At 34.8% G+C, this 72,089-nt stretch overlaps 1 long non-coding RNA gene across 1 annotated transcript; it reads right to left on the reverse strand.

Moving 5' to 3' along the window:
• Window positions 1-19,973: 19,973 nt before the first annotated feature.
• Window positions 19,974-58,393, reverse strand: LOC144370880 (uncharacterized). The gene is made up of 4 exons (XR_013430939.1): window positions 58,141-58,393; window positions 54,483-54,576; window positions 21,970-22,047; window positions 19,974-20,852 (listed from the first exon to the last, which is right to left on the reverse strand). It is a non-coding gene; the product is annotated as an uncharacterized LOC144370880 (long non-coding RNA).
• Window positions 58,394-72,089: the final 13,696 nt, after the last annotated feature.

Consider the following 72,089-nt stretch of genomic DNA (forward strand, 5'->3'; position numbering starts at 1 on the left):
AGTAGAAAACAGCCAAAGTAAAAGCATTCTAGCCTTGGTTGAAATAAATTGAGGAGTATCAAGCATGCAGGATCCTTGCCAAAAGATGAGAAACATATTGTATCAGAATAGAGAAGTTCCATTCTCAGTAATTTCAAACACTTTTACACTATCAGGCAGGAAAAAAAATAATAGTTTTTTTTTCTTTTGCTAGAAATATCTAGAGAAAATAAATATTTAAGTCACAATGAGAAAGAAAACTCACAACATTAAATCCTTAGAAAACCACCAAGAACACACAATACTGGTCAAATAAACTCACAGGGGAAGCAAGGTATAATTTTTTAACTGGAAGAAATATACACAGACACGATTTATAGTATCCTGCACGTACTTGCTAGGTAGACTTTCCATACCTTCTTTGCACCCTTCAGGATGAAGATATTAAAAAGATATTTTATACAAGAGACTGACAGATTATTTAATCTATCCCTCACCCATTTCACAAATAAGAAAACTGACATTGAGAAAGGGTGCCTATGGCTAAGACAATATCTACAATTCTTTATCATCTCAGGCCTTTAAAAGACAAAATAGACTGACCCTGTGAATTATTTCATGTGAACTTTCAGCAAGAAGATGACAAATAAAAATTATACTGCTTGACAAACCTTACCAGCGTCTTCTCTAACAGCGCCAAGGTAAGAAACATTTATAAATATACTGGTTATACTAAATATACTGGTTATGTAGAGAGAAAGAAGGTGGCAGGGGTATATCTCTTCTCACCAGCCATTTGCTATCCTACCCCAAGTTACAAATGAAGTAATTGACCTGGAAGGTTTTATGTAAGATTATATGTTTGAAAGGTCTATATTGAAACCCATCTTATGGTGTCTACATTGTTACACTGGAACTAGAATTCTGCATGGTTTCCAAATGCAAATTCAGTTGTGCAGTATTTTCTTATTGGCTTCATTAAGGTGTCAAATCCTATGAGTTCCATTCCTTAGTGTACACTATAGTAGTGTGCAACTTCCAGCCCCCAAAAGCTAGACTCCTGAGCTAAACTGCTAAAAACAGGATCCAACTTCAGTCTGAACTAAAAAGTTATGCATTGTTAAAAACTGTGTGCTTTAAAAATTAGAAGAAATTTGCCAGAGAAAGTTATTATATCACAGTGTTACCAAATGATTTTGGATTTGAATATCAAATAGAATCTTTTTAAATTCATACTCTATACTGCATGCTTTGTCGATTCATACTCTATACTTCATGCTCCAACAGTCGTGGTGATAGTGTTACTTGAGCAATGAGGTCAGCAGAAAAGAAACTTAGACAGTTTCTTAAAATAAGGTGAATATATCCTACCCAGAGATTGTGTTTCTTTAAAGCACATGCACACATACAAAGAGAGAGAGAGAGAGAGAGAGAGAGAGAGAGAGAGAGAGAGAGAGAGAGAGAAAGAGAAAGAAAATTATTAACAAGCTAATGGAAATGGTTCTTTTCCACACATTATGTCCATTCCCTGCGAGTTTCAAAGTAAAACACAAATAATTATGGTAAAAGAGTAAAACGACCAGAAAACTGTTTTAGAACATGTAATTGCCAGCATTTTCCTTAATACAGAAGGACAAAGGCAGATTACCCATCACTTGGTAGAACTGGGGTGGTATCTATGCAGTACAGTGCAATATCAGGGTCTGACATTTAACCCCTATGCTCCTGTGTGTCTGTTCTACAGTTGAGATAGTCTTAAGGCATATGAAGTGGCAGATCGTGTTTAAAATGCAAACAGTTGAAAAAAAAAAGGTGTTTCATAAGTTGTTCTTCATTCTGCTTGAGGAAACAACGGTAAAATGACCCTTGGATAGGAATATTTGAGGCCATTCACTTGTTACTGTAACAACCTTTGAGTGAATAATGCACAAGAGTATTTAATTAGGCATTAAAAAATAATGTATTTGAAAATATGATTAAAAGCCACAGAATTGAATTGGCAAGTCATCTAATCAAATTCACCAAAAAATTGTGCTTCAATGGTACAAAGAAGGGGAAAGACAACCTTCTCTTCATTTGGATTAATTTATTCTACATTAATTTATTCAAAATTAATGAGTTATTTGAGTAATAAAGGAAGAATGCTAATGTACATTTTTCAGTCTATCAATAAATGCAAGAAATGAAAATTAAATCACATAAGCAACTGTTTTTATGTTACCCTGTTACTCTGAATTATTATTTTAATAGAACTTTCAATTGGCAATTAGAGAATTATATTTTCGGAACTTGGTGAGTCACTTTACTTCAGTGAGATTTGGGTGCTGTTTAAAACATTGGGGAATAAAACTCGATCTTTAATTTCTATACATGGTGTAGAAAACCCTCAATAATTGGGAATTCATAAGAAACCACAGTAGGGAAGGATGGAGGGAACTAGACAGAGGGGTCTCTATCCAAACCATAATTCAGACAGCAAGAGCTAGTCTGATTTTAATGGTTTCCAACTGCCATTTCTATTTCTACCCCTCTGTCTGTTTGTCAGAAGATGTTTCATTTAAATGGCTTCATGCAAAATTAGATTGCACTTGACATTTAGGATGCTTGATGGATTTGGCTTCCTGACTTGGAAATCAAGATATGTTGTCTCCTTTCAAATTGTAATGAGCAGTATGGTACAGGGTTTACAGGTAAACTACCACAAAGTGGGTTATCTATAGGAACTAAAAGTAGGAATTTTAGTCTTCAATTTAAATTTTTTTTCACATAAAATGGAAATACTTTTATAAAATCCAGTATAAATGAATGATGTATCCTAAATTATTTTTGTTGACAATGTTTTTAAAGGCAAACACAATCACAAAACCTGTAATGATCATTTTAAACTTTACTTTGGATTTTTCAAATATAAAACAGTTTGGAATAATTTTAGAGTGAGTAAATATATACCCCCCAGACAGATTCAAAAATTACAATTTTACTATAGCTGCTAGCACATTGCTATACATTTATAGTTTATTTATCTAACAGTTTATCTTTTTTGTATAATTGTAGGTGAATTTCAGGGTAAATTGTTAGATTAGTTCACTAAATATTCTAGAACTTATTCCTGAGCTAGTGTGAGAAATTTAGGGACAGTATTTTTTTACGGAAAATTTGTACAACTGAAAACTTACGTCAGTATTTGATGAATCTTTGAAAAGTGAATAAACCTGTATCAAACTATAGAATATTGCCATCATTCAAAAAAAATCTGTTAACCTCTCTCTAAACCCTTCACAACAGTGAATCATATCATATACACTCTCTGCATAAGTCTGCTTTCAATTACTATAATATTTTGTTATTCTTCCATATTTTTTTCATGTATCAATAATGCATTTCTTTGTATTATTGACAGTGTTTCACTGTGAGAATACAATGTTTCCTTTAAAATCTATTCTTTTATTGAGCTACTTGGAATTTTTTTTCATTTAGGTCTAAAATGAATTAAGCTGTTATGCATATTTTTATAAATATTTTTCTAAACCAATAGTTTTTGCCTTAGATGAATATGTTGGAGTAGAATTGAGATTACATAGTAAAATGTAAGCTTAATATTAATAAGAAATTGTACAGAGTCTCCCAAAGTGGCTGTACCATTGTCTACTCCCATCCCAGTAATGTATGGAAGCTGACTTTTGTTAGCAGTCAGTCTTTTTATTTTAAGTGGGCATTTGGTGCTATCTCATTTTGATTTTAATTTTTGGTTTCCTGATACCTAATTCTATTAAGAGCTTGTAGATTCATCGATTATTTGCATATCTTAGTTTTTGAAGTGTTTGCTCAAATTTTTGCTCACGTTTTTCAGTTGTCTATTTATTATTGAAATTGTAGTTCTTTGTCTAATGTCAAATATCAGTTTATCTTGAAACTCTGTTCTTGAAAATAATTGTTTTAAGACCTTAAAAAAATAGCCGAATCTATGATCAGGATGTCACTGAATCTATAGACTCATTTGGAAGAACTGATATATTAGCAATATTGAGTATTTTAACCAAAGACTATGTCATACACCTTTATTTAGTTTTTTTATTTTCACTTGGCACTTTCAGTAGTTGTGACGCTTCATGAATTTTTTTCATTAGTTTCTAAATTTTTATACTACTTTAAGTAGAACTATTTACTTTCAATCTTATTTTCTGATTGCTGCTAGAATACAAAAATGCAGAACTATTCTATACATTAACTTGTAACTTGGGAACTTACTAAATTTAATTGTGAGTTCTAATATTTTGTGATTTGGTTAATATATTCTGTATAACTACAAATGCAAATAGAGACAGTTTTACTTTTTCTTTTCAATCTTTGTGCCATGAACTTCATTCTCCTGCTTTATTTCAATCAATAATATCACTTTATATAGTGCTGAATTGAGGCAGGATAATGAACATACATCATCTTTCCTTATTTTGCCAGAAAATCATTCCATATTTGACATTAAGTAGCTAAAATGGCTATAGATTTATTTGGAGATGCCCATTATCAAAGTGAGAAAGTCCACTTCAATTCTTTAGTCATTCAGGATTTCATTTGCTTGTTTCATACTGCATGGTTATTACTTTTTAAATTTTTTTCTGTGTTTATTGAAATTGCCTTTTTTCTTTTATTGTAACATAGTAAATTGGATTTTTTTCAATGATGAAGTAACCTTGTGTTCATTATAAAACTTTTAATAAATTTAAGTATAATCCAAATATCACAAACTTAGTAGTGACTGCTGCACATCACTGTGTATATCTTGAACACACTAATTCCAGAATATTTAAACAGCTTCAAACAATCCTGCCCTAGTAGTCATTCCACATTGTCCTTTCTCCCAAACCACTGTCAACTCCTAATCTACTTTGTGGCTCTATGAATTTGCCTATATTGGGCATTTCATAAAAAAAGTGAACTCAAAATATTGACCGTTTGTGTCATGCTTTTTTAACAGAGCACAATATTTTCATGGCTTATACATACCATTGCATGTATCAGAATTTCATTCTCTTTTATAGCTAAATAGAGTTCCATTATTGGATAAACTATACTCCTATACTTACGCATTTGTCAATTGACGGGCTTTCTATTTGGGGGCTATTATGAATAATGCTTCTAGGAGCTTCCAAGTGCAAAAGTTTTGCATGGACCTATTTTTTTTTCTTTTTCAGTTTTCTTTGTTACATACCTAGAAGTGAAAATTCTGAAGCAGATATTTACTCTGTTTGTCTTGAAAAATTTCCAGACTCTTTCTAAGTGCACTTTGAAGAAATGGCTCTTCAGATCATTTTCCCAACTTTTCATAGAGGTATTTACCTTCTTGATATTATCTTCTAGGTACATGTCTATACATATTGGATGCAAATCACTTCTTTTATATATGACTTGAAAACATTTTGATATTCTTCAGTTTGTTATTATTTTTACTTTTACTTTTAGTATTAGCATGCTATGCCTTTCTCTATTTCTTTACTTAAAAAATAATGATTTAATATTTAGAGTAGTTTTAGTTTACAGGAAAAAAATTAGTAGAACTTACAGAGAGTTTCAATATACTCCCTTCCCCCATTGCAGTATTATTAATGCCTTGTATTAGTGTGGTTCTTTTGTTATAATTGATGACCCAATATTGAAGCATTATTTTTACCTAAAGTACATAGTTTAAATTAGAATTCACTCTGCATTTTATAGTTCTATAGATTCAGAAAAATGTAATCATGAATATTCCATTGCCATCTCATACAGATAAGTTGAACTTCTTTTAATATTCCTGTGTTTCAACTACTAATTTGTCTTTCCTTTTTCTATCTCTGCACCATGGAGAACAACTGCTTGTTTTCTATCTCTATAACTTTGTTCTTTTAGACTTTCATATAATTTGTAATATATGGAACTATATAATATGCAATTTTCTTCAATTGGCTTCTTTTGTTTAGCAATATGTATTAACATTCCTCTTTGTCTTTGCATGACTTGGTAGTTAGTTTCTTTACATATATGAACAATATTTAATTACACAGAATCATCACGATTATTTTATCCATTCACCTACTGAAGAAGATTTTGGTTTCTTTCAAGTTTTCCTAATTATGAATAAAGCTGCTATAAATACTCCTGTGTAGGTTTTTGTATGCACAAGTTTTCAATCCATTTGGGTGCATATCTAGGAGTGAGGTTATTAGATCATATGTTTACATTATGTTTAATTTTGAATATGGGGAATATCTTGTTAAATTTCTTATTAGTGTCCTTTGAAGCATAAAATATTTTAACTCTGATGGAGTTCAAGTTACCAATTTCATTTCTTTTGCTGTTTATGCTTTATATATTTTATCTAAGAAATCATTATAGACTCTCAGGTAACAAAAAATGTGCCATGTTTTACTTTTAGAGACTTTTAGGATTATGTTCAGTTTTGGAATAATTTTTGCAAAAAATAAAATCACTTGACCAAACTTGTCAGTATAGGTTTTAAGTTAATGAAGGCACTGGATACCATAATATTCCTCCAAAGACTGGTTTATGGTTTATTTTGCTGACTTGTTTTAATGACAATTAATTTGAATGGGTTGGAACTACAAAGGCTGTTAAGTGTCATTTCAAACATAAACTCAGTTCCTTCATCTTTATCAGTGATGCTTGGCTTCTACTCACATATGCACGTTTCAGGGAAAGGAGGGTGCTCCCTGCCCCTGGCTTGCTCTTCTCTGGTATCCCCTCACCACACTGTCAGCAGTATTATAATCTAGAACTCTGTCCATTTATTAGAGCAAATTAACTGTAAGAGATAACAAGGTGGTAACTTCTACATAAGAATTTACATGGTTTGGGAGAAAAAAGAGGGAGGAGAAATGCAAAATTGTTTCTTTGCATTTCAAACTCTAACTGATCTTCCTTTTCTGAATTATTGTAACTTTTAATTTGCACCATAATTATGTTTTGTTTAAGTACCTAAAGGAATTAAGCTTTATTTACACAACCCCTGCCTCTCCACCTGCCACTGTTGAGGAAACCATTTAAATAAGGGTTATCCAATTTGATAATTGTCTAATGTAATTGCCTAAATTAGCTGGAAGGAGATGCTGCATACTGATGTGCAGTCGGTAACTGCCCAATGGAGAAAATTATGTAGAGTTGCCCTCTTGCTAAGAACCATGCTTGTTCTTGACAAAATCTGGAAGAGGAGTATAGCTTTCAAATGGCTAGAATTAGAGTAAAACTGTAAACTACAAAATTGGTAGATTTTACAGAATAGCAAGGGTGAGACATTCCTGAGTGGGAAAGGTTTCCATACTTATTGGACTTGACTTCATTCCAAAGTTCTTTGTAAATTTGAACCAAAGTAAGCAAAGCTTTTGTGTACACATGACTTTTGTTTTGCAATTCTGCAATTTAGAAATAATAGAGCAGACTGACAGTCTTCTATACTTGGAAATAATACACAAATTCAGATGAAAACACATCCCAAATGCAGGGAAATAGACAAGGTACGTTCAGTTCCTTCAAAGAATGACTTTGGAAAACATAAAGGAGTCTGTGCATAGTGTTGATTTCAAGGATCACAGAAAGTAGTACAGACCTTGAAAAAAATCTTTCCATTTAAAGCACAGTAAGACACGTGTGTGTGTGTGTGTGTGTGTGTGTGTGTGTGTGTGTGTGTGATGTTGAGAATGACTACCAGAGCTACATTATGTATAACATTTATGATTCTTGTGTGCATATACGTGTTCATGAACAAACAGATATTCAAGCTCACTGTTTTAGTTAATCAAGATGTTATTTTAGATGTGAATTTTGTGTTTACTTTAAAAATAAATAAATAAATAGTGCTTGCTAATTTAGGGCATCCTAAGATAAACACTAGGAAAGCCCAATTTCCCAAGTACATTTCACTTAACATTGGTGCCAGACATCAAACACACACACACACACACACACACACACACACACACACACACACAACTCTAATAATAGATACAATAATATATAATTATCTTCCAGAAATGCTCTATATTTTATTTGTCTCTTGGATATTTGCAATGCCCAATAATATATGAATATATGAAAAATACTGAGAGATCTGGTACCAAAGAAAGTTATTGAGAGTTTTCTTTCTTTTCTGCTTTCTCCCTCCTTCCCTCCCTTCCTTCCTTTCTTTTTCTTTTCAGTGTTTTTTTTTAATATTTTCAATTTCTTGCTCATATAATGTCTATTAACATAGATACAACCTCTGGGACATTTTCCAGGAGAATAGATACAAAGATACAAAAATATTTATATAAATCCAAATTTAATGTATTCCCACTGACTATCACATTCAAGACTCTAGTGCTGAAAGCTGATAAGCCCAAGAACTGTGGGTAAAAAATCAGCTGTACCTCCATAGACACAAGGTGATGCATCCAAAAAGCACATTTCTGACAATCTTAGAAGAGGTGCCAAAACCAACCAACAACAACAACAAAAAAAAGTTGAATATTCATTGTAATTCCTTAAAAGATACAAATAGAATATTTCTTTTATGGGACAAAATTAATGTCTTAAAAAAAAATCCATCTCCCTTCATCCCTGAAAAGCCTACTCATGAATCAAGACAGGTCATCTCTTTTTCAGGATCCAGTCACCTGCTTTTGCAGAACTCCCATGAATCTCCCCAAACTCTGGAAAGCTAGATCCAGCCTTGATCTTTCCTCACAACCGCTCTCACCTTGGCTGGATCTCCTGCTTTCTGAATTTCCTAGTGAATCCATCTCAACTCCTCCCTGGAATTCTGTCCGGGCTGTTTTACCCATTTCTTCTTCTGCATAGTCCCACCAACTCGTATGAAGAAGGAAGGCAGGGGATTGAAGAGAGAGTTGAGGTGAAGGCTGTGATGACGGAGACATTTTGCCCTCAATCCAAGCAAGCCTCGTCTACTTTTAAATCGCTTTTTTGAATTATGACTTGAGATACTAAGAATCTGTTTCAATTATGTGAAAAATAATAAAGATATATTTTTAAAAATAGGGTTTCAAAAGAAACAAAAATAATCCAAATAATTCTTGTTATAGATCTAATTGTGACAGGTAAAGTAAATGTCAAAGTAAGAAATACTTGCATATTTCATCTTTCAAAACAGCAGCTAAGCATCGACTACTGAGAGAACAGACGGCATTGAATAACTTCAGTCCAAGTACCCTTAGCAGTTTTGTTACTGAAGGTAGATTTCTTAAACAAGTTATCTCATGCTGGTGATCAGGAGCTCCAAATCAGTGGTCACCCTGATCTTGATTGATTTGTTTCACAAACAATTGGTGTCAGTTGATAGCTAGTGAAGTAGGGGTTTCCTTGAATGTATATTGAGATTTTCTTCTAAGGTCTTTTACAATGCATCTATGTTTCACTCAGAGTAAAAATATCTTTCATCTCTATCTGACTGTAATGTATTTTAGCATACAAAAGAGAAAAAAATACTGTTTCAATACTGATGGAAAGACATGAGCCCTTTGCATCTCATCAGAATTATATGTAATGATTTATTTTTCTGTTTGATAAAAAAGAACACACCAAGGGTATGTGTGCACATGCATGTGTGTTTACATGCTTAAGTGCGTGCACATTTGGTTATTTTCTTTGATTGTACTGCCTTGGAATGCCCGATTTCATGGGGGTTTGCATTGCTGTAGGGTCTTGAAATTAGGCAGTGTCAGAGAGGTGACAGTAATGCATATCATCAGAGCTTGATGCATCTTTACATGTTCTGCTTCCTTCATTGAGTCTCAGTATAATTTTTCCAAATTAAGAAGTTAAAAAAATATCTCCAGTGTGATGGTATTTTAAGAAGGCAATGTTACTTGTGATGACATACATCAAGGCTCTATGAATTTCAGCAGGTAATTTCAAATATTGTTTCCTTCTCATGGTAATGTAGTTATTAAAGTAACAAGTTACCAAAAGGGTGCTCCACACCCAAACTAACAATTCACGTCATATGGAATCATCCTCCAGGGATACATAGCATTGGATCAATTCACCCCTAATATCCACTCTGCTTCCCCTGACTCCTTTGGGACTTGTAGTGACTATCAATATTGTCAAAGAGAAGAAAAATCACAAAGAAATTGAGGGAGTAATACTGGTTTGGGCATAAGGAATCTGCAGTTATTAAGTTATCCTACAGTTAAGATTATTTATCAGTTCATGTTTCTACAATAGAAATACCACAGACTGGGTTACTTATATAATGAACATTTCTTTTCTCATAGGCCTGGATACTGAGAATTCCAGGATCAAGGTCCTGGTACATTCAGTGTCTAAAAATATTTGCATCAGGGTTGTAGGCTGAGGCAGGGGTTACCATCATTGGCTATTACTTTTGTTTTGTTTTGATCATCATTGACTTAGTTGTTATAACTCTATTATTCTAATATAGGAAGCTTTTTGGCATTGCAGACCCTATTCAAACATATTTATGAGTTAAGAAATGATAATCATAAATCAAAATTCCTGAGTAAATACAGGAGCGATCTTTGCATGGATGTGAAATATTTGCTGTTCATGAACATGAACTGACACCTAGAACCTAGGTTTCTCCTTCCCACTTATTACCTAGATAACATAAATAATCCATAATAACCAATAAGTTACATTAAATTTCATATCTTAAAATATCCCTTAATCTCCCTCAGTATTAAACCAATATTTAAATATATTTTTAAATTATTTTAATTTTTTAAATTAGTTTTGCATGACAGAGGAATGTACTTATGCACTTTTATATATCATACATAGATGGGATGTAACTTCTTATTTTTCTGAGTATACATGTTATAGAATCATATTGGTCATGCAGTCACATATATACATAAAGTAATAATGTCTTGCATTCTACTATCTTTCCTATCCCCACGTCCCATCCACTCCCCCTCCCTTTACTTCCCTCTACCTAATCTAAGGTACTGCTATTCTTCCCTAGTGCCCCTGGCCTTATTGTGAAGTAGCATCTGCATATTAGAGAAAATGGCCTTTGGATTTTGGGGATTGGCTTATTTCACTAAGCTTGATATTCTTCAACTCCATACATTAATGGAAAATGCCATAATTTGACTCTTCTTTCATGATTTCACTCTTATTTAAAGCTGAGTAATATTCCATTGAGTATATATGCCACATTTTCTTTATGCATTCAGCTATTGAAGGACGTCTACGTTGGTTCCATAGTTTAGCTATTGTGAATTCAGCTGCTATAAACATTGATGTGGTTGTATTACTATAGTATGATGATTTTAAGTCATTTATGTATAAACCAACAAGTGGGATAGCTGGGTCAAATGGTGGCTCCATTTAAAGTTTTCTGAGGAATATCCATACTGCTTTCCAAAGTTTTCATACCAATTTGCAGTCCCACCAGCAATGTATGAGAGTACCTTTTTCCTCACATCCTCACTGACATTTATTGTTGCCTGTGTTCTTGATGATTGTCATTCTGACAGGAGTGAGATGAAATCTTAGTGTAGTTTTTATTTGCATTTCTCTAATTGCTAGAGATGTTGAACACCTTTTCATATATTTGTTGATTCACTTGTGTATCTTCTGTGAAGCATATGTTCAGTTCCTTAGCCCATTTATTGATTGGGTTATATATTTTTTGGTGTTAAGTTTTTTGAGTTCCTTATATATCTGAGATATTAATACTTTATCAGACATTCATGTGCTAAAGATTTTTCTCCCAATCTGTAGGCTCTTGCTTTACATTATTGATTCTTACCTTTGCTGAGGAAAAGCTTTTTAATATGAATCCATCCCATTCACTGATTCTTGATTTTACTTCTTGCACTTTAGGAGTCTTGTAAGGAAGTTAGATCCTAGATCAACATGGTGAAGATTTGAGCCTATCTTTTCTTCTATTAGGTTCAAGGTTTCTGTTCTAGTGCCTAAGTCTTTGATCCACTTTGAGTTGTTTTTCTGCAGGGTGAGAGATAGAGGTTTAATTTCATTTTGCTCCATATGGATTTCCAGTTTTGGCAGCAACATTTGTTGAATACTCTATTTTTTCTCCAGTGAATGTTTTTGGCACCTTTGTCTAGTATGACATGATTGTATTTATGTGGGTTTGTCTCTGTGTCCTCTATTCTATATCACTGGTCTACAAGTCTATTTTGGTGCCAATACCAAGCTTACTATAGCTCTGTAATATAGTTTAAGGTCCAGTATAGTGATACTTTCTGCTTCATTTTTCTTTATAAGATTTGCTTTAGCTATTCTGGGTCTCTTATTTTTCCAAATAAATTTTATGATTGCTTTTTCTGTTTCTATGAATAAACATAGGAATTGCATTAAATCTATATGATTCTTTTAGTAGTATGGTCATTTAAACAATTTTAATTCTGTCTATTCAGGAGCATGGGAGAATGGGAGATCTTTCCATCTTCTCAGATTTTCTTCAGTTTCTTTCTTTAGTGTTCTGTAGTTTTCATTGTAGAGGTATTTCACCTATTTTGTTAGATTATTTCCAGGTACTTCTTTTCTTTTTTTTTTCTTCTCTTCCTTTTGTTCATTTTTTTTTTTTTTTGTGAATGAGTAGTTTTCCTAATTTCTCTTTCAGTGGATTCATCACTGATGAATAGGAATGTGTTTGATTTATGGGCATTAATTATATATCATGCTACTTTTTTGTTGTTTACTAAATTCATTTATTAGTTCTAGAAGTTTTCTGGTGGAATTTTTTGGATCTTCTAGATATTGAATCATGTCATCAGCCAAGAGTGATAGTTTGAGTTCTTCTTTACCTATTTATATCCCTTTAATTCTTTTCTTTTCTTTATTTCTTTTTCTTTTTTTTTTTTTTTGTATAATTGCTCTGGCTAGAATTTCAAAGATGATGATGAACAGAGTGAACAGAGGTGGTGAAAGAGGACATCCTTTTCTTGTTCCAGTTTTTAGGGGGAACACTTTCAATTTTTCTCCATTTAGAATGATCTGGCCTTGGGTTTAGCATATACAGCTTTTACAATGTTGAGATATGTTCTTACTATCCCTAGTTTGTCTAGTGTTTGGTACATGAAGGTGTGCTGTATTTTGTCAAATGCTTTTTCTGCATCTACTGAGATGATCATATAGATACAGAAAAAGCATTTGAATATATTTCTGTTAATTTTTTTTTCACTCTAGTATATGTTGAAACACATACATTTTTTAGTATTTAAAATTTGTCTCAGTCTTGACCTTTGATACTTGCATAAAATTAAACTTTGAATAGCAAATTACAAAGACATCCAGAAGCATGATACAATAATATTCACTCAAAAGTACGAATTATGTAGTATTCAAGTATTTTGGAACAACTAAAATTGCTAAAAGCTACATATTTAATTATGCATGACCTGAATACTTTTGGAACAAATTTAATGTGTTCAAATAAGCAGTGTTTCAAAGGGTGCTTTGGAATAGAAATGTAAACTGACATCCCCTTTTGTGACTTATTTTCTTCCTCAATAGAACTTTACTTCTGAAAAGGAACATGAAAAAGATCCACTTAGTAGGTCACTGTTATTAGAAAAAAATGCAAATGAACAACTAAAACTTCACTCCACAAATCAAGCTGCCTGCTCTCCTGGGCATTATTCAGTGCTTGGTTTAATATTTTCCTAACATTTTAAGAGTTTTTCCAATTAAATATTAATACTTTTCTCAAAGAGAAAGAGAGATTTATTATCCTAAAGAGATGGTGGAAGGGAGAGGTAGTGATCTGCATGAGCAGTTAGAATGAGGAACTGAAGAGAAAGGTTCATTAAGGAAAACATGCTGAGCCCACTTTCATGCACCAAAGAGCTGCAAGTGGAAGCTGGATTTAACTAGGTGGTGGGACTCAACACGAAGTCTATATGGTTTCCAAGTGATTGGCTCTACTGGGCAAGGAATTACCCAACTATATCATCAGCCTAGAAGGTCAGAGTGGTGTTAGAGCATCCATCATTTTTTTTTCTGTCTATATTCAAAAGCAAGCAAAGAATCAAAAAGTACAGACTCATGAGGCATCTTGGCATCTCAGCCTGCCAACAGAGAGGTGTGTCCATATGAGAAGCCTATGGCCCCTGCTTCCATGTCTACTGCACTAGATGCCATGGTCCACACCACAGATGCCTCCTTGAATACTTCAACAGTGATCTCTGAAGCTGCCTGGAGGAGGGTTAATGACTCACAAATCTCAGCTAATTACCTTTTGGGGGGATGTGATATCAGCTGCGATGAGCTGCAGACCTGGAGGCCATGTCCTCTTCCTAAGAACATCCTGCATCATTTCCCTGCCCCAATTGGGGTCTAAAATCCTCGCCACCATTTCCTGATTCATCTCTAAAAATCTATTCCAGTTCTATGTACCCTGAAAAAATGGGAGCAAAAGACTAAGGCTGATTTGCATCTCATACCTCCCTCTGCTCGATCCAGCTTTATTTACTTCCTCAACAATGTTCATCTTGAGAGCATTCCCCAATAAAATATTTATATTAAAATATCCAAGAGTCAGCTTCTTGGAAAACCCAGTGTGTGATATCTATCATTAATATTGCCCAAGTCTGTGACTGTGAATGTGAGGCTCTTATTTGAAACAGTTGCAACTGCTCTTTGCACAACTGAACACACTCAGCATGGCTCTCTGCACTGTAGCTTGCTGTGGTTTCTTAAGACCTCTCAGCTTGAGCTATTTTGCAGCTACAGTTTATGTCAGGATGGGAGGCTGTTCTTCATAAAAACAACAACCCCAAATCTCTGTGATTTTGGAGCATTACATTTAATTGCATGAATTCACCTTTTTTTTTTTTTCTTTTCAGAATGAGGATACACTTCCTTGTCACCCTGCTGAAACTGTATAGTCAAGGGTCTGGGCTGTCTCTATCTCATCGTTTATATTCTGCAACACAGAGCTTTCATAGTTTCTGAGACAGAAGAGGTAAAGTGATAGAGAAGACATGATTCCTCTAAATCATTTTTGTTCCAAAGTCAGTCACATCATTTATGGTTTCAGTGCATGAATCAGAAATGGTTGCATTACTCTAGGGCCACTAGAACCTGCACATAGAAACTGGTGCACCATCAGTAAATATAAGATCACTGTCCAGTAGCTACATAATTCTCTCCCTATGTACTTTCCAAAGTGAAGTTCTGGTCCAATTTCCCACTCAATCATTCAGTAAGAGAAATACCATAAATGTCATCCCTAAATTGGTAAAAATATCTAATTTTTTTCTATAACATATAAAAATTGGTAAAAATATTTTAATATTTTTCCTTTTTTAAAAAGATAGAGTGAGAGAGTGAGAGGGAGAGAAAGAGAGAAAGAGAATTTTTTAATATTTATTTTTTAGTTTTCAGTGGACACAACATCTTTGTTTGTATGTGGTGCTGAGGATCGAATCCGGGCCGCACGCATGCCAAGAGAGCACCGATACCCTACCGCTTGAACCACATCCCCAGCCCAATATTTTTTCTATAACAGATATAAATATACAAAAAATCTTTTTGGTTATTTTGAGAGTGAATACAATCAACTTACATCTTTGAACCTCAGTATATTCATCAAATAAAATACATAAAGCAACCATTGATGAAAGATGGTGGCAGATAACAACCACCAACAAAACATCATAGAATAAAACTCTAAATATGAATTGGAAATAATACTATATATATATATATATATATATATATATATATATATATATATATATATATGTGCATATATACAGACACCTCGTATGTGATGTATGTGATGTATAATATATATATACATATACCCAGTATATAATATGTAATATATACACACATATACCCAGTTGTTATACTGTTGGTCTGGACTGTCCCAGCAAAAGCTCATGTGTCAGTCAATGCAGCAATTTTCAGAGATGTAATGATTGTGTGGTGACAGCTATAACCTCATCACTTGATTAATCCATTTGATAGATGGTAACTGTGTGGTAACTGCGCACAGGCAGGACAGACTGGGAAGGAGTATAGCACTGGGGGCATGGTCTTGGGGATTATATCTGTCCCTGGGCCCTTTCTGTCTCTCTGCTTGCCAACTTCCTTGAACTAAGCTGCTTTCCTCTGCCACACCCTTTTGCCACAATGTTTCTGTCTTTGAGCCAGTTTTCAATGGAATGAATCCTCTGAAGTCACAAACCAAAATAAATCATTCCTCCTCTGAGTTGTTCTTGTCAGGTGTTTTGGTCACAGTGATGAAAATCTTCTTAACATACAGGTTGGGCAATTCTTTCTCACTAAGGATGGGTGTGTGGCTGTAAAGAATGTTGCTTGTCTCCAAAGAAACACACCTGGTGGGATGAAGCAGAACTTTTCAAGTTAAATCCTGTCAATCAGACTTTATCGCCAGTCTTATTTGCCATTCCCCACACTCGACCCACTGGCTCTGTTGTTCATGCGCAGTTTGACAGAGGTCAGTTTCCTTGACCACTTAACACATCATTTTTTTTTTCTCATTTGTGAATATTCCCTGAAAGAGAGTCACAGTTACTAGCACATCATGATCATGGAGAGTCAGTTTTTTAATAATGACATCCCCATTGCCATATCCTTCATTCTCCAATCTAAGTTCACGGAAGTCTCAACATGAAAACTGAGTCTTTCACTAATTTCCAAAATAGGGAGTAAAAATCATAGGATTAGTCTGTTTGATAATAACAATATTCAAGAAATTAGAATAGACTATATTCATGGTCCCCATATTTGAAGAGTATCCACTAAATAAGCATTATTCAGATCCCTGTCAAATTGTTTTTAAGTTTCTTTTGGGAAAAGCCATCCTGGATTTCCTAAAGTTGACCTTTTAATACCCATACCATTTTTCTCCTTTTAGTTCCTAAAACATTAGAAGGACATCCATTAGACTATATTTCTGATGGATTTATTATTTTTTCCTTCCCTATTCAAAATACCCCTTTTATGTAACTTAAGCCTGCCTATGTCTTCTGTAAAAGACTAGCATCTCCACTACTTGTTTTCTTTATGGGAAGCCAAGATTATAATCCTCACTGGTTTAAAGACATCTAATTGAATCTCACAGTCAGGGTCACAACTTTGAACATAGGCATCTTTCATTCCCAGTAGAAAAGGACCTCAAATGTTCATCTCTTGTCTGATTTGTCTAAGGCCCATTGAACATATACTCCCACTGGGCATGCTGCTCTTATCTTGAACTTAAATCAAAGAGAAACAAATTAGAAATTATTTTCACCTTATATGTCATTTTCCATCTCTGGGCATAGTGTCAGCCTCCAGTGATTTACCCAATACAAAGATATATTTTTTGTTTTTGTTTTACCTCCTCCTTTCCCTTACTTTGTAACACTCCACCATACAATTTCAATCTAATCTGCTATACCTCTTTGAACATTTCTATTTCTCTCTAGCTTAATTAGCAGTTTCTTAGCCTAGATCACTGCAATCTTCCACCTACACTCCTTAACACCCTGATTAACTCCTTATGTAAGTCTCTGTCACCCTCGTCCTTGGGGCACACCATACCCAGAACGAGCCTCAAATTTCTAATTGTATTATTCCTAGGATAAAGTTGAACTTTCTTACTATGACTTACACTGTCTTCTTCAGTAACAAATTAATTTGCCTTTCAAGTATCTATGTTTTCTGTACCCCACCAACACCCCAGCCATGATACACTCATTTGTATCCTAAAACACTGTGATTTCATTTATATAAATTTTGATTTTATTATTAAACTCGGTTCAGTTTTCTCCTGTCTACAGCATGGCAGACTTTCTGCTTCTCATACTAAATTCCCAGCAAGTAACAGTATTTTTCACACTGCAGATGATTACCCAGTTCCTATTGAATGAATCAATGTCACAGATACATACTGTGCATCACTCATGGCCACTGCCCACTTACGTGTTGACAGTCGTCAAGAACTCCTGAACTTCAGAGATAGAAATATCATGACTAAGTGTGGGAATAGGGCTTTCAGATTAGCCTTCTTGTCTTGGACCCTTAACAAACTTTTTGTTGTTGTTGTTTTTGTTTTTCAATTTTAGGCAAGCCATTTAATTTATTTCTTCATCTGAAAAGATAACTTTAAAAAATTACCAGAGTTGGGCCAGGCATAATCCCAGAGGCTCATGGGAGGCTGAGGTAAGAGTGTCCAAGTTCAAAGCCAGTCTCAGCAACTTAATGAGGCTCAAACAACTTAGTGAGATTTTTGTCTCAAGATAAAATAAAAATTAAGAATAGGGCTACGAATATGGCTCAGTGGCTAAGAGGGTTCAATCCCCAGTATAAAAGATCATGATAACAGATTCAGTGCTATAAGCACTAAATTAAGATAATGGGTATAGAGAAAGATGTAGCATATGACAGACAAAAAGGAAACAACTGATTTAGGTCAGAGATTATTAATACTTTCACATGATCTGGGCGTGGTGGAGCATACCTGTAAGCCTAGTGGCTCCGGAGGCTGAGGCAGGAGGATCATGAGTTCAAAGCTAGCCTCAGAAAAAGCAAGGCACTAAGCAACTCAGTGAGACCCTGGCTTTAAATAAAATATAGAATAGAGCTGGGAATGTGGCTCAGCGGTCAAATGCCCCTGAGATCCACCCTGTTACCCCTCCAAAAAAAAAAAAAAATGGCTTTCAGATGAAGCTTTCTTATGGCATCCATGTAGGGAAGAGAGATTTCTATTTCCTTAAAAAGGGCTTAAAAAATCTGCAGTCATTTCCCCTTTGTTTCCCACTGCCTCAGTCATTTATAGGAACAATGTAATTACATATTCCAGTCAATGCACCTTATCTTAGGGCTTTTAAAATTTCATTGAAGTCAAACTTGTTTAAGCAGTGAGAGAGGAAGTGATAGTCTTCATGTCTGGGGACAGAACCTGGCATGATTCATCAACTGCAGACAGCACTGGCTGATTTATGTGGTGCACACTGCAGAATTCCATGTTCAAGACTCTGTAGATGTTGAGATGGTTTTCAAGTTGTTCAGGCATTTTCAAGGCTTAGGGACGATTACGTGTGTATGTGTGTGTGTGTGTGTGTGTGTGTGTGTGTGTGTAATTTGTGTTAACTACTACTGTAGAAAACTTGTGCATAATTTCAGCAGTACTGTGTTCATGGGTAGTATCACTATTTTTAAAAGTCTTACCAGCTCTTTAAAATACATATAAATAGTCTAAAATCTGTACTTATGACATTTGAGCCATTTTCAACTCACCATCTTGTTCAACAAAATGTTAATTCTCTGCTAGACATTTTTAGTATCTATCTAACTTAACTTCCTCCATTTCTACTCTCAGATCACACTTCAAAGCCTCATCCCCTATTTGATTGTCTATTCAAAATGCAAATTTTCATATCTCAACTTTCATACACAGATCATTCAATGTCTAACAACTGGTCTTTACATAAAACTTCCTATGTTTGTGTGTGTGTGTGTGTGTGAGAGAGAGAGAGAGAGTTTGTGTGGCCTACTAATCCTTCTATTATTGTTTGAGTACTGCTAGAATTTCAATTCTAACTCATTCATCCTTGTCTTTTGGTTTCAGTACCATACATGGGATCATTCACTTGTCTCACAGACGTATCTAAATTCTTTCCTCTGACACACACCTTTCTACAGCACAATCCACCATTGCCTAATTAACTCCTATTTTGGAAACATTAGATAAAGCATGGCTTCCTCAAAGAGAATTTTTCCCCAACCCTCATTCTGTCAGGCTTTTTTTTTCCCTTATAAATTCTCACAGAATAACATATTTTATTACATCATATTTACCTTTGTGATTATACACTAGGCTATCTATTTGTTAATTCAACTATTAACCACTGAGAATTCAGGGAATTATTTTTCACTGTATCCCTACCTTTCATTCAGTGCTTGGGGATGGGCCTGAAAATAATTTGGGAAAGCACCATCAAATCTAAATGGAGATGTAATAAGAATTTAGAGAAAAATAAAATTAACACTAATAGTAAGTAAGATAATAGCTCTAGTTTATTGAAGTTTTCTGCACTTATTACATTACTAAGCAGGTGCAAAGCTTGAGTAAAGATGACTGACCCAGGGTTACAATATGATCACAATGAAAACAAAAGTAAATGATGTGCCAGTCAGCCCATGGAGGCAGGCTTTGTATACCTACATTGGTGACAAATTAAAATCCAATTTTTGAGGACTAGGGACATGGCTTAGAGGTAGAGCACTTGCCTAGCATGTGTGAGGCCATGGGTTTAATCCTCAGAACTGACAAAATAGAGGAAAAGAAAGTTCAATTTTTTATAGTAATCAGACTTTAGAAGTATTGAGTAAGACCCACTTCTGGTCCTAGTTGATGTTGAAGAGAAGAAAATGGGTGTTGAAAAGCAAGCCTATTTACAAGATATTGCCAAGGGATATCCAAGATTATAGATATGACTCTCCACTGATTCATGGTGGGCTGACCTATGAATTGAGATATTAATTTATTTTAAGACTCTCGATGATTTAAATATCACCTACTTCCTATCAAATTTGTTTCATGAAATGACATAGGAGACGATATCCAGAAAAAAAAAATCACTGCCTGATGTGCAAAAGACAAGAGTACCATTTGATGAAGTGGAGAGATGATCTACAGTGTTCCAGATACTGTAACCCTAAGAATGATGTACACTGTAATACCTCTCTCGGCATTAGCTGCCACTACTCACTTTTTCAAGGTAATCATGTGCATATAGAACAACAAGTAAATTATTTATAAAGTCTACATAACCTATGTAATAGGAGGCCTGGTATGACACATAGAGATGGGATTAGCATTCAGATTTTTTCAGCTCCAAGTCTACCATGTTTTCACTGCATGACAATCTAATCTGTAAGAAAAAAAAAAGACAAAATCTTAATCATTATCTGTCTCTGTAGATCTTAATCAAGTTCTTACTCTCTCTTTTTGTATATTGTTGATGAAAATATCAATGTTAAGGATATAACAATGTCAGTGTAATATTGGCTTATTTTTGTTCTTCTGTTTTTCTTCATTATAACTGAAAATACTGAACTTGCCTTTCATTTAAAATATATAAAATTATACAACAATTTGATCTCTTAGAAATAATTATCATGTTTTAGGCATAGCTAGATTAGCACACAAAACTGAATTAGTGAAAACAAATGTCAAAATTAATGGATCTTATATGTGAAGATGGACCATATATAGAAAGAAACAAAGAAATGACTACTTTGAAATTCTATGGTAAATTTAGTTTTATGTTTTTCATGTTGTCTATGACAAACTGGTCTAATAAAAATATATTTTAAAATCTTTTATAAAAGTCTTTAAAGATGAATTCCCATTCCTAATCCATTCTTCACTTGCTACGTGACAAGTAAGGTCTGATAAATGGAATGATGGCTTGTGAGAGACAATGGAATAAATGTTAGTTCCTGAATTGGATTTAGTTGAATTGAATGTTAGTTCCTGAACTGATTTTCAAATCATACTGAGAATTATAAAATCACAGGTATGGGCACTTAGTTGAGACAGATAGTTAATGATATTATTATGGATAACATGTTGTTGTAGAATAGAATAAAGAGGAAACAAATATTACATTTAGTAAAATAACATTATTCCCAGAAAAATTGAAAATGGGAATCCACTTTTTGTTATGACAACCAAGCAGATATCATTTGATAAAAATTGGATATTTCTAAGGATTATTTCTTAAGAGAAATATAATCAATCACCAAACTTGCATATTAAAATTATAACAATTATAAATGGAGTAGAGATCAGAACCCCAAAAATATTCATCCTGGAGATACAATGAAAGTAGTAATATTTTCACAGTTAGAGATTTTTAAACCCCAATAAATATCTAACATAATATGCTATTAGACAAATTATTACATTTTAGAAATACTATTAATCAACAGAATCTACATGCCACGTTTTGGCTAAGAAAAGACAACACTCTCATTGACATTTACCCAAGATGAGAAGAAATTTCTCCCCAGTGATCCAAAATGCTGCATCTCAACTGTCATTTAATTACCAATTGGGAGATCCTAAAAACAGAAAAGAAGTTTTAGTGACGATCTTGAACAAATGAAAAGATGAATAAATATTCATTTGTTCCTATTAAAATAAAACTTACAGAACACTAAATACATTCCCATGCCATGTGGTGAATACCAGACATAAGACCTGATCTTAGTCATTTCATAACCAAGTGAGCAAACAGACATATTTAAAAGTCACCACTCACAGGATTTCTATTCTGCAATCCAACAATTGGATGTCTATTTATAAAATAATAACATGCCAACATTTCGTGCCCACTATTCCAAATTCCCATTTATATGAAAAAAAAAAAACTTTAATGTTATTAGAACAATTCAGCAAGGGAGAAGCTGCAACTATGAATGAAAAAAAATAAGTAAGCAGGGTAATAGACTTATGGTTGATATATTTACAATATCCACAATACAGTTAGGGTGGGTGATAAAATGAATCCTCAGTGTTTCCTCTTGTCCCACTGGTAACAGCCTGACTATGAAGTTATCCCCGATTGAAGGAAATGAGATAGAATACATGAATGCTCAGGAGAAGATGAAGAAATTTCTCTTCCACTATCCTAAGGTAACTAGTCCTTTTCTCTGGGTTCATTTCAAGAACTAATTGTTTTCCAGAAAGGAAAAAAAAAAGATTAAGAAAAATAGAAGTGGAGGAGGACCTCATAATAATTGAAGGAAAACCAGTAGAGGAAAAGGACCAGCGAATTGATGAGGGGAATGAGAGCGAAAATACCAGCCAAATTATATTGTTACAGTGTGTGCATGTTCAAATATGTAATGGTGACTCTCCACCATTATGTCTAGTTATAATACACCAGTAAAAAAAGAATTTAAACTTGTTAGTAAAAGTCAGTGCTATTAATCTTAGAATGAGCCATCCAGGGATAGGGCAGACTGCAAACAAAAACAAGCCAAGACTAAAAATGCCATCTAATATGTACATCACAGGAAATAAAGCAAAACTAATGCACATAGAAATTTAAATGAAACAACATGGTTTAGAATCAGAAAAGTTCACATTAATGTAGTTACTTTAAATGGAAATTAATGATCCAGAAGACTGCCTCACTAAGTGACACAAAAGCAGCTCTGTCTTACTTTAGTGACCCATGTATCTTCCTTTCATTAAACATAAAAATTACATGTAAAGATTTTCATAGGTAAATACACAATTCCCATGTGATTTTAAACTTCTGACCAGAAATTGCAGGACCTCAATGGAAAGCATTGTCCAGCCTCTAAGATTTTCTATTTATCTCTCAGTCTACCATATGTGTAAGAGATTGACATGTTTATTACACTGGATTTTCAGTTTTTTGTTGTTAACGTTTACAGATTTCAGGGAAACCTACAAGGCACACATTTTCAGCATTTTCAGACCATCACATTCTTCTTCAATATAGAAGCAAACATTTCAACAAGCAAAACGAAGATGTATTATTAAATGTTCCAGAGAAACATAGCCCCTGAACATTAATAAATACTGATCTTGACTTTGCTTAAAACTGGTGTCTCATACTCTGGTTGCCTTGAGGTCTACATACACTATAATTTACAGTAGTAGTGCTACAGTCAGAAGAAATCAATATTTGTTTTTTTTTTTCTGTACATTAAGAATGTTTTGTGGGATGTTGCCTAAAATCAGAATGGTTCCTGGTCAATGAAATATGGACTTGGAATAGTGCGGGTGAACCTGTACATAGATCTGGGTTAATAACCTGGTTTCAGTGTTTGCTATTTTTTTTTTCCTAGCAAGTTTGAGAAAGTTATCTTCTCCCCACCACATTCTATCTACTACTAAAATGCAGATATCTGCTCCACTGACATGTCCTGATAACTTAGGCACAAGGTATGACGCCTTACAGCAGAATACACTTGGTGAAAATTTGTTCTACACTAAGGAAAGACTAAAGAAACAATAAAATACTTCTATAAATAGAAATTAAATCCTGAGGTTTTTCACAAATATTCTCCAAGGTGCCTGCATTTGCTGCAGGAGATTTTATTTATTTTACTTGCTTTTGATTGTAATCAGATGAGCTATGTAAACATGCCTGACTCCTGTAAATGACTGCCATGTAACTGGGTGTCGCCAGAATTTAGTGCTTATATTTGCATTTGGATGTTTGGTAGCGTTCGTTCACATCAAGTGGTACTAATGCACAAAGAGCACAAGTAAACTTAATGCCTGTGTGATGTGATCACGTCAAGTAAAGCCAGAAACAGAACAGAGTGAGCTGAACCGAAAAAGTCGCTTCAATACTTCAAAAGAGATCATTTTAAAATGCACAAACTCATGATGTGACACACACACAATAAGACATGCTATGCAAATTCAAAAGAAACTTATTCTTGGTAGTTGGTGTTATTTCCACATTCTGAATAATAATTTAGTTCAAGCAAATTATAATTCTATTTCTTTCTTTTGATTCAATTGGGCATGTGGGGTATTTTTGTTGTTTTATTATTTTATACATACTTCTTGCTTTGCAATTCAATGTACTCTAAATTTAAGAGACTTATAACTTGTTTATAAGTGTATATTTTAAACGTATGAAAATAATGATAGGTCATTATTTTATTTTTACCCTTTATAAAGGTGAAATAAGAAGATACATTATTGTAATAGGAAGAATAGTTACAGTTCTTAGATTCAGAGTATGAGATTAAATACCAACTCTCCCAATTCCCGTGAAAGTTTCTGCATTAGCTTAATCTCACTGACCCTTGATTTAATCCCAGATAAAGCAGGGATCATAAAAATTCGTCATGCCTCCCATACAAGGTGTTCAAGAGAATTAAATGAAATCAAAGATGTTAGAATGCCTTATAATCTATAAAGCTCTGAATTAATGTAAGGGATTATTAATTTCATCATTATTAATAAGCATTTGAACTCTCAACATCACAGCAACGTGTAAGTCATCTTCAGAAGAAAATATCTAATGCCTAAGAATGCAAATCAATTAATGAATTCATTGTTCCCTTTCATGATTCAGTAGCCTGTCTCTGCAGTATCTCATGCAGAGCTGTTAAAAAAAATATTACCTGTATAATATCATATGTATGTGTATATATATATATATATACACACACATACACATACACATACATATACATGCACACACACATGAGTTATATGTTCTGAAGAGAAATGAGAACATATATTTATAGTGGTAAATGACAAATTAAATTTAAATGATTTCTATAAAAATGACATTATGGATTTAATTTTATATTTATATCTATTTCCTAAAAAATTCCTGGCAATTATATTTAAGTAATACAATGGCATAAACTTTTAAGAGAGTCTGAAATAGAGTATTAGGTTCAAAGAAAAAAGAAAACATGTAAATTTTAACATACGATTTTTTTCTATTTTTCTAGTTGCTTCAAACACACCATTAATTACGTTAATATCTATGTAACATTATGACCCGTGAATATATGATGATCTAAGTATTGTCATACTTAAATTCATTCACTTCTACACAATAAGTGTCTTAACCATGTATATATGTAAACTAACTAAAATATATAAATTATAAACTGAATTTGAATTTTTCCTATTGTGTACCTTTATAATGCTTTCCAAAGAAGTGTATTTATATATTAATTTGTTCAAATAATTAATCTGTAAGCATAATTAATCTCCACCAACTATTTCAAGGACTCAGGTTATTTACTTATTTATGGACTCAGTTATCTTCAATATACTGTTGACACCACCTTGCTTGTATTAGAAATTCATTAAAAATGCATATCTGAGATTGAAAAAAGTAGTTTCTCATTCTTGTTTACATATTTTGCCTATAAGTTGACAGGGCTTGTTCTTGACTTTATAGTGAGAAGAAAGTTGTTTGAGAGCAGGGTGTATGTTTTCTTTAATTTTTAACTATACAATGTTTGACACATCATAGGTAAATTTTGAAGGTATATTTACTATACAAGAAGTAACTCATTTAAAATGGTGTTTGGAAATTGGGAAGGATAGTTTTGGCGAGATTTCTGGAATTTATAATAATGAGCAGACAAGACCTAAGAATTTGAAATGTTAAGTAAGTAGGAATTTAATAGTCCTATTAACAACTGACTTAGTCTGGGGCTATGGATCTGCATGTAGGCTCTCCTCTTTATCTCCCATGCTGGAATTGCTCTTTTAAATACACACTATTCTTTTTCAGTAGTACACAGAAAAGAGAATCAATAATGTTATACTATTTTTTTTTGCATCTGTGTTATCCACTTATGTATAATTCCATTTAATTATAACAGTCATATTAAGTAGCATTATTCCCATTTCATAGGTAAGATTAGTAGTGCTCAGAGAAATTATGCCACTCACAATTTTTCAACAGTACTGAATGCATTTGAACTGAGTAGTATCTTAATTTAGCATCAACACTAGCTAATATCTCCATTTGCCTTTTATAACATCTTATCTCCTAGAACAATGTGCACTGTGTATGCAAAACCTGAAGATCTGTTGGGAGGATGCTGCCATATCAGAAGTCTGGGAACCTTGGGTACTGCCTTCCCTGGCCCTGAGAGAAGTAGATCTAGTGTCTCTAAGATAAGACTCCTTTTTCAATTTGCTATGTTTTTTTTTTTTTTCCTGGTCTTGAATTCTTCTATGCTCTTTTCTTTTCATACCCACATATATTTAAATCACCAATTGCTTTAGTCCTTAGCTTCTCTCTCATGGAATTATCGCTGGAATGCTCTATTTGTACAAAGCCAGTTTTGGGGCCATAGGTTCAACAAAGAGGGTTTAGGAAAAATGCATTTAGCATTTTGGATTTTAATGGACAGCAAGAATTGAATAGGAGTTGAATTGGAGAAAGGAATGGTATAATGCTTGTAGGGAAAAATCATACTTTAACATTTGAAATGTGAACAATGTATTTAGGTAAAATTCTAAACCATTTGACTGGAGTTCACTATCAAAATGTCAAAAAGCCTCGTGAGGCTGGAACTAGTATATGTTCACAACTTGACATTGTGCATGTCTCGATTTCTGTGAAATCATTGAACTTCAAGTCTTTCCTTAGATATAGTTAGACAAGTTTTGATATACTGAGTTTAAACATAGGGAAAATAACATCTTCACCATAAAATTTAATTTTAATTGCTGGAATAAAATCTCTACTTTAAAAAGTACAAAGTAGGAGTACTGTCTACCCTGATTGCAGACTTTTGTGTATGAGTGCATATGTGGGTATGAGAATATGTTGTGTGCATTTGTGTATATAACAAAATCACCATTCTATAGCATAGTCTGATGGATTCCTAAATAAATATATGTATGTTCCTACTTTGTCTAGTGTCCTGATGGCGGGAAATAGTAAATGTCACTATTTCCTCCAGACTTTATAAATATTGCAGACTCTGATATTTATTCTGGAGAACATGAGGTAAATAAAAGTATACAAATAAAATTCCCATACAAAAATCAAAATCATAGGTGACATGTATTCAGCTCCATGCACCTTGATAAAAATGTTTCAAACATGAAATATGTGGTGGTTTATGATTCATGGTCAAGCATTTTAAAGTGAAGATGTGATTTCTGTTCCACCACTAGAGTCATCTAAGTATTAAATGTGAGCAATAATTGAACAATTTTGTGTAAAGTTCTTACATCACCAAAGAAGGAAAATATTGTGCATAATAATTTGAAAGAAAAATGTGGGGGCAGGTCAGCTGATGCAGATACTAAACAATTGTGATAGGCCAGTAGTAAATTTCCTTGTGGCCCAGAGGGAATCGTTAATATTTCTTCTTCTTTGGATTTTAATACTGCAACTTAAATTAGCATATAATTTCTGGAGATCATATAATGACACGAATGGGTTTGCTACAGGGTCATTGTGTTATTTCACCCTTAACACTGACCCTACTCTTAAACAAAGATATTGTGCCTTTCCCAGCATAATCTGAGCTGATACTCCTGTAAAATTATTGCAAGAGTTGAAAGTTCTCAAGATTGCGTTAGTTTGTGGCTTTGGTTGGCTAATGGTACCTTTATTCCATTCTGGTATCAGCAACTCAATTTGTCCTTGAAGAATTGCTTCTCTCCCCTATTTGCGTAAGTATTTCCAAGAAAGGCCATCAAGATACCTAGGTATTCATTAGACCAACTTGTGTATTTGATTTATGACTTGATTTCCAGAAATCTGCACCTAGAGGAGCAATGGACAAGACCACGTGTGTTGTAGCTGCTTGATCCCAGGTCTTCCATGATAAGACAGCTCTTGGCAGGATCACCTTGAACCCCCAAATTGCCCTGGCTCCTGACTCCTGTCTTTTCTCAGATCTGATTTTTTAGCTTTGCTCTGATATCCTGAATTTTCTCATAAATTATTTATGTTAAATTCCTTTCTTCCCTTGTTTTATTCCTTTTCTCTTATTTTTCTTCTACATTTTTTTCCTTTTTAACTGGGCCACAGTCACTTATTATTGCTAGCAACCCAAACAAAACAAAATTGTTAACAAAACAAAAGGGAAGAGAAAAAGTCACTTCACAGATAGCACTGATTTACTTGAGAGGCCAATGGAGTTGGATTTTCCTTTTTACACCACCCACGTATGCTTGGTCCAAGTTCTGGGGACTTTATTCCAAATGTTGAGCTCCTGTATTCTTTGTAGGCAGGAGTAGTCTTGTTGAGGTCAGTAAAGAAAAATGCCTCTTACATGGAATTGCATAGACTTTGCTTCCTTTTTCCTTTAAATGACTTCATTTGACCCTTGCTGACTTAGGATAGTGTCCCATGATGGGAACAAAATGCCCTTTTTGTCCTGCTCTTCTCCTATAAAACAGATCATAAAACCCAGGAGACAGTTTCTTACTTTCTGCTGAAACAAGTCAGTCATGTGAGAAATGTCTTCTCTGTACCAGGAGAAAGGCCTTCATTTCTGAAGACAGAAAGACACAAAAGGGAACCTGTAGGAGAGGTTTTTCCTAAGTTCTCCATAGTGTATTACCATTAGATAATACTTTAATCCACCTTAATTCTCCATAACTATCCACCTCTTTCTCAAATCTAGCATAGAGAATGCACACAGGTTGGGGGTATAGCTTAGTGGTGGGGTGCATGCTCAGCACTCAGGAGGCCCTGAGTTTAATCCCAGCTCCAAAAGAAAAACACTAGCACCAACCCAAAATACACAGATTTTCCATTTATTTCCAGTATTCATTTCATCTGAAGGCTGGCATGCCATGTAAATTTTTCATTAAACACGTTTGTATTTTTTTCTCCTGTTAATCCACTTTTTGTTTTAGGGACCTGAACCATGGAAATGGGGTGGGTGGGGAAAAAGATCTTTTTCCCTTCCGGAAGCCTACCAGTGTCCTCTTTAATGGCACATGAGCTTAACTTGAGAAAATATGCATTATTAATCCATCAATCCAAAAATATTCAAAGACCTTTTATATACTTATGATACAGTAAGATGTCTACTAAGGAAAGAAGTTTTACAATAAAGCCCAACATTTAAAAATTCAGATTTGTGTGCAGGGCATTAGCTAGGGCTGAGTTCTGTTATATGTAGGAAGCAAAATGGAGACATGTTAATAAATATATGGGATTCACCCAGATTATATTCAAAAGTGTAAGCATTGTCCTTTTATTATGCTGTGGTAACACAGTTCCATTAGTGATTATCCTGCTACGGATTCCTATAGCTTTAATGTCACAGATGAGCAAACCTAGATTTTATGATGTACGCCATTTGCTCAGGAGCTCAACATTGCATATACAGTTAGTATTCAGCCCGATCCTGGGGCCCACACCACTCTTCATAACCAGTTTTGTCTCCCTTCTGGATGAGTTGTTAGAGTAGAAGACAACAAATAATCTCACTTCTGGAAGTAGCTCTAGCTGCCGAGAAAGGCAGAGGCTGTATCTATCAGATGAAATTTAAATTTCCATGTGTTTATGAGGTTATCCATTTTGAAGGTGCAAGGGTGAGGTAGGAGCCAGAGTGAAGACACAAGACTTCATGTGGTTTAAAGAGAGAAAAAGTACAAATGTATTTAATAAAAATTTTACATGGTAAGCAAACTCTCAGAATGAAATGCAGACTTGAGAGAAATGGAAAAACCTGTGTATTTTTTGTTGTTAGTGTTTTTCTTTTGTAGCTGCAACATAAAGACATTTTACCCAAGAGGAAATTGTGAAAAGCAAGATCTGACTCATGGGAGAAGAAGAGAGGGAGAGAGCTTCATACTGTGGTTAGTAAGGGAATTTTCATCCTCTGAGTCATAATAGGGGTGGTGAAGCCTGTTTGGGCCTGTTTGGGTTCCACCATCTACTAGAATTCAGTCTCCGCAGAGCCCCTTTCCTGCCTTTTCTTCTTCGGTAAGGAAGAAGGGACTGTGTTTGACATATTAAACCCATTCCTCCAAGCGCATGTTGAATTCTGAGCAGCATTAAGACTACTGTTATGAGACTGCCCTGAGATACAAATTTGCCCTCTTCTAGATCCACTGTGTTTATTGAACCCAGGTTTCCTGTCAAATTTGCCAAACCAAAGAGGAGAGAAAAACTATCGTTTTTTAAAAAATATTTTAGTAGATTGTTAAGAAATAAGCACATCTTTATTTTTTTAACATAATGTGAAAATTTATTTTTTGCTCCATTTAGGGAGAATCAATATTGCTTGGTGCATGGATAGCTCCACAACTCCTCCTTATTTCTTCTTACTAATTATCAATCCCCTAGAAATATGAAACTGGTCACAAAAAGAAGGGAGACAGTACTGTGGTTTGGAAATAACATCAAAGGGATAGTTTGGAATTCCACTTCTGATTCTGCTCCTAACCAACTGAATAATCTCAGCATGCCCATAAAGCTGTCTGAGCCAAGTGCTTGTGGGGAGATTAAACAGTGGGCTGTGTGTTCATTTTCTTTTTCTTTCTTTCTTTCTTTCTTTCTTTCTTTCTTTCTTTCTTTCTTTCTTTCTTTCTTTCTTTCTTCTCTCTTTCTTTCTTTCTTTTTTTATTTTTGATATTAGGGATTGAACCCAGGGGTGCTTAGCCACTAAGTCACATCCCTGGCCCTTTTTTAAATTTTTTATTTTGATAGAGGTCTCACTAAATTGTTGGTCCTAGCTTTGAAATCGCAATCCTCATGCTTCAGCCTCCAGAGCCTCTGGGATTACAATGTGAGCTACAGCACCTAGTCATGTGTTTATTTTTCACAAAACTGTACTTCCTCCTTAATAGCAGTGACATATCTCACAGGCACAGTTATTAGAACTGTAGTTTTAGCATTTGGAGGGAAATGGATGGTATTAGAGCAGATTATGCTAAGTGAAGTTAGCCAATCCCTAAAAAACAAACGCTGGGGGATGACTCAAAATAGGGTAGGGAGGAAGAGCATGAGAAGATTACCACTAAATAGGGAAGAGAGGTGGGAGGAAATGAGAGAGAGAAGGGGAATTGCAAGGAAGATGGAAGGAGACCCTCATCGTTATACAAAATACTTGTATGGTGATGTGAGAGGGAAAAAAAGAGAGAGAAATGTGTCACATTAGATTGGGTAGAGAGAGGTGATCCGGGGGAGGGGAGAGGAAGGGGAGATGGGAAAGGAGGCAGAATAAAATAGACACTAGTATTGCTGTATGTATATACGTGGCCGTATAACCAATGTGATTCTGCAACCTGTACACCTGGAAAAATGAGAAATTATATCCCATTTGATTCAAATGTATGATATGTCAAGATCATTGTATTGTCATGAGCAACTAATAAAAAAAAAGAAAACACTTTGAGTGTGGTTCAAAAAAAAAAAAAAGAACTGCAGTTAGGTTGAAGAATGAGTCCCTTGATTCTATCCTTACACATGGATTTTAATACTCACTATTTAGTAGACTTCACTCAGGGTTTTCCAGCTCAATGTGTCAGTTTATTTAATATCTTAAATGAGCCTTTTGAAAACTCCTTGATAGGCAGTATCCTTTTACTGAAGGTTCTCTTCAAGAAGTTCTAATGTGGGCTGGGGATGTGGCTCAAGTGGTAGCGCGCTCGCCTGGCATGCGTGCGGCCGGGGTTCGATCCTCAGCACCATATACCAAGATGTTGTGTCCGCCAATAACTAAAAAAATAAATAAATAAATATTTAAAAAAAAAAAAAAGAAGTTCTAATGTGTATGATATTAAAATAATAACTTTGATAACTCTGTGCACGCATGAATTTCCTTCACAAGATATCTGATGCTTCCTAGATGGTTATCAATGACCTTGATAAAAGGAAGAAGTTTCTATAGAAATGTGATGGATTACATAAATTAAGTTTTAAGGCGTCTTGGACATGAGGCACAATGCCAACTAGATGGTTCAAGATGGACATATCTAACAGTGTGGATATGACATAATATTTTGAGGGAGAATTTTCAACATTGTGCATTTAAAGCAGTAAGCAATTGTATATTTTTATTTGCATTTTTAAATAGAAAAAGTGTATCCATTGCACTTTGTTTCATACCCAATTTTTACTATTCCTCTTATTGCTGTATAACCAATGATGCACATGACGTCAGCTCTGATACTGACTCATGGTAGGCATACTTAAAACATTTAAATTAAAAAAAAATAACAAATAAATAAATGAATAATACTAGAATCAGTGTAGCATCTCCATCTATAGTCTATATGGGTTTCAAAAAATACAGCAGGCAGTTCAGTAAGATATGCTTATAAAACACCTGCTTTTCAAAGCATGTTATAAAGATTCTATTCTGCCCCTTCTCTCCCTCCTTCCTGGAATAGCTTTTATTTATTTATAGTCTATTTGAATTAAGGGGCTATTTCTGCCCCAGCGGGTCTCCCCCTCCCATTCCTTCATTGCTTTGCTTCTATACAATTAGAAATAAAGGAGTTGCCTCATTATTTAGTATACAACATAGTACCATAAATTATATGTTAGATTCCTAGTTAAAGACATAGGGGAATGAAGACTTGTGTCAGCACTCATTAAGTAAGGGTGAACATCACACTAATATCCCAATGAGATGAAAGAAAACACTTTTAAACCTTACCATTGTGTCACTGTATGTTAAACTCTTGACTTCTTCAAATGAGAGTAGTTCACAGCTGGGATCTATCTATCTATCTATCTATCTATCTATCTATATATATATATATATATATATATATATAATCATCTAAATCTTTATAAGACAAGTGATTTTTCCACTTCATGAAATTTAAAATAACAAAGTGAGTATTATCACCACGAACGATTATGTTATGCCAAAGGACAATGGAAATCTTCAGTGAAAACTGTACATGCATTCAATAAAACTTTTAAGTGTTTAAAATACACTCTTATCCAATTCCCATTTTTTAAAAGCATTGCATGAATTGCAATGTGACCCCCAAGGCCATCTCACTAATCTCGCCTTATCCAATAGATCTTGTTTGAGAATTCCCTTGAAAGGAACGAAGCATGTCAGATAAATTAAATGAAAGGAACAGATGTAGATTAAGAGTGATGTACATTCTAAACCTGAACTTTTAATTTCACTAAATATTATTTTCCAATCTTCATGATCACATTATATTGAAATGTTGGAACTTCAATTTCCTCTACTATTTCATTTAATAAAACCCGTGTCTCCTCTGAGCTCTTAAGGAGATGTTAGCTTTAAATCACATTGACTTCACCCTTTGCAATTTACATATGTTGAAGAAATAAAAGCCTTTTCAAGAGTCACCATGGGGCCTGAGAGGCCTCAAAGGAGTATTAAGACCTTGAGTTTTATGTAAGCTGCCTCAAACACAAACCACAAATCCTCCCTGTGGAATACTAATGGCTTTTGTGTACAGTTACAATTCCTTGTGATTTTTTTTAAAGTTGTGGAGCAGCCTCTGTGCGGGTGATGGAGATATTCTAGCTCTCAGGCAAAGAGGCATTTCCATTTGGTGTTATTTCATAGTCCAGTTTATACCTAAATAAATAATGGAACCTGTAGAAACCTAGAAAATAACACATTGAAACTGCAATTCGTGTTTTCTATAAAGATTTGTTCAAAAGGACATTTTAGATATCTAAAGTAGAGTTAGGAGCTTGGTCCTTGATATCTAATGGCCGATTTACTCGAAGTTATCTATTTTCTCAATGCTTCATCTTTATTTATTAATTTGTGATGCTGAAGGTTGAACTCAGAGTCTCCTATAGGTCAAGTATCTACCCCTGAGCTACACATCCAGCCCTACTTTATGTTTTGAGAATACATGCTTGATTTTTTTTTTTTTTTTTGTATCAGGGATTGAATTTAGAGGCACTTAACCACTGAGCCACATCCCCAGCCCTTTTTGTATTTTATTTAGAGACAGAGTTTCACTGAGTTGCTTAGCACCTCAATAAGTCCCTGAGACTGGCTTTGAACTCACAGTCCTCCTGCCTCAGCCTCCTGAGCTGTGGAATTATAGGCATGCATCACCACACTTAGCTACATGGTTGATTTTTAAATATCAGCAGAACTCATGGCCAGAGCTCAAAAGGTTTGAGGATTCTGATTTCCTAAAATGACCTCTGTTCTGTCTTTATAAGAGATCTTTCTTATATGATTCACATGCTTTTATGTGGCCCAGGAAGGATCAAAACATGACAGAAAACGAAAGATGGGGTAAGAAATTCTCATGGATGTTTTCTTTGGAGTCACCCGGGATGTCTAGCAAAACCCAGAAGTTCATAAAAGCAACAATGAATAACTCAGTACAGAGCAAACAAGCCTTCAATCCTTGTTTTCGAGTCTGGCTACACAATGTATTATTTCATGAGTTAAAAATAAAAATGGGTATGCCTGGGACCTGCCCTAGAAAAATAGAATCAGAATCTCTAGGGCTCCCCTGTCCAATACCATAGCCATTGGCCATATGGTACCATGCCATACTTGAAAGGTAGTTACTCTGAACTAAGATGTGCTGTAAGGGGAAAATACACATTGGATTTCCGATATTTACTCTGAAACTGACCAACATACTGACAAAGACTCTCTTGGACCAATCTTTAAACATGCTCCCCTGAGCTCTCTTTCCAATTGGATCTTGTCCTTGAGTCCTGTCCTTTAGACCACCAAGCCCGGCCTTAATAAAAATTCTGCTAAGTTAGTTTAGCAAGAATCCCTTCACCCTTGATAGCTTCATATCTGATCAAGTTCACCTTACACCCCTGCTTGTCTAAGTCCTTGAATTCCTGGAGCAAGAATCCTGTTGAACCAGTTTGGCAGGGTTTCTCCTCCCCGGATGTCTCCTGTTAGAAATTGTCAATCCACTGACCCTTTCCTTCTGCTTGTTGGCATCCTCATCTGTCCTTGCTCTACACAGAGTTGAACTCAGGCTGTCTTCTATTTCCATAGTCTTGAATGCTACCTCTCCTGCTGTCTTGGATGAGTTTCCAGTGAATAATTTGTCTTTAATAATACAAACAAATATAAAAATATCAAATGTTTCTTTATGGATCCCATGTTAAAGAGGAATACATTGGGGCCAGGTGTAATGGCATACAGCTATAATCCCATCTATTCATCTACTTGGAGGCTGAGGCAGGAGGATCACAATTTTCTAGGCCATCCTATGCAAACTCATGAGAACTTGTCTCAAAATAAAATTTTAAAAGTACAGACCATAGAGCTCAGTAGTAGAGTGTTTGCCTAGTATATACCACCACCAAACAAACAAATGAAAGGAATATAATTAAAATATATTCAATTAAACTAAATGTATGATAAAAATAAGACCTTTTTAAATAAGGTAGATGATCACATATATAACCTTTATTATATTTTTATTAGTTAGCCCTATTCTAGGAGTCATGTGTGGGCACCAATAATTCAGAACATATTCCAAGTGATTAGATGTGCTCTCAAGATTGTGATCCTTCATGTTTAATCAAATTAACTCAGGATAAAAGCATAATAGATATATTGTGCAAATATTGTAGATCTTACTGTATGACAGGCCTGATGTGAGCTTCATGCTTAAACACTTGAAATAACAGCACTCTATAGTAAGTTCCATTATTACTCACAATTTATCCAGGGCAAAATGAGGAGCAGAGAGATGTGTCTTGACCAAGATGGAGAAAAGAAGAAGAGTCGGGTCTCAAAGTCAGGGCATGTGACTCGGGTTCATGTTGTCTTTCATTTTTTTTTTTTTTAATTGGAGGTACAGTCCTCACAAGCCCCTTACCTGTAATTTCACTTTCCATTTTTCCAGTTACATCCAGTCAACATGGTCTTAATAATTCAATGATTTTTTTTCAGAAATAAACTATTCATACATTTTAAATTATGCACTATCTTGAGTAGCATCATGAAATCTCACACTGTCCTAGTCTGTCCTGTTCAGGACATGAATTATTACTCTGTTCAGCACATCCACACTGTGTATGGTACCCATCCATTACTAATGTAATAGTTGTATCAGTCACCAGATGGACCATCATGGCAGCAGTGCTGTGTTCAAGTAAAGTATTTTACTTAATAATGCCCCCCAAAGTAATCATGCAAAGAAGGCACCAACACATATAACATGAAAAGACAAATTAATTCTGGCACTAGGTGGTGATGCTGCTGGGGACACAGGAAAAAAATAGTATATATAGGGTTTGGTGCTACCCATTGTTTTAAGCATCCACTGGGGATATTGCAACATACTCCTTGTATAAGAGGGAGGACTATTATATTCAAGCAAAAGCAAAGGTTATGTCTAAATGATTTTATATTTGAAATACCAGTATTAATAAAATCATTATGAAATATCATAAATTGAATACTTTTTATATTTGAATAATGTTTGAAGCCATCACATATATACACATATATATGTGTATATAGATAGATAGATAGATAGATAGATATACATACATACCTGTTTTACAATCCCAAGAAGCATGTGGATGGTGCTACCATCCCCATTCTATCCAGAAGGAGACAAATCCTCAAATAAATTAAACTTGTCTCAAATTCATATCAAATTACCTTTCATGTATGTCTCCTCTAAAGGATTGTCTAAGTGGCTTTCTCAATTTTCTGACCTCCTTCACATTATAGCAATGAACTATTTCAGGAAGCTCTTTTACTTGAGGTATAATCCATATTTTCATCTGACTTACATCATATGACTTATTGACAAGGGAGCTATTGAGATGGCTAGTTCAGGGATTAGTATTTGAATCTTTGCTATGGAGTTACTTCAAGTATGGCTTTTGGCTAAGAATGTGGAAAAAGGTTATGGAGTTGTCAAATACAGAGATCAATCTATAAGAGAATGTACACCAAAGCATTCTCTTCAATGCTGTTTGTTAATAGGATATTTTCTTAATTCCTTTAAAGAAAAGTCCATGTGGGTTAGCATCATAAATCTCAACTCAGAAATAGTAACTATGCCAGGATTTCCCATACGTGCCCCAAGGGTTGAGAACAGAAATAAAATTATGCTTTAGATGACAGTGTCATTTGCAGAGTATTATTATAAGGATATCCTGATATGTTGATGGTCTTTAAAATATAATTCATGCTGCATTATATTCAGTTATAAGTAGTTGCATTGAGAGTTCTATGGAGAGTGAGAGTTTGGTTGGTTGTTTTGTGTACTAATAGCACTCCTCTCTGCTTTCGTTCTCAGCACTGCCCTTCGTTGTCTTAATTTCTATTGTCCATGCTACACTCATATCAGTACAGCTAGTTAAATACCTCGTTGCAGAGAGGATTATTGAACTAAACGGGAAAAGGGTGAGACCAAATGCTGAAACTAACGAAGCATCAGCTTTGGCATCAGTAAACCATCACTTACTGACTCCTGAGCGACCTTGGGCACAGAATTCAACCTCTCTCGCTTTAATTTTGTCATATGAGAAGTAAAGAAAAATGCATTAATTTTCTGTGTGTAGGAATTAAGTGAGATTTGAAAACAAAAAATTATGGAACATATTGTCCAGATAAGAGTAGATAGTCAATAAAAGTGGAAATTCCATTTGGCCTTTTCTTTCCTTCTATGCTTATGAGAAAGAATAGATCTTACCATATCCACAAACTACTCACATAAATACACACATGGGCACACACACACACTTGGATCAGGTAAGAATGGTCCTAGCTTGTGCCCTTCTAAGAACATAAACCAGTAGTTTTCAAAAGGTTCTGAGAAAAAATTTCCAACACTTACAATAAGCTCTAATCCCTTTCTACAATCATCTCCTCTCTTAACCCTCAGATGGTCCATATTCTGAATTTCAGTCCCAAACCAAATCTCCTTCACTCCTGCCTGCACACCTTGCCTCACTCATCAGATATGCTCAAACACACTGCAGTCCCTGATGCATTCTATGAAAGAAGGTTTTAATTCCTGATTATCCATCCCAGGGGAGAACTATTTTCCTGAAGTGTGCATTCTCCTGTATGTCTCCTTTGTCTTTTGCAGATAAATTCTCTCTATGGTCATAGTAGTCAATTTATGCTAAATCCCCTTAACATTTGTAACTTACAGATTCCATGCTGAATTCTGTCAGGAGATCAAATGAAATGGAAAATTCTTTAGAAACTAAGATTCAGAACAGGGAGCCCATGGGCCTAATAAATCAGAAAATATTCACCATTTCTTTTCCTTTCAAATAATTTCAGAAGTGCATGTAAGACCAACCTTCTCTGTATGGTAGAGATGCAAGTTGTCTAAAGATCTAAATCTTTTGTTGATAGAGAATTTTAAACAGGGATACACAAATTATTTTCCTGTCTCCTTTCTGAAATTTAATCTCACTTATGCTGGCTGCTTGTCCTGATGGTGTAGTCTGAGGATTATTGAACTAAACAGGACATAGATGAGATCAAATGCTCAAACTGACAAAGCATCAGCTTTGGCATCAGTGGGCCCTAATTTGCTGACTCCTGAGTGACCTTGGGCACAGAACTCAACCTCTCCCATATTTATTTTTCATCATATGGGAAATAAAGAAGAAGGCATTAATTTTCCTTTAAGCTGCCATTTCCTGGAGGTTCTACTGGAGCTTCATTATCCACATTGACCTCAGTCAAATGTCTGTAGGTTAGTATTTGAAGTTGGAAGAGTCATATTTTCTATGTTGTTCCTATCCATGTGGCTTCTCAGCATTCAATAATCTAGCTCAGGATTTCTCACATGGTCATGGTGGTGTTTCAGCTACATCTACAGTGAGATCTCATTGGAATGGGGTTCTTTTCACGTGATCTCTTTCTTTTTTCACCTCCTGAAAACCAGACATGAAGATGTAGAAGATGCAATTGACCTGTGTGTACCTTATCCATAACATAAGTCCCTTGAAAACTTATGAGGAATTCAAATAACCCAGTGGCATGACCTGGTCAACTCAGGTCAATTGTTTAAGACACATAAATAACTCTTTTCTTCTTTAAGCTGCTGTGTTATTGAGTCTGTTCATACCCCTGGAAAAAGCACGTGGAAAACAAATCTAACATGAATTCTTAGAGTGAGCAACATAAAGATGAACCATATTAAGTTAGAAAATTACAGTGTCTATAACCTAAAAAGAAAATGTAAAATAGACACATTACCATCAATGGAGTCCAAATAGGAGATGTTTCAGTCAAATATCCCATTACAAATTAAGGGGTTTAAAACAAAATGGAAAAACCACTAATGCTATCTCTAAGGATGAAAACTATCCATGGGAGGTCTTACCTTGATATGAAACACCAAAACTATGAATAATGCAATTAAAAAGCCAATATAATGACCTGGGTTATAAGTTTGTCTTATGGAAAATACAAAATTACCGTCTTCACTCTGAAACCTTAATGAGAATATTGATTATTAAATGAATTGTAACATTTTCTTTACACTTATTTGTATATACTGCATGGGCAATTGCAATTTCTATGTTTTACAGGATACTTGAAGTGGGAGAGTTAAAGAATAACATTTGAACATCCCATAAAACTTGAATCCTCCTTCTCTGAGGGATAATTACCTGTGGTTATTGAGTACACTTTGCTAGAATGTTGTTAGTGATTTTAGTTGTTTTAGAAATAGTCTCAAAGCTATTCCCAGGAAGGTAAGAAATAGGGAAGAGATGGGGGGTCTCTCCTTTTTTGACAGTAATAGAAATTTCTAATTCATTCTCCAGAGGCCAAATGTGTTAAATCTAGCCAAAATTAATATCTTATAATCTATTAACTAGGAGAGTGTCCTGGGGGGAATAAAACATATTTATATATTTTTTTTTCTGGAAGGAGAATGTGAGAGTTTTATTTAATGGTGAAGCTAGCCACAGATACATATTGTCCAAAAAACAGAAAGAACCATGTGTTACTAACTGTGCTAAAGACCCTCATACACTATTTTGAAATTGAGTTTTCTTCATTTGGAAGTGGTTCCATGGTTTTAAATTCCCGTCTTCTCACCCATGGTGTTTCTTATTAACTCCCCCCCACCCATTGTGCTTGCTCATTTAATTATCTCACCTTCCCTCCCGTGTTCCAGTTTCTAATAGGTTTCCTTTTCACAGCTCACTGGGTACCCCAGAGTTTCTGACAATAAAAGAGTTGGGCTTCCGCTTAAAGTGTACTAGAGCTGGGAGGGACCGAGGGATTCTCAATTGAGACCCCCTCATTCTGTTCTCCAGATCATGAAAGTGACGTGCAAGATGGGGATAGCTCCGTCTAATGTCATTAAATAATGTGTGCCTGAGGGAGGAGCAGATTCCAGGGCCCAGCAGGAATCATCAGCAGAGACCTGTTATCAGTGTGAAGCCTCCACTGGCTTTTCCTTTCTCTCTTAGTTAACAGGACCCTGAATGTAATATTTCCCAACTCTCCAATATGAACACTCAAGAGAAGAAAACGCTTCCCTCATTTTGAAGAACAATTCCCAGTACGTTAAAATGATGAGAAGATGATGACTAAAATCAAAAACAGAGGACGAGTTTTCCTCTTTGTGACCTCGCTTGTCATTTATTCTTACCTACTCAAATCCCATCCTCAGGAGAGCTACACCTAACAGTTCTACTTTTCTCTAATTCCTATTACAGAAGGAACCATTCACATCTTGTGTGGCAGTGAAGTGAGATTTTTCTTTTTTCCTTCTAAAATGCTTTTCAGTTTCTCTAGATTCTTCTTTTCCTTTAGCTTCTCTTTCCTTTAGCTGGAAGCCATGCCTTGTATAAGGTATTGATTTCTCCATAATTCATGAGCGGAGGAAGCTGACGTTGGTTGAGTACTTATTATGTGCCAAGAATTTTATGGATATAGTTTAATTTAATCTTTATGAAAACCCTTGAGATAGGACTTAGTACCCCCACTTCACATAGGAGGAAAACTAAAGCACAAAGTTGAGATGAAAGAACTCCTCTAGGGCTGGGGTTGGGGCTCAGCGATAGAGTGCTCCCCTAGAATGAGTGAGGACCTGGGTCAGATCCCCAATCCTCAGCACCCCATAGAAATAAATAAAATAAACATATGTCCAACTAAAAAAATAAATATTAAAAAAGGAACTCTTCTAAGAACTAAAATTTAGTGAACATCAGAACAGGCATTTAAACCAACCTCATCTATGTCCCAACAGTACACTTTTTACTAATTCTGTCAGCATTTTGTCTTTACAGTTTGTCATACACTAGGAGATTAATGAACTCTTAACTGTAAGAATACTTAAAATTTTTAGAATTTCGAATGGGGATATATATATATATATATATATAGATATATATATATATATATCTATATATATATATATATATATATATATCTGTCTTCATTCATGACTGTAAGCTTCTAGGCATGCTGAATACTTACAAATGCAGTCTTTAAAGAATTGATTTCTTCTTTCTTTTTTGGTCAGTATTTCTTTAAAAAAAATACTTACTATGAGCAGTATCTATGTCTATACTACATATCTAATTTATGTGTTGAAAGGGAAGAATATGCTCAAACCAGGATGCTAGCCAGTTCTCAGAGAATCTTTACCATTTATTCCATGCATTGCCTAAAAATAGTTTTCAAGGCAAGGGTTAACACAAAAAACTATAACAAAGACAGTAAGTGTAGAAATTTTTTCTTAGATATGAGAAGGGCCATTTAAACAGGACAACTCATACCACAAAGCTGTGCTGCCACTGACTCATAAGTTATGAATAGCAGTTTGAATGCGAACAGAAAAGGTAGAAAGATGATATTAGAAAAAAATTAAATTCATCAATATTCAATGGCCATCCCTTGAATTCTTAAGCTCTCCTTCCACAAGGAAATAAAACTGCCTATTTGAAACACAAAGGCATAAATAAACATAATCTGAGTGATAGGTCTGATAAAACAGTCAGTTTGTGCTAATGTCTGATCCTGATTCTTGGACCCGGTATCACTCCATATAGTGGGTGAAACATGACCATAACTAGGTATTTTTTTGCATATTTGTAGAATTTTAAAGTATATTCTCATTACTATAGTAAGCATATGTTGCAGCATAATTTTAAATAAAAGTGAAAATGACATTTGCAGAGTGGTTTCCTGATAGCCGTCTTCCTTTAAAAATAATTCCAAGAAATGTATATTTGATCCATGCAAGTCTAGTACATAATATATAATAATAGTTTTGTGAGCGATTTCTATAGTTAAACATTACCTACTCTTCTTGATTGATTAAAATAGTAGCAGCTACCAGGAATACCCTGCAGACCATCCAAGTTTCTGTTGTTAGTGGTATTTTTTTTTATTCTAAAAGATGTTTTTTTAAAAAATAATTATTTGGGCGTAAAGTAGAAGATGAATTTAAATAGTACATTATTTTAAGACCATAAAGTTATTTATGAAGTATTGGTATCCTATCTTAGTCATGAACACTTAGACAGTCATAAATCATCTGGTCTTTGGATCAATGATTTTGTTGCCAGGAACTCACATGATAACATTATTTTTACACAATGATAACATTTATAGAAACAACAAGAATTAGAAATTACATTGTTAAGAAAAAGTAACAATTTTTAAAAATTTATATACCATATTAATTTCTCTGTTTAAAGATATGAAAATCTTTGAGAATTATGGCATGGAAATTCTAGGAATAATCTCATATCTACCCTCAAAAATATTAACCACTGTATTCCCAGAAATGGGTTTTAAATGACTCTTGGACCTAGATTGACTGTTGAGTATTGACTCATAATATGTACTTCACCAAAGAGCACTGAAGTTTAGGACACTGTGGTCCAGATCGCATCATATTTGATTGCTTCAAGTCCATCAGTTTGTAACTATGTTATTTTACTCAGTGAAATGTAATAATGCAAAAATCAATAGAATAATGAAACATTCTAATTGAAGCAGCCCTGGACTGCTGAGTTCTGTCCCTCAGCCTTCCTTTGTCTTCCGCAAGGACCAAATCAGCGTTAGTTGAACTTTAGTGCTCCAAGCAACCAGTTTGAGATCCAATAGTGTAGATCATAGTGTATCCACAGGAGTTTGAGATGAGATTATAACACTCCTTTCCACATGGTGGTGTCAAGTCTTTTCTGGCCATTTAAATTTAAAATAATTAAAAATTGAGATAAAACTATAGTTTTGTTGCCTTGGTGACTTGTTAATTGTTCAGTAGTTATATGTAACACAAGGATACTGTATTAGACATCATGCATAAAGCACAGCTCTATCACAGAGAGTTCTTCAGACAGTAATGTGAGCTTTACAACAGCAAAGAACCTCTTGCTTATCAGCACATACCTAGCACTTAGCACAAGTCATAGCCAATGCACTGGAGAGTTATTGGAGAAAGCAGGTACATAGCTATAAATACTATGTGTGCTCCAAGGAAACAAGTGGGGAAATGCATCCAAAGATTGACCTGTATGACCTTAAAAGAATTTTTCTAAATGATGCCAAATCAATGGGGGTGTGTGTAAAAATGTGTAGTTGTCTATATTTAAGCCTGCTAGAGTTATTGGGAAAAGACTGTAGGTTCCTGTTTGCCTAGAATACAATATATACATACATATATATAAAATATATTATATATTATATACATATAATGTATATAGACATTATATAATATAGAATATTACATATAGAATAGTCATTATATATATATATATGCAGAGAGAGAGAGAGAGAGAGAGAGAGAGAGAGAGTAATCTAGGGTCTCAGGAAAGGCAGTTCAATGTACCTATTTCCCTAAAGCTCTGAATATGCAAATTTAACACCTTTGAGCATTTTCTCTGCCTCATACACATTCTGCTCAACCACATTGGCAGCAGGTGGCTTTAGCAGCAAGTGTTTCTCAGGTCATTACTCTAAAGACTCTTCTGTCTTTATAACATCTACTTTTACTCTTATCACTTCAAGTCTGCTTGTGTTCAGATGCTTCTGCTGAACTCCAGATTCCTGCTACCTATAGGACAGCAGAGCTTGCCTGATCTTGGCACCTAGAAGGCAGGGCAGAGGGCAAGTCTGCCTTATTCAAAGATGTGTATTTGACTGACAGGTCCTGTGATGTACTCACACATGTTGTTTGAACTCATTGAAACTAGTACTTTCATCTTCTTTGTATTGATTGCTTTCCCATCAAACTTAAAAGCTCACAGTAAACCAGGTAAAGAGTTTCCATAATGGGTCAGAAAAATAAAACCAAATAATCAAATAAAACCGAAAGCTACCTCCTCCAAATCATTAAGTTGAGCTCAATATTTTGTTGTAAAAAAAAGCAACAACATCAACAACAATGAAAGCAACAATTATTTTGTCCAAAGCAGGAGATGAGAATGGGAACAGAAGAATTCAAGGATGGAAACTAGAAAAAGGAGTGGCTTTGGTGTAGACATGGAATACTATTTGCAGCACATTCTCTGATGTCTCAATCTGGATTGCTCACTGGTGATCTTATTTGGTGTGATATCTGGAGCAGTGCATTGAGAAGAAGCTGCAGATGGACAAATACATGTGCTTTGTTAGGACATGAGTATAAACAACTACAAAAAGCCCCAGAAAATGCAGAATAGTGTGTCTCTCCAATGCTCCATGGGACCTCAAATATCTCATTTAACCATAGATAATTTACATTCTCCAATGTCCCGGGGTAATTTATTCTCACTGAACTAACATTTATGTATCTTTAAAATCCATAAAGCAGATTATAACATAAAGGCCATCATTTCATATTAAAAAGAGTGGAAGAGAATTCCAAATGTCTTGCCACGAACTAATAAGATGAATGAAATTTGGAGTGGCATTAAGCTAAATTACATAGAGCTTAAAGCTCAGATATACGAGAAGTCAGATCTATTACTTTGGTTTCTATAGATCTCCAGTAATCATACCAAAATGAGAAGGTAAATCTTTGCCGTATTTGTTATAGTTTTTCCATTGTTCCTTCTTGTTCTTTTATCAGGATCATGCAGTTGAATGGCAACAAATCTACTTTCTTTCAAAGTCAGAATGCTTTAGCCTTTAGCCACACAAAAGCAAAATGAATTTTAGCAGATCAGTGAGGTCTATAGAGAGTTTTTCACAACTAAATACTTCTAAACATTCAAAGAATTAATACCTTTTTTTTTTTTACAAATTCTCCTCGAAAATTACAAAAAGAAGATAAACTTCTCAATGCATTTATAAAGACAGTGTCATCCTGATACCACAACCAAAGATGTCACAAGAAGACAACTAGCCAAAAATATATATTTTTTTAATATGGCAACAACATATTAAACACAATGTTCGTAAACCCTAATCAGCAGCATATAAACCAAATTATATACTATGAGTAAGTGAGATTTATTCCTGGGATACAGTGTTGAGTCAATAACCAGAGTCAGTTAATTTAACATACTAATAAAATAAAAACAAAGTCATATGCTTATCTCTGTAGACCAAAAGAAGCCCCCAATATTCTGTCATTATAAAAATATTTGACACACTAGACAGAAAGGAATGTCTTCAATCTACTAAGAGACATCTACAACAATTTCACAGCTAGCATTATAGTTCATGATGAGAGAATGTATGCTTCCTCCTCAGACCAAGAACAAGTCTGAGAAGTCTGATCTTGCTAATTACAATCAACATTGTCCTGTTATAGTCAGGAGAAACAAGTAAGAATAAATTAAAGTCATCCAGATTAAAAAGCAACACATAAACTCATCTCTATTTAGTGGCAACATGATCTTATATACAGAAACTCTAAAGGAACGCACACACTATTATAATGTGTAAATAAATTTGGCAAATGTTTAAGATACAGGATCAATATACCAAGATCAAATGTGTTACTGTATACTTACAATCAAAAATGAAATCAAGAAAATTTCATCTATCAATACATTAAAATAAGGAAATATTTTGGAAATATTTAACATAAGACATGCAAAAACATACTCTAAACACTAAAAAATGTTTAAAGAAATTAAATAATATCTGAATAATTGTAAAAACAGTTTAGATTCTTTGGAAGACTTTACGTTGTTAAAATAGCAATACTCTCAAAAATTGACACAGTCAGTTATGTCCTCATTAAAATCCTAGATGACTTCTTTTTATAAGAATTGACAAGATGATTTTAAAATTGATATGGAATTCTGAGGGACCCAGAATAACCAAAACAGTTTTGCAAGAAGAACAAAATAGGACTCGAACTTCCTTAGTTAAGTTTACTATGAAGCAGGGGTAATCAAGTCAGCAGAACAGTGGTCTGAGAAGAGACGTACACATAAATGGAACAGAACTGAGATTCCAGAAATAAACCCACATATCTATGGTCTATCAATTTTGGATAAGGTACCAAGACCTTTCAATAGGTAAAGAAATATTTTGAGCAAATGTTGCTAAGAAAATGGTATAGCTACCGGCAAAAAAATAAAGTTGAACCTTCAACTCAAATCATGTATAAAAATGTTACTGAAAATGAACCACACATATAAATATTACAGACAAACATACAATGTTTACAAGAAAGCATGGGGGGGGAGTCTGTATCACTTTGAGGAATCTTTTATATGACACCAAAATCAGGGGGAACAAAAAAAAAGATGATTTTATTTAGTCTAAATTAAAATTTGTTGTGATTGAAATAATCCTGTCAAGAAAATGAGTGAAAAAAAGAATTCATACCCCACTTGAATCAAATGTATGATATGTCAAGATCATTGTAATGTTTTGAGCAACTAATTAAAAAAAAAGAAAAAGAAAACGAGTGAAAAGACAACCCACAGAATGGGAGAAAATATTTGCAAAATATTTAAAAATTATATATCTGATAAGACATATTATTATGGTGATAGTTGTACATATCTGTGAATATTCAGATAGCAATGGAATTGCACAATTTAAATAGGGTTACTGTATGATATGTTAATTATATCTCAATTAAATTTTTAAAAGTGAAAAAAATAGTAATTTATATGGGAACAGGCTAATGAAATAATGTGGAGATTGATCAAACTAAAGAAAAACTGATAAAAAATAAGAATTTTATTGAAGAAAAAGGTAACAATGAGTCCCACTATTATATGTAATAAGGGATATGCCAGTCCTGCCTGCTGTAGCCCCAGTTTGGAGAGGTATTGCTCTAGGGGGTTTCCCTTGGTTTTGTAAGGAACAGGAAAAGAATTGTTCTCTTTCTTGTCACTAAACCTTGTCCTAATCTATTCCTTTTCTTCACTCTTGTTCTTCAGATCAGTTTTTCACTACTACATTTAATAGTGGGACTCACTGTTACATTCTTTTTAAAGAAAAAGAATTTCTTAAGACTTTAACAATGAGTCCCATAATTATAAATAATTATAAGGTACAATAAAATATGGGAACAAATCCATAATAATTATTTCTTTGGGTAGCTTTAAATTATATTCCCCACACTTTTCAAATGTAGCTAACTTTCAAGATTACATACCCAAATCAGTTTTGTTTTCATTCTGGTTCTCTTGCAGTTCCATATGAATTTTAAAACCATATTGCCAATTCCTGTAGAAATCTTTTCCTAACTATCAATGTAGTCTTGTTATGCCTCAATTTTATTTAAACTTAATATAAAGCAATAGTGTTGTGTACTATAAGTACATTGCAAAAAAAATTATAAAACTGCATATAATTTGAGCGTCTGAAGGTATGGGAATGTATAATTAAGGTGGTACATTAACATTATTGAAACATATGGTAATATAAAAACTATTATTACAATTATGACCCTCAAAACACAGGATTATTCTAATATATTGGAAAAAGTGGAAGACAAAATTGTACATATTTTATCCTTAGTATATCAGGTGGGTAAAATATTTAATAAGTGTAATAATTACCAATAGTTGTGTTAGTTCTGTATTTGAGGATATAATAGAAGCTTTAGAGATATTATAAAGATAATCTCTAAGACATTAAATATCATAGATTTTAAGCCAGGCATGGTGATAGCTTGGGAGGCTAACACAGGAGGACCTTAATTTCAAGGCCAGCCTCAGCAACTTAGTGAGGCCCTAAGCAACTTACCTAGACCCTGTCTAAAAATAATAAAAAAATTAATAAAAAGGGGTGGAATGATGCTCCATGGTTAAGCACTCCTGGGTTCAATCCTTGGTACAAAAAAAGACATGAATTTTAAGACATATGATCAAATTAACAATAAATCTTAGAAGGGAAGGAAAAAGTGAAGCAACATATGCTAAATTCATGCAAATCAATTACAAAATTCTTTTTCATTTTTGACTTATAATTTCTAATCAAAATATCAAAAACTGAATTTTCCTAAGTTAATTGGGTCAGCCTTTTTTTTCCCCAAACTTTTTCATGAGGTTAGGTCAGACAGTTGTTATGAAAGGACATTTTTTTGTGTGTCCTTTCAAAATTCATAAGCTGAACCCTTAACCTTGAATATGTATGTATTTGAGATAGAGCTCTTGGTAGATAACTAAGTTTAAGTGAGTTTATAAGGATCTGGTCCTAACAATAGAACTCGTTGCCTTGTAGGACAAGGGATATAGATCCTCTCTCTTCTGTTAGAGTCTGTAAACAAGTCTGGATGGCGCCTGGCAAATGTTAGAGTCTGTAAACAAGTCGGGATGGCGCCTGGCATTTTGCAGAGGGAGTGGTTTGTGAAGTAAGGCCACCGAGCCATTAAGTGTGGAGATTCCTTATTGGTTGACTGTTGTATCTAGTTTATGTTAATTAAGATAAGCTGTGTGGAATGTATATATACCCCTCCTGTCCTACAATAAAAGGCTCCCACTCCTGCTGTATTAATCTACACAAGTTGCTCGTCACCCCCTGGTTATTTTGCTGCAGCTGGACTGCAGCACTCTTCCTCTGACTCTACCTTTCCTCTCTCCTACACCATCCCCTACTACTGAGTTTAAGGCTATGTTTGAAGACGTGTTGCAAAAGTAGCTATCTGTAAACCAGGAAAAGAGCCTTCACCAGAAATCAAATTAACTGGCACCTTGATTTTGAACTTTGTAACCTCCAGAATTTGTGAGACATTTCTTTAAAGTCACGTGATCTGTTGTGTTTTTTAATGGTAGCCCAGGGCTAACATAATTTGTAATGAGAGTTGTTATTTTGCAGGGGAGAAGGGTCAAACTCTTCACTCAGCCTGAGGACCATTTGACATCCTTGATGATCGTTCTTGTTAAATAGGCATAAAGATCACTCCTTGTTAGATATGAGGCAATGAATTTTATCAACTGCATAGTCACAGATACATCCATCAATCCATCATGGGGTACCATATAGAACCACCCTCCTAAGCATACGTTGACAATCTAATCCTTAATGTATTCAGAGGGATGTGTGGGAGATGATTATCTTAGAGAGTGAATAAAATTAGTGCCCTTTTAAGAAGAGAGAACAGAAAGATGATCCCCCCTCTCAGCCTATCTCGCTCTGTCATGTGAGGATACAACCCGCCATATGTGGACAAGGAAAGTAGCCTTCACCAAGAACTAAAACAGCTGGCACTTTGATGTTGGATTCCCTAACCTCCAGAACTGGAAGAAATACCTTTCTGTTTTTTGGGCCACTTTGGCTATGATATTTTTATTATAGCAACCAGAACTGATGAAGACATACATCAGTTGGACAATGTATTTAATAGAACTCTAACTACTCTACTGATTGAAATTTCTACCTTCTAGTATTTTTTCAGAGGAGGTGTGAGTCTACATTTAAGTCAAGCACAAACATCACCTTGTTCTTTGATTTTTGTTTGCCCTATCTTTGATAAGCTCGAGTTCAGGACCCCCAAAAGACCATCAGAGACCAACATCGAAGTAAGCAGCAAAGAGGCGTTTATTGCGAGCTAGCTCGGTCCTCCATGCACACAGCAACTGGTGACGACGCTGAGAGGCCCTGAGCCCAGGGTTTGCAGCAGTTTTATACACTCTTTGGGGAAGGGAGCAACTTCACATACATCATAGCATCTCTCAGCAAATCATCACACACCGAGGGAAAATCATAAAACAACTCTAAAACATGATTAGCACATTCACTGGTGGGAACAAGTTGGGTAAGGGAGATTGGTTAGTACAAGAGGGTGATTCGTTTGAACTCATTGGTTTAACCTGTGAGCGGGGTACGTGCTGAACCACATGGTTTCCCAACATGTTATCAACCACCTTAAACTACTGGGGGGTTATCTGGCATCCCAGGTATTTTCCTTGTCTCATGCTGATTGTTGGCTGCTAGGGGTTTCTATGGGTCTTCACCTAGCCTGAGTCAGGGACACCTGGCACCACAGATCTCTCTCGTTATTTGCAGACAAACAACTCAGCAGGGTGGGTATGTGCCTAGGAGTGCTCTGTGGGTTTTTTATAGGACAAGGGCCACACCCCCTTCCTTGGGCAGGCTTTGCTCTGAGGTGGAGGCTGGTTTCTCAAAAATGGAGTCACATCAGTTTCTCAATTTTTATTGGCTTTTCTCTTCCTTTTTCCTTCAATTGAATAAATAAAATTAAATGCACACACACAAAAAAACATATTACATACCCACACATGCACACATATTCAACTTGTTGACTAAAGTTCTGTGTTACTCGAGTACTAGTGATTGCACTAGGCATTTTTGACATGTCACATTTTATCTTCAGATAACATTTCATTAGGTCATTAATAATGATAGTGACATGGGGGATGAAAAGGACAATCAGTGTAAATAATAAATAATTGGGTCCTATAGGGGAGATGGGGACTGCTTAGAAAGGAATTCAAATGCTAATACCTCCAGAGCTGTCCCTCTTCTCCTAGACCTGTTGCTATGGTAACCTGCACCCAGGGACTTTCCTTCCTTGCAAGGGACTGTTAATGATTGTCACCTGGTCTGTTCCCTTTCTATCCTGTCCAGGATCACTCCACCTTTGTTTCCACTTTTTTGGGTCACTTATCATGTAGGCAGGATGTAGGGAGGAGGGGTGCATGAGAACCAAGGAATTTTAAAATGTATGAGAGCAGCAGGACAACCCCAGTTCTTTGGATACCAGCTCTGGATCCCCTTCTCTGTAGAGAATTCTGTCTCTGTTCTTATCCTTAAAATAAAACTTGCTTTCTATGCTTGCCTCAGCATTTCTTGTGTGCTCAATATTCACATCCTGGGAATTGGAAGTTGGCCCTGTTTGATGCTCCTCATCACCAGTGGCATCAATAGGACCTGCTGTATTTGGATACTATTTCAGCATGACTCCAAAAATCTTTGTTTATTGGAAACTTGGTCTCCAGTGTGGGAATGTTGAGCAGGTTAGAACCTTTAAAATTGGGGGCTTAGTGGAAGTGAGGTGCTATTCTCTTTAGGGTCAATGTAGATCTTTGGAAAACCCAGTGAGTTCCTGTCAGAGTAGATTTTCATGAAAAGAGCTCTATCTCCGCTCTCTCTGATTTCCTATCATGTCATGTGATGTGCTCTTATCATTGTGACTCCATATGCCATAAGAGACCTTCACTAGAATGAGCACAAGCTAATGCTATACTTGCATGGTCTCAAAGCTCTCTTAAAAAAAAAATTCCCCAGCTTCAGGTATTTTGTTATAGAAATGAAAAACCAATTAATACAGGACCTTACAAATTATAATTCCACTTCACTTTCTCTCGACATTTTCTACTTCAGGGCATACATTTTATTTATACATATGTTATAAACCTAATAAGACATCAATATTGTTTTCTGTTTAAAGAGTCAACAGTACTTAAATGAAGCTTGAAACATGCAAAAATGCCCTCCTTTTCTAACTACATATTTCTCCTTTCTTTATTCCTTCCTGTAAATTGGGACTTCTGATACCACAGCCCTTAATAAGAAAGCTCTGCAATTATTCACGACAGATTATCTCAGGTTATTCTCAAGATATCTTTATTTTCCCTTCATTTTTAAGTGTACTTTCATTGTCTATAAAATTCTAGGTTATAATTTTTTAATTAATTTTTTTTGTATTAGAGATTGAACTCAGGGATGCTTAACCACTGAGTCACAAACTCAGCCTGCTTTCTTTTTTTATTTTTAAACAGAATCTCACTAAGTTTCTTAGGGTCTCTCTGAATTGCGGAGGCTGCCTTTGAACATGTAATCCTCCTGCCTCAGCCTCCTGAGTTGCTAAAATTCCAGGTGTGCACCATTGCAACTGCCATGATATTACTTTTAGTTCCTTCATCACTTTGATTTCTGTTTTATGTTTTTTCCTTTGATGGGGAAGTCAGCTGTCATTCTTATCATTGCTTTTCTGATTGAAATGTGTCATTTTTTACTGATTTAAACTTTTCTCTTTAATTTCTGGCACGCTACAGATAATATGACTAGATTTCTTTATCTTTGTGTTTGTCCTGCAAGATATTTGCCAAGGTTTTGCTTTATTTTTATTGATGCATTATAACTATACCTACGTGGGATTTATTAGCCCATATTTGTTAATGCAAGTTGCATCATTTATTTGATTGGAGTTGTCTCCGTCGTGCTTGAGTCCCTCTCTCTCCATTGATCTCCTTCTACCACCTCCTTCATCCATTGCTGATTGCAGACTTTGAAGAAGAAATATGTCATGAACCCTGCCCTTGTGAGGACATTAACTGTTCAAAACCAGAGAAATCTTGGAGGCAGATATTTTTCTTAGAGGAGCCAGTGAGAACAGCTGTGTGAGTCCCTAACCTGAAGAACCATCTAACCCACACTCGGATTCCTGCCTCAAGGAACACAGGGGCTCATAAACACACCTTGTTTGAAGCAGCTACACTGGTGACAAGTGTACAGAGCAGTAGGAAACTAATACAATGCCACCTTCCTCTATTTGACCTCCATGGTGCTCAGTTCCTCAAATGAGTCCTTTTTTCCTGACATCTTCTGTTTTGCCTTTTAACTTTCTCCTTTTCTATTCCATCTGAAATTTTTCCATCTGTTCCTGCGTGGGATCCACCATTTCCTGGATCTTTTAGTTTGTCACTTTTCATCTGAAATAATCTGTGATAATTCTGATATCTGGCTGTTTATATGTCTACTTTTATCCTCTAGACTCACTTGACTTTGAATAGAGTTTCCCTGTTTTGTTGTCTGATATGCATTTTTATTGCATGTAAGAGAGTATGTATACAGTAGAGACCAAAATATTTATGATTTAACTGCATTGTGGTGTAGGGTCTATCTCGGTCCCTTTTTCTTTGAGGTGACTATTGTGGAGACTGAGTCTAATCCGTGAAATGTGTGAGGAATTTGTGGTAGTTTTGGTTAGATTCAGTTCACTAGTGGCTAAAATATTCTGAAGACAAGCTCAGTGCATCTAATTCAACAGAGTATCTGATGAGCACTGGCAAGACTCTGGGTACCTCTATGTACTCTGCTTCATAGATACCCATCTTCTGAGACCTACTTTGTAACCTAGAAGTCATCCTTTTGGAACACTACAGAGCTCTCTCTCTCTCTCTCTCTCTCTCTCTCTCTCTCTCTCTCTCTCTCTCTCTCTCTCTCTCTCTCTTTTTCAGGGGCAGGTACCAGGGATTAAACTCAGGGGCACTTGACCACTAAGCCACATCCCCAGCATTCTTTTGTATTTTCTTTAGAGCCAGGATCTCACTGAGTTGCTTAGTGCCTCGATTTTGCTGAGGCTGGCTTTGAACTCTCGATCCCCCTGCCTCAGCCTCCTGAGCTGCTGGGATTACAGGCCTGAGCCACAGAGCCCGGGGCTCTTTGTTTCTTTATTCCCCATTATTAACTTTCACTTTCTACACCTGCTGATGTCTTTCTGGTCTTTTGCTCAGACACTGAAGTTACCTGGTACTATTCTTGGCAAAGAATCAGCGTCCTTTTGAAGGACTACGAATGTTCTACTACTACCCCTAACATTCTGTTGCCCGGTGCCTTCCCTCTTGATGACGGATCCTGGTGCCTCAGTTCTCTGCTTCTCTCTCCTCCATACTTTGTGTGGCACCTTGATAAATTCAGTGAAGGAACAGGAGCGAGTCAGTGAGTGTTTCCATGCTTACCCCTCCTCTGAGGTTCCTACGCGGCCTTCAAAACTGTGACAAAACTGTGGCATTTTTCTTCCAACTGCTCTCCACAGCACTTCCCACCACTGTACTGGAATGAAAACATGAGTGACTCTCTACTTTCCTAGGAAGTTTTCACCCTTTTATGCATAAACCTTAACTTTTTTGATTTTTCTATTGTTGTTTTGTATCATGACCAAGTTGACACCATGATTAGGGTAGGAAAAAAATGCACTTTTGACTTTTCTAAGTTTTTAATCGGAAGTATGGAGGCAATGCAGGAATTAGAAACCCTATGTGTCTACTGCCCAAATTGTCTCTTTACAGTACCCTGAAATGCCCTCTACCTTTCCCAAACTCTTACTTTCAAAAATCAAGCAAGAGTGAATGAACAGAGGTTACATTACCTGTACTATTTTGAGATAGGGATAGAGGCTAAAAAGAGATATACACTGAATTTTTAAGGAAATGCCCTCAAGCCATTGAGATGCACAGTTGTAAATCCTGAGCAACATGCCCTTGGCCCATGCCCTTGTAAAATGAGGGGACACACAATCACAGGGAAAACTGGTGTGAAATTGTGCTTTTCCACCTTGGCTCCACCTCCAATTTGGCCCCCAATACAGTCCTTCTGTAAATATTCAATCCCCCACACAAGTCAGGGCTGCTACTACTCCCAATAGCCCTCATGCTATTCCTTTGTATTTAGAGGTTTATTCCTAAATAAACCTTTGCCTATGACTTGTTTGGATGCTCCTGTAGAATTTTTTTTCTGTTACATATGCCAAGAACCCCACCTGAGTTGAATTCTCCTTCTCCTCTGGGAACTCCTTGGACCTTTCTCCAGAGTCATCTATCTGTTCCTTGTGACACTTTGATACATTACTTAGCAATCTATTTTTTTTTTTTTATTGTACTAACTGAATAGTATCTTAGGTGTTTTGGTGAGTAGCCTAGATTTCTTTGAAAATTATCTTTTAAGTATTGCTCATCAGCAAATAGAATTTCAGTATATAAAAAGAGAAAGAGACGGGGGCGGGGAAGAAGAAAAAACACGTTTGGTATCATAATGCACGAAAGTCAAGAACACTGATACCATTTTAGGAACCAGCAACATTTAACCAGTGAAACAAACAGCAGGGTGTTAGATAAATGAAAGCTGACAAGAGGGAAAAAAGACTTGATCAAAGAATAAAATATAGGACCGTGATCAAAGAAAATAACCTTGTAAAGAAAACAATACTTGATTTGCTACAGAGACACCAGAAGGTAAGGAATTTATTCAAAAAATTGAGTCACGTTGTAGAACCAGATCTATATTTTATGAATATGTATCTTCCAATAAATATTCTTTGTTATTTCACACAAATTGAAAATGGAGTGTCCAATAAATAACACTCTTTTCACTTCTTATGTAAAGCGATGCCCTTAAAGAAGGAAAAAAAAGATAGTTGGCTTGTTTTTATTTACACTTATAAATAATATAGACAGAAGCTACATTTCAAGATAGAAGAAAATTCAAAGGAATACTTGTGATGTCGGCTTTATATAATTGCACTAAGTAGTCTTAATGATTTCAAAACTCTTAAATTACCCCCAAATTACCCAATTTGAGAAATGTACTGAAAATCGGTATTTCTCCTGAGAGGGTTTTAGAGATCTGGCTAATGGATCTTATTGAAAAAGTCTGATTTATGTCGTGGCAATTTGGGGAGAGGGGCACTTTTAGAAATCATTATACATTTTTATTGGTGCCAAATTCTCTACCGAGTTTAACTTTGGTAACCTCTCTACTTATTTCTATTCTATTGCTTCTAAAGTAATTTGTATGGATTTAGCATTGATACTGACTTTGGGGGAAACTAAAAAAAAACATTAGTATATGATGTCATTCAACTGTTCATTAAATAGCAAAATAGTGTATCCTGAAAAATGAGAAAGAAGGTTAGACATCTTTCTTTATAAAATGTTGTTTGTGCATCTGGCTGATTCATAGTAGATGTTTGTACCTAATCTTAGTGCTTTCTCGTTATACAAAACTAACAAAGTGCAAATGCAATTTAGAAATTAGTTTAACAGGCTTAATTATGCAAGTTAGATTTTCTTGTTTGGGTTTCAGACTTTAATTCTGCATTGTCATAGCTCTTTCTTAAGGACTTTTATTTGTTTCAACCAGTACTGTTAGCACTGAATCCATACCCTGCATCTACCAGACACTCTGAAAATATTTTTGAAATAAATGCACAGAGTTTTTTTTATTATTTTGGACTGGAAAATCATGTTTTTCATCAATGTATACATACAGCTGTGTGCTTTCTCTTTCCATGTATACACATATGTGGTGTATAGAGGGAATCATAGTTCACTCTGCAGAGATGTGATCCCAGAAATGCATTGTTAGGTAATTATGTCATTGTGTGGACACTGTAAAGTGTACTTATTCAAACCTAGATAGTGTAGACTACTACATACCTGGGCTATAAGGTAGAACCTATTGCTTCCATTCTACACACCTGTACAGCATGCTATTCTACCAAATAGTCGAGGCAACCAGTAAAGCGGTATTACTTGTGTATCTAAATATGGAAAAGTTGCTGCAAAAATATTATAAAAGATATAAAATTGTTATAACTCATTGCACAATATTAGGTAGCTGTGAATCATGAAGCCTTTAGGACATTTTCAGTTCCATTGGTATCTAGTGGAAACATAATCATATAAGTAGTCCTGGTTGATAAAAGCATCATTATGTAACCCATGGTTGTGTGCACTGTAGAATTAATATAAGATATGTAACTATATAGATATATAATAATTAATCATTAGTTTTATGATTAAAACACTATTCTTAAGTCTTTAATTGTATTAGTTCGTTAACTTCAACCATAATCCCTTGCTTTGGTTTTATTTCTAAATATCTCTCTCTCTCTCTCTCTCTCTCTCTCTCTCTCTCTCTCTCTCTCTCTCTCTCTCTTTAAGGTATCTGAGACAAAGGTGTTAAATAAATTGCCCAAAGTTGTACAGTTGCTAACAGGAATGATGGGATTCAGATTATTTCATACAAATCTACTTCTCTAAACATTCCAACAAAATGAGATATTTATATTTAAAGACAATATTATCGTTATTTCTGAATTATTAAGTAATTGTCCTATTTATTTCATTTTATCACACAAATGCTACCATATTCACAAATAAGCATAAATGCATAGCTAATAAAGACCTAGACTTTGTGGGAGTGCATAGGAACTTTCATAAGTGGATGTGGGCATGTCTTGTTCTTCTTGCTCAGAAGCTATCAGGTGCTGACTCCAGGTTTAAGTGGGACTAGGGAAAGGAAGAAAGGAAATCGTGGGATAAAGAAGGAAGGACAGAAGAAGAGAGATAGTCTATGAAAAAGGGTGCATCTTTCCAAACTGAAGCCACTGATAGCCAGGAATTGTCATCTATAGCTCTTTACAATTGCATTATGTTAGAGATAATGGAATGCCAAAATCTATGCAGAGACATTCTTTGTTAAAGACAACATTTACAATCTGTTTATTCTTTTGCAATTGTCCAAATTATCTGCCCTGAAATAACTGATGTTGCATTCTTACTGTTATCATTTAAATAAGAGAATTGAGATAATTAAATGGATGGAGACACCACGTACCTCTAGGCTGGAGCCAGGACTTTCTACCTGGCCTTCTGCTTTCAAAATCAATAATCTTCACCGTGGTATATATTAAGCCTCACTTAAACCCATGACTTAATAATACATAATTAACTACTGGTTCTTAAATATCTAGCTTTTCACCAATCTTGGGTCTAATGTCTGAAAAACTTTTCAATAAAACTTGAAATCTCTAACCTTTTCTATACTCACTGGACATATCTGAGTTTCATAAACCAATGTGGTTAATCTCTCTATGAAAATCCCTTATGATGTGTTGTCAGAATTTCTTCCCACTTATAGTATCGGTTCAAACAGCTTTTCAGAGATAACTGTAATTCTGAGAAAAGCTTAAGTCCTTTATGGCTAATCCTGCACGTGGTACCGCCATTCAGTTTATTTTTAGCATCTTTCTGTTCAAGTGACTGTCTCACTCTGACATCTACAGTGGCTTCCAGCTGCATCTGTCCTCCCAAAGGGACCCTGAGGGGAAATCAGGAATGAGTAGAGGGCTTGAATGAGTTTTTTTTTTTCAAAGTCTTCCTCCATATGAAGCTCCTACATTACATTTTTGGGGAACTCTTGACTTTAGTGATAAGCATTGACATTTGGAGGTAATAAAACCTCCGTGGTAAGTCATTTCTTATTTTTGGTAGAGCTGCACAACCTCAAATATTCATGCAGTAAATTGTTTTATGTGCAATTTCCATTTTCAGGGAAAGGCAGTTTGAACTGAAATTTAACATTTGCTGCATCAGCCACGCTGGTGTCGTGTATGCACGCAAGCATCGATTCAATTATGCATTTTTATCATTTCATTCAGAAATCATAAATTTAGCTCTTGTCATATATGAGATGTTGGATTCTAGGAATGTATGATGTGAAAAGTAGCCTTTAGTTTTTCACCTTCCTTGGTCTTGGAGAGGGAATTCTGTGAGCAAATATTGAAAGTGCCTTATTTTTCACAAAACCGCTTCTCTTCAATTTTTCAATTTTTAAAAATTTATTGCCTAATTTCTTGGGATTTTCCCACTTCCTTTTCACCATAGAGTCTCAAATGTTCTACAGTCTAAAGGAAATAAGAAAATGAAGGAAATAAAGAGAGAGGAGATGCTGCTCAACAATAGCTCAGTTTTAAAACTGGGGAGGAGGACCCAATGGGGACTGAGACCTATCTTCCATTTCCAGGCTGGGGTAGATACAGCAGAATGAGAGAAGGGGGAATTAGGCCACTGCTAGAGGCTTGTCAGTGAAGGGTCCTTGTGGTGTCACCTTTATAAGAAACTAGGTGTTTTCAGGATGTCAGTCTCAGATTATAATTTCTTTCCTTATGATGATGGGATGTTTGGGGTTTCTTTGCATGATGATGGAGTATTGTCTGGTGTTTAGGTCAGACTGTGACCTTGAGGGGACTCTGGTTCTAAGTTGGAACATATATTTCCAAAATGGCATTGCCTGTGTCAAAGTTAAACCTAACTTATATTTTCTCAAATGTTCATTAATTTCAGGTTTTATAACAGAAACCATGTGGCATTATTTAGATCATTGTGATTGCAAATGTAATTATGTCATATTTCTTAACCAGTTCTTTGGTGGTAAACAGGAAATGAATTGATTTTTGGTAACATTATTATTAATTCTGCTATTGGGTTTTCTGGTTATTTTTCTCCTTTTTTTGTTTTGAAGCTGCTGGGTTGATCAGATTTTAAAAAGACATATATAATTCATAATTAGCGAAAATTTTACTCTCTACTTCAAAAATTATTCCTTTTCTGATTTTATTTAAGATTACATCTAGAATGCAGTTCAATAACCAAGATGGTATAATCCATTTTCATCTTGATTCTTAAGCTTAGTGTGATTGCTTCCAATCTAACATTTTACTATATTAATAATGCTTATGTTTTCAGCATCTCTTTTTCTAACATTCGTTTTTTTTATTATGTTAAGGAAAGTTATTATTACTTGACTAATAGCTTCCTGTAGGTATGGATTTTAAATTAAAAAAAAATTCTTTGAGTGCCAAAAACAGAAAAGAAGCCTTTTTAACAAACGGTGCTAGGAAAACTGGTTATCTACATGAAGAAGAATGAGACTAGCCACTTATCTTTTACCCTCCACAAAAGTCACCTCAAAATGAATCAAAGACCTGCATTAGAACAGAATCTCTGAAACTCCTAGAAGTAAGCATAGGGCCAGCACTCTAACATACAGGGACCAGGGAGGAAGGAGGGGAATTTCAATGGAGAAGAGAGGACAGGCGAGGAAGTGCGAGAGAGTGATATTGGCCAAATTATATTTTTTATATTGTGTGCCTGTACAAATATGTAGCAACAATACCATCATTCTGTACAGTTTTATTTATTTATCTATTTAAGGTTTTGGGACACTGAGGATTGAACCCAGGGATATTCAACTACTGAGCCCCATTCCCAATTTTTAAAATTGATTTATTTATTTTGAGTCAGGATCTCACTAGGTTGCTAGAGCCTCACTAAGTTGCTGAGTCTGGCCTTGAACTTACAATCTTTCTGTCTCAGCCTCCCAAATTGCTGGATTACAGGTGTCATCCACCATGCCTGGCTCACTATATACAATTTTAATGCACAAATTTTAAAAATTATGGAAAATTTCTATATTTCTTCAAATGATTTATTATTATTGATTCATTCTTTGGAAGGATTATAATAATTAGTTTTCTAATGTTAAGTTACTCCCGAATGTTTATGTAGGTCAGGTAAAGGCTCAAACTGGATAGTAAGGAAGGGTTTAACCACTAGACAGACTATCCACTGTGGTCAGGATCAGGAAATGGACAAGAGGTCATATTGTACCATGGACCAGTAAAGTTTGTTATCCCATGGTGGAAGGGCAAGGGGAAAGAGAAGAAGATGGCAACCCAGAAGACTGCTTAACAAGGTGTGTGACCCCTATGAGAAAGATGCAGCCAACCTACAGTCACTTTGCAGGAAGGGAATCCGTGGAAGAAATCCCCACCCTCTGTTTCTCCCCATGTGACCTCAAGTCAGAGAGCAGGGAAGTCCATTGATTCTGTTTTTGAGGGTCTGACTTCCAGGGCTCATAGTGAGGTAGACCAAGAATTAGAATGACGAAACAAAAGACATATCTCCCTATTTCTAAACAGAGTTTTAGTAACCTGGTATACTCCAGGTCTTGCACTATGAATGATCATTTTAATATGTAAAAAGTATTCAAAACAATGGAATTGAAACTTCATTAAGAATCATAAATCTGGCTTGGTGGTGCAAGCTTGTAACCCAGTGGCTCAGGAGCCTGAAACAGGAGGATTGCAAGTTCAAAGCCAGCCTCAGCAACAGCGAGAAACTAAGCAACTCAGTGAGACCCTGTCTCTAAATAAAACACAAAACAGGGATGAGGATGGGGCTCAAGGGTTGAGTGCCCCTGAGTTTAATCCCCAGTACCAAACAATAACAACAACAAAAGTTAGGGGGAGTAACTGAACTTAATAAAGGTATAAATGTGGCTTAAGCTTGGTGTGCAAGGGAAGACTGATTTAGGATGAGGATAGAGAAGAAATCAGTAGGCATTCAGAAGGCATCATTTAGATGTTAGGTTTATTTTAAGTACAGTGGCCATTACAGGGTTTTATGTAAAGAAGTGTTATAATGATATCATCTGAATAATTCATTCCTTAAAAAATTATAGATAAAATTCCTGTGTCAGATGATTGTTATAGGTACCATGTATGTAGGTAAGCAGGGAACTGAACCTAGGGCCTTATGCAGGCTAAGCACATTCTCTACCACCCAACTACTCCCCATCCTCTTTTCCCAGAGGATATGGTAAGTGTCTATGGTTAGTGGTTGGGGATAGTTTCCTAACTATGTTTTTGTTTTCTTATTTCAAGATGTCATCTTTCCAGTTTATAGTTTTCTAACTGAGGAATGAATATTATTTTTAAATACATATATTTTTAGTTGTAGGTGGACACCATACCTTTATTTTGTTTTTATGTGGTGCTGAGGATCGAACCAGTGCCTCACGCATCCCAGGCAAACATTCTACTACTGAGCCACAGCCACAGCCCCATGAGGAATGAATTTGAGATGCAATTTTTAACTCTGAACAAGAATATAGTATATTGATATAGTTTTGAAATGCCTTCTGTATTTGTATTTTGGCAACTTATTTTTGTATATTTATACTTATTTTCTTGACATATTTACTAGAAAATGTTCTACCTTATTGATGGTTAATTTCCTGAGGAGCAACAATGTTATTATATCCAATCCATGTGTTTATTTTCTACTGCTTTATGTTTGTAGTTGTAATAAGTCTTCACTTTCCTGTGCTTTGTTCCATTTATAAAAGGGTATTGCCTTTACTGTAATGAATAAATATCTAATTTATTATTATTTTAGACTAGTAACCATATCTTTTAAATATATGAATTTGTTATGAGCACCTTATTGATAGGCATTTCCTATTTTGGGCATGCAGTTACAAAAAATTAACACTTGTTAGCCACATGGAATAGAAATTCTAGGTTTCTGTAGACCTATGAGATATGATGACAAGAGTAGATTTTTACTTTTTTAATGCTTTTATTCCTATCTTTCATTTAAATATATTTAATTCAATGAAATATTTTTTCCAATATAATTTCACATTTAAAAAATAATGATGTTTTTCTCTATGACTTCATATAAAATCACTTGGAATATATCTCAAAAATTTGCAAATCAGACTTTTGTGACGTTTAATATGAATACCTCCTGATTTAATTTAGGTTGCTTTTCATCCTGAATTGAATTGACTATTTTGAAAAACCAGTTGACTATATACATGTTGGTCTATTCTGGACTCTTTTTATGTGCCTATTCTCACACTGATAATTCATTGTCTCATCTATTGTATTTTTATTCTAAGGCTTGGTACCAGGTAGTATAAGCTATCCAGATTGTGTTTTCTTTTCAAGAATGTATAAGCTATTTTTAATTCTTAAATATATTCACATATGTTGTAGAATAATTTCTTTAATTTCCACAAAACACATGCTGGTATTTTGTCTGGAATTTTGAATCCACAGATGAATTGGTGAGGAATTATCACATTAAAAAATATTAAAACTCTTGTCCATTAACATAGTATATGTCCCCCTTTATTTAATGTTCTCCATTTTCGGTTATATTTCATGTGTAGTTCTTGTTTTCCCTCAAATAATCAATGAGTTTAACCTTATACAACTCTGGTTAAACTCATTGATTATTTTTTTTCAAATTTTAAGTTAATTTGTTGTTGACATCAGCCCAAATTATTATCACCAAAAAAATGATGAGGCTTATGGGTATGAGTACAGAGGTTATCATCTAATTATCTGTAAACACATCCAATGTCTTTTTTTTTAAATTCTACTAAGCAATTAAGTTGTCCAGTGAAATATAAACACCAGAACAACTTTTAATGGGATCCAGAGTGACTGATTGTTGAGAAATCAAGATTAGGTCCTTTCCTAATAGAGTCTTCTAGTTTTCTTTCCAAAGTGCCCTATGAGCCCCTTCAATTTGTGGATTCAAGTGCTTTTCTTCTTGTGCAATATTTTCTTTAAATTTTATTGCTGTTAGATTGTTTTGCTTTTCTTTTTCAGAGACAACGACGACACACATATTGAGCCTACATTTTATGTTGTCCATTCCCAATATATTCTCTGTGAACTTTTGTACTATTTTATTTCATTCATTTTTCTCTCATTTGCTGTTTTCAACCTTTCTTCCATTTTCCTGATTAAATTTTTATGAGTCTCTCCTTCGCATAATTTGGAAAGTACCAGTCACCCCATAATTTAGATTTTGCTGCTGGTTTAACTTTGTTTTCCTTCCATTGTGTCTGAGTTCCACCAATTCTTCATTTTGCTCTGCCTTTTAAAAATCCATTAATATTCCAAAACAGTTTCATTTTTTAAATACATGTATTCTCAAATATTTGCTATTGTGGCAATTCTATTTGGAGTGTTTACTTACAGCCATTTTTTTTTTTTTGGCTTCAGAGGTATTTTTTTAATATATATATTTTTATTTTCCATTTCCTGGAGGAATTTTTCTCAGTTGGTCTGTTTGGATTACTCTTTTCCTTTTTATGTTTAATTTTGACAATCTCTCTGTATGGACTTGTTAATCTCCCCCTTGTTCACATATTTGACATTTTGAGGTTTTTACCAAAATTCCTAGTTAAATATCACCCACTTCTGTCTGTGCTGCAAAGGCCAGATGCTGGAGTGGATTTGTTTGTTCTGTTAGTAGGGGGTCGAGTGGTGTTTCCTCCAATTTTATGTCTTTGTTTTGCAGGAACTTAAATTTTCCTCTTTCCTTTTTACCAGTTCATTTCCAAAGGACACTGGTTCTTTCCATTTGAGTTATTTTATTCCTCAGAATTTTGTATGTTTTACTCAAACCAATGTTGTTTTCATGAAATCTCATACTTAGGCCCACAATAAATAGGCCATCACAGAGACAGAAACTACCACCAGACAGACCCATGCACTGGAAATGGTATAAAACATTCAATGTTTCTTTCTAGCTACTTATCATTCATTACTGAGTATGCTTGGGGTAGAAATCCAGGTATCATCTCCCCTTTATTCGCTGGTCATAAGGATCTCTTTCTTTTTATCTGATCCAATACCTCTACCTAAACTCCGAGGTATCAATTAAAATCTTTCTGCTTATTCCATTTTTGTCACCAAATATATTTACTTTTATTATTTTCTCAGATGGGGTCACCAAATATATTTCCTTTTATTATTTTCTCATATGGGGTCAGAAGGAAATGGGAATAATATGACAAAAGAAATAATTTTTAAGTATTAATCTTCATTAAAATACCCATTCTGCAGAGATCCATATTCTCTAAATGTTCTTTGCAATTTACTAAATTACCTAAGCTTTTTCATATTATTTGTATATCTTAGAATTTTAAGAACCTATTTGATAATCTCAGTGGGGGGTTAACACTAATACACTGTTTGCAGAGATGAAGGCAATACTTAACACCAATAAACTTTTTTCATGTAATGCTGGAAAAGCAGAGAAATACTTAAACTTTTAATTGCATCAATTTGTACTTTATACAAGCTCCCCCTGTGATAGTGATTCATAGTGATTTTGGGAAACCAAAACTGGAAATCCTGTACTAAAAGAAATGTGAGTGAAAGAATTGGTGTAGACAAAAACCCTAGTTGGCTTTTACATTTTCTATTAGGAAGCGATAAAGGATTGGGCATCAGGGAACATGAATGCAATCAATTTCTCTACTTTGTATATTCCACATGCTTCTTTGGGCTTGTAACTTTCCTGATGGGCTCCCCACAGTGATCAGTTAAAAAAAAAAAAACAAAAACAAAAACAAAAAAAACAGCAATTCAGATGGAAAGAATCTCTACACTCATCACCAGAGATAGTCAAAAGGGACTCTTGGAGCATTTGGCTCTGTGCTGAAGCTGGGATTGGGGAGGATACCCATGGCACAGTTGATACTAACAGCTCCTGAGAACAGAAGGTATATTGAACCCTGAGGCAAGGGCAAAAAGAGGCTGTAATGAGGATATGTAAGACCATTTTGAGATCTTGACCAAACTGTTCACCATTTACTGATGCACTCAAACAAGTGTGGTTTAATGTCATTGTGACATTGAACCAAGCAATGAAGATAAAAATTTAACAGAAATTTAGCAGACTATTGGGTCGAGACTGTATTTCTAAATCAAGCATAGAAATGAAAGGAACCTCATATATCCCAGAGAGAGCTAGTATTCCCAGACAGTGAGAAATGCTCACACTTCTACACTCTATGCATTTTCTCATTTCCAAATTGGATTGCTTGAGTGAAATGGCTGGTGTTTTATCTCAGCCTAAAAGTTAAACACATACATAAAAATTCTGTTACTCATTTCCAACTTATAGATTTCTTGAAAAGTTTTGTCATCATTTGCAGATTAATTTTTCTCATCTAATTATTTGTACTGACAGCAATCTTTATGTCCAACTGGTACTTGGCATTTTCCAAGCATTTCCACATGTGTTATGATATGAGATTGATCATGCTGAGTTCCATCTCTGTTATATGACTATTCTCATCATGGATTATCCCTACCTCTTCACATCACCCCAGCAAACTCTGGTAGTTATCAGGACAAGATTTCGCAGGAATGTGGCAGAGACATTGATAATTGAGTTAAGGGGTCTGTTCAAAGATGTTTGTCTTCATAATCCATAAATAAAAACTCTGATCATATGTTTTGAAAACAAATCCAAGGTTCTTAATGGCAAATCTCATCTCTTTAGGTCAGGAATTGCTGATAGGTTTTATGCCTGGACAGTATTTGAGGGATTTATAGATTGAACAGATTGTTGCTTAAATTATAACATCTGATCAAAAAATGAGCATTTACTATGTGCAGGGATCTTATTAAGTACTTTCAACAACACATCTTTGTCATAATTCCCCCCAAATAAGAAAAATCTCCAATTTAAGATAAGGCAGCAAAAAATGCATTTAGCAGAAGGAAAATATCTTCATTCCTTGAGAGCAATACTGAGTTATTTTCTGTTTAGTGACATAAGTTTCAGGCACTGTCAGGTTTTCTCTGAAGCCATTTATACCTTAAACTCCCAATGTCACCTTCAGCTTGGAGAAGCATAAAGGCCTTGCATCTCAGCATAGCCAATCTCACTTCCTAAATTCCCACCTACTAGTGCAGCTTCCTGAACACTTATTTTAATGTCTTAGATCTACTTTTCTGATGCTTTACTTTTTATTTTTTAATTTATATATATATATATATATATATATATATATATATATATATATATATCTACCTATATACTTATCTATCATTTGTCTCCCTCTTATTTCCTCTCGGTTATCTTAATTTTTAATTAACTGTTGTAGGTGTTCACCCAGAATGCTTTAAACCAGCATTTTATACAACTATATTCTATGGATCAAGGAACATCTAAAATAATAATAAGTTCTTTAGGAAAAAATTATGTTCATTTTATTGAGCAGAATATTTCCAAATATATTCAAGTTTAAATTTCCTCACACATACAATTTATTTTTAATACTGTTCACTTATATTCTGAATAATAATTTGTTTAGTATTTTATTTTCTGTGCATATATACAATGTAATCTGTCTCTAGCAAATCCCAGACTATGAAACATTGAATTTATTAGTGAGATCAAATATCCCCTCAATAGTCACCAAAGGTTCTTCTAAGGTTGGCTATCTTCCTTTCAGTTTTTAAGAGCATATCTACAGTCACACAATATCTACCATTTGGCTCCTTCTGTTTATCTGGATGTTTCTGTTCTCATGACCACTAACTATTTCCAGGGAGGTTATATGGTCACCTTTAAGTCTTACTTCAAAAAACCAATCTAGGACTAAAGAAAGAAGAATCTAGAAATTCACCTGCAACGGACTGACAGTATCCCCCAAGGAAACTACTAAAGAGCATCCACTGCTCGGTTCCTTGGTCCTTGTAGGATGACTCTCTTAGATAATAGAGAAATGAAAGTCCAGCCATGTCCACTGTTTGACATGCCCAAAGAGGACCAATTAGAATAGAACTCCCCTTTAGATTCTTTTCCTGGTAAAAGACTTCAATACAAGTGACTTTCAACATAGACTTGATAGTGACAACTTAATTATCAAATACTCTGGAGAGAGTGCAATAACGTTAATGCAACTTGACACATAATTATCATTTTTCCAATAGAATTACCATGTGGTTATAGCTCAGTTCTTTTTCTGATTGAGTATCTGAAGTGCACCTGTCCCCTCTGATGTTAGGTTTATCCTTCTTTCCTATCCTCATCCCTAAGTATATGTGCTCTCCAACAATGGCCAATCAGACACTAGAGAATAAGTTTCCAGCTGATAAAAATCTTATACCTTTTCTTCCTTGGATTTTTTTTTTTTTGCAATGAGAGATATCTGAATTCCTAAAGAATGATAAAAGCATGGACATGAATATTTACTAGGTAACTGTTATGTATTAGACAATAAGCTAAAAGTTTTGACTGTGAGAAATGGTTATTTTATCCTCAAAGATAAAGGAACTCAGGTTCATATAAGTTAAATAATCTTGCCATAACTACAAGGTTTGCATTAATAGCTGATATTTCAATCCATCCCTGTGCACTACAGTGAAAGCTGTTCTTAACCTTAATTTTACACTGGAATCACTTGTGGAGTTCTGTAAATAGTCATACTGGATTTCACAATCAGAATCTGGAGTATGGTCTTGACATTTAGATTTCAGCATTATTCCCAGGTGTTCTTGATGCATCTAGGGTCGAGAATCACTACTGTACATGACTTTTATAAATCAGCAAATTGCCAAAAAATTATGCTTATTCATTTTTTAATCTACAAATTAAGAAGTGCATAACAAAGTGAGGAAAAATCCTATTTACACAATGGAAATTGTATAAACTCCTTTACTTACACAGGGGAAAATAAGTACATCGAGAGTGGTATGTATAATTCTGAGAAAGTGAACTGTAGTAAGGGAAATGTTTTTTTTGGAATTAAGACAGAACTTGGTTTAAACAATCTCAGGCAAATCATTTATTCCAGAAAACTGAGAATCTTCATTTCCTCATATTTTCAGTTCATCTTTAATACTGTTAGTATTAACTAAAGATACCTTACTTGTCTTTAAAAATAACTCCCTACAAACAATCTAAAGTTGAGACTATATCACAGTGAAGTTTCCCCATGAGCATACAAAGAATAAGCGATAATTCGCTGTTGGATAAAGTAGTGTATAGATTTGATTAAAACCGTTTGTTTGCTGTTGATTGTGAACATGTTTGCTGGTTTTCTTACTGCTGAATCTGCACATTTCTGAGAGACATAATAGTCTTTACTTGTATCAGTGGATTCCTTTATTTCTCTTTGCAGTTCTATCAGCTTTTATATCACATATCCCACCACTCTGTTGTTAGATTAAAATACACTAAGAATTGCTATATATTCTTAGAATATGCAATACCCTCCTTAATCCCTAACATGTTTCTTTGCTCAGAATCCTGTACTAAGATTAATATACCTACTTCGCCTTTCTTTTGATTCATATTAGCATGGTATCTTTCTCTCTTTCCTTATTTTTAATCTATATCCCTTTATATTTTTTTTCTGGAGACAACATATAGTTGCATCTTATTTTTTTAATCAATTCTGACAATTGCCAACATTTCACTGATGTATATAGACCATTGATGTTTGAAGTAAATACTGATATAGCTAGAGTATTAGCTATCATACTTGTTGCTGTTATTCTTTATGCCTGGTTTTTGACCTTCCATATTTTTTCTACTTTTTGCAGTTTTAATTGTACATTTTTATTATTCTGAATTTTCACCTTTTTAGCTTATCAATTATTTCTTTATTTTCTTTATTTTTACCTATATCAATTGTTACTTGAGTTTGCAATATACATTCAAAGCTAATTTGAATCAGTCTAACTTCAAATAATATAGATCTTCAAAATGAATTAAGAAAGAAAAGTACTTTACCCTTTCATGTTCCTTCATCAATGATCTTTATTTATTTATTTATTTATTTATTTATTTATTTTAGATGTAGATGTAGATAGACAGAATGCCTTAACTTTTTTTGTTTTTTTTAATTTTTATGTGGTGCTGAAGATAGAACCCAGTGCCTCATGCATGCTAGGCAAGCACTCCACCACTGAGCTACAGCCCCAGCCCCTGATCTACCTTTCTTTATGTGGATCCATGTTTCTAACCTACATTATCTTTCTTCTTTATAGGAACTTTTGAAACATTTTTTTTGCAAGCCAGGTCCACTGGCAACAAATTTCCTCAATTATTAATTTTTTCTGAGATTTTTATTTCTCCCTCACTTTTGAAAAATACTTTCCATAGGTGTAAAATTATAGCTTGTATTTTTTTTCTATCCACATTCTAAGTCACTTCATTTTCTCTTGTTTGCATCTTTTATGAGAAGAAACCTATTGTGTTTTCTATCTCTGTTTCTGTACAGAAATTTGCTTTTTTCTCTTTAGTGACTTTCATAGTTTGTTTCTTCCTCTGTGACTTCTGAAATTTCAGTATGATATACCTACATGTAAGTGCCTATTGTTTGCTTGTTTGTTTTGCTCTACATTGGTTCATCTTGATGTTCTCCAAGATTTCTGCTTATCTGGCACAAACCTGGTGAAATCCCAGTCATTATTGCTTCAAATGGTACTTTTGTTTTTCTTCTTCTTGTGTCCCCATTATGAGATTGTTACTTGTCTGTAGTTAACCAACTGTTTGGGATTTCTATTATGCATTTTTTTCAGTCTTTTAAAATTCTCTTAGCTTTGCAGTTCCAAATGTTTCCATTGTCATATTCTCAAGCTCATGTATCCTTTCATCAGCCATATCAAGTATACTAATGAGCCCATCAAAAGCATTCTTTATTTCTGTTACAGTGTTTTTGATTTCTAGCATTTCTTCTTGATTCTTAAAATTTTCTCACTTTGTCCATCTGTTCTTACATTCTGCCTGATTTTGCCATTAAAACTCTGAGCTTATTCATCACATTTTTTTTGTTTCTGTGTTTGTTTTCTTTGATTGTCACTTGCTCGCCTGAGCACTGCAGTGTTCTTTCCACAGCTTTCCTTTGTGTCTGGTACTCATTTAGTCTCTTCACACTGATTTTTGTCCTTTCTTAAATCTTGACATTTTTTTTTTCTGGATTTTGTTGTGGTGGTGGTTGTTGACATGAGACATTGGTAAAAGGAAGTGTCAAGAATAGGACTTTGGTAATGTAGTGGGAAGGCGGAATAGAAACTTTCTGTAGTTCTGTAATTGAGCATAGGGCTATGAACTTCATTAATTCATAGTCTGTGAATTTCAGCAATGCTTCTCATTTTTCCTTTCCCTTAGGTGAGTCAGAATGAATGAGTGAGCTTTCTAGTTGGGCATTTCCCTTCCCACTGTGGTATAAGGGTAGCTAGAACTGGATATTCCCTTCCTTTAGTTTGGTAAGATCCAGAAAAACACCTGTGAAGTGAATACTGGTAAGAGTTTTTTGCAGAGCGAGGCTTTGTGAAGATCAGAAAACTTTGGCATATTTCGAATTAGTTCTTCCTCACCTCCTCTCCAAGAAGGCACAACGGGATTTTTCTCCAGTATTCACTAGAAGGACATAATAGATTTCCTGGGGTTGAAACTCAGAGGAGCTCAGCATCTCCCTGTGAATTGGTCCCCTTGGAGTTTTTAACAGGGTTGCCCATCTGGAGCTTCAAGCTATCAGGATTCATATTTTTCCTATTTGGACACTGGTTCTCAAAGAAGTTTCTGCTTAGGTAAGTTATGGGTTTCTGTCTTTGCTTGTCTGTCTCTTCAATTTTTAGGGCAGTGATTTGTGCTTTGGTTTTGGTTCCTTGATCTTATCAGCCATTTACTCAGGATGAAGTAACCACATCTAAGCTCCTCACTTGCCAGACTAGACACATCATCTTTTAATTCCTTTTTCAGTGTGTTTTGTTTTTGTTTAAGAAGCAGTATAGTGATTACATCTTGGTTAGGCTTTCATTTGATTTGACTTTTACTGGGTGCTCTTTTATTTTATAGGTTTATGGATGCTTACATCAGCTTCTACAATAATCCTTCTGGGGAAAAGATCTTTATTTCTAGTCACACCATTAATTTTGTTTTTAGTTATTTGATTTTTAAAAACCTACAGTGCACTGTCTTTGAATAAAAAATCTTCCCATGAAGCAGAATCTCTTTTCCTTCACCTCTCTACTATGTGCACACACACACACACATACACACACACACACGCACACACACACACACACACACACACACACACACACACACACCACTACCCTTGACCTTAAACATGTGAATTTCAGGAGGAAAGTCACAAAATAAATGACAATT

Source organism: Ictidomys tridecemlineatus, chromosome 15 (assembly GCF_052094955.1).
Source record: "Ictidomys tridecemlineatus isolate mIctTri1 chromosome 15, mIctTri1.hap1, whole genome shotgun sequence".
Classification (NCBI taxonomy): domain Eukaryota; kingdom Metazoa; phylum Chordata; class Mammalia; order Rodentia; family Sciuridae; genus Ictidomys; species Ictidomys tridecemlineatus.